The sequence below is a fragment of the Ailuropoda melanoleuca genome, chromosome 9 (assembly GCF_002007445.2).
Source record: "Ailuropoda melanoleuca isolate Jingjing chromosome 9, ASM200744v2, whole genome shotgun sequence".
NCBI classification, from domain to species: domain Eukaryota; kingdom Metazoa; phylum Chordata; class Mammalia; order Carnivora; family Ursidae; genus Ailuropoda; species Ailuropoda melanoleuca.
The window spans coordinates 68,708,399-68,780,487 of NC_048226.1; the positions used below are offsets into that span (position 1 = coordinate 68,708,399).

Here is a 72,089-nt window from a genome sequence, read left to right on the forward strand (position 1 = left end):
GAAGAAAATACAGGAATAAATCTGCATGACCTGGGGTTAAGCAAAGCCTTCTTCGATATGACACCAAAAGCATTCATGACAAAAGAAGTGACCCAAGGATGCCTGGATGGCTTAGTCAGTTGAGTGTCCAACTCTTGATTTTGGCTGAGGTTGTGATCTCAGGGCTGTGGGATTGAGCTCCACCTCAGGCTGGGGTCCATGCTGGGCATGGAGCCTGCACAGGATTCTCTCTCTCCCTCTGCCCCTCCCCCTATCTCTGAAGAGGGAAAAAAAAAAACCCATTTAAAAAATGGGCAACAGATCTGGTTAGATATTTCTTCAAAGAAGATATACAAATGGCCAATGCATATGAGGAAAGATGCTCACCACTATTAGCCTTCAGGGAAATGCAAATCAAAACACTGAGATTCACACCTACTAAGATGGCTATAATAAAAAAGACAGGTATTAAGTGTTGGAGTAGATGTGGAGCAAATGGAAGCCCCATACTTGCTGGTGACAATGTGAAATGGTGTAGCCTCTTTGGAAAACATTCTGGCAGTTCCTCAAAAGGTTAAATACAGAATTACCATATGACCCAGGAATTCCTATCCCAAGTCTATATCCAAGAGAAATGAAAACATACATCCACAAAAACTTGTACGTGAATGCTCAAAACAGCATTTTGGCTATTATGAAACAACCCAAATTTTCATCAACTGATGAGTTGATAAATAAAAGTGGTATATCCGTAAAATAGAACATTATTCAGACATAAAAAGGCATGAAGCACTGAGACATGCTACAACATGGACAAATCTTGAAAACATCATGCTAAGTGAAAGAAACTAGGCACAAAAGACCAGATATTGTATGATGATTTGATTTATATGAAATATCCAAAATTGGCAAGTCTATAAAGATGAAGTAGATGAGTGGTTGCCTAGGGCAGGGAGAATGGGAGGGAAATGGGAAATGCCTGGTAATGGGCATGGACTTTCTTTTGGGATAATGAATATGTTTTAAAATTGACTATGGTGATGATTGTACAACTCTGAATATACTGAAAACCACTGAATTATGCACTTTAAATGAGTGGTTTATATCATATGTGAATTATATCTCAATAAAGCTGTTATATCTTTAAAAAGTGATTTTTAAATATATAAGGAAATATATTGAATAATGAAAACTGGAATGTCCAATATTCTCTCAACTGCAATGCCCAAATCTCCTTCTCATCCACTTTGTCCCACCTCAGTAAAGGCACTGCCACCCACTGGGATAACCATTTCAAAACCTTGTTGTTAGCCCTGACACTTCTCAATCATTTATCCCCCACTTCCAATCTATTGCCAAATCATGTTGGCTCTATTCAGGAATATGTATTGACTCTGTCCACTTTTCACCACCTACACTGCCACTGTTCTAGTCCAAGTCACCATCTTTCACATGGTTTGTCTCGAGCAATTAACCTACCAGGAAGTGAGAACTTCTCCAGCTCCCCTTTAGTACAATTACTTCTAGGCAATCATAATGATCTTTCAAACATGCAGATCTGCTCAGGATACTTCCATGCTTAAAATTTTTCACTGGCCATTCATGGCACACAGAATAAGATCCAGTCTTATGACACACAAAGCCTTGTCTGGGCTCCTGCAATTCTCTTCTCTTGCTGTGCTCCAGCTCAGTGGTCTTTCAGTTCCTCAAGTTGACAAGCTCTTTCCTACCATGGGGCCTTGCCATATGCCCTTCTCTCTCTTGTACGCCCTGCCCTCCCTTCCAGTATGGCTACTTTCTATTCCCTCTCAAATTCCAGCTGAAACATCACATTCTTAGAGAAGCCTTCCTACCTTGAGCTCCCATCTAATGAGGATTCCTCTGGGGGTGCCTGGCTGGCTCAGTCAGTAGAGCATGTGACTCTTGATCTCGGGGTTGTAAGTCAAGCCCTACGTTGGGTGTAGAGATTACTTAAAAATAAAGAATCTTAAAAAAAAAAAAGAATAAATGAGGATTCCTCACTGTGGAGAAAAAGGAACGCTTGTACGTTGTTGGTGGGAATGTACAGCCACTGTGGAAAACAGTATGGAGGTTCCTCAAAAACTTAAAAATGGAACTACCATATGATCCAATATTGGGTATTGTATATACCCTCTATTGGGTATTTACCCAAAGAAAACAAAAACAGTAATTCAAAAAGATATATGCACCCCTAGGTTTATTACAGATAAGATATGGAAGCGACCTAAGTGTCCATTGATAGACAAATGGGTAAGGAAGATGTGGAACACACACACACACACACGAGTATTACACAGCCATGAAAACAGATGAGATCATGGCTTTTGAGACAAAATGGGCAGACCTAGAGGATATTATGCTAAGTGAAATATGTCAGGCTGAGAAAGACAAATACCACATGATTTCACTCATATGTGGAATCTGAAACAAAAGCAATTGAATAAATAAACAAAAAGCAAAATCAGACCTGAAAATACAAAATAAACTGATGGTTGCCAGAGAGGAGGGGGAATGGGGAGATTTGCAAAATGGCTGAAGGGGAGAGGGAGCTACAGGCTTCCAGGTACGGAATGAATAAATTATGGAAATAAAAGGCACACCATAGGGAATATAGTCAATAATATTGTAATAGCAAGATATGGTGACAGATGGTAGCTACACGTGTAGTGAACATAGCAAAATGTACAAACTTGAATGTAGCATAATGTATAAACTTGTGGAATCACTATGTTGTACATCTGAAATTGATGTAACATGTGTCAGCTATACTAAAAAAAATAAAAAAGAAACACAAATGCAAAAGGCAATTCTAAGAAGGGGGAAAATTTATACCATCTACTATGTTCATAAAAGTAAAAATATGTAATAGCAAAAAATACGAAAGCTATAATGGGGGTGGGGTGTAGAACAGTATTTAAAGGAGTAGCATCAAGATTATTGGTTCCTTTAAGGGTGGCTAATGAGTGCAGAAAAACCTTCAGGTACTTACTTTTGAAAAATAGCTTTATTGAGGTATAACTGACACACAATAAACTGAATATATTAAAGTGTTAATAAACAAATAAATAAGGATTCCCCTTGTTTAGTGCTCTTGTAGCACCCTGTACTTTTCATTCTCAGCACTTATCATGCTAGTTTATTGTAAATATAGAGATCATATTCACATATACATAAACACATGTATATACATATGCAATTATATGTAGATGTGTGTATATATATGTTTGTAGAATGTATATGTATATATGTACATTTCTCCTTTCCATTTGATTTTTTTAGAATTTTTATTTATTTATTTGACAGAGAAAGCGAGAGCGCACAAGTAGGCAGAGTGGCAGGTAGAGGGAGAGGGAGAAGCAGGCTCCCCACTGAGCAGAGAGCCAGGAACCAGGGATCATGACATGAACCAAAGGCAGATGCTTAACCAAGCCACCCAGGTGCCCCCCACTTTTTTTCTTTATTTCTTTTACTTATTTATTTGAGAGAGAGAGCATGTACTGAGCAGGGAGCCCGACTTGGGTCTCAATCCCAGGACCCTGGGATCATGACCTGAACCGAAGGCAGACACTTAACGACTGAGCCACCCAGGCACCCCACATTTTCATTCATTTAATCCTCTCAATGATTCTTAGGTAACTGAGTACAAAATGGTTAAGTAAGTTACCCATGATTACACGACTAGGAAATGGAAAAGATCTGACCCCTGGCAGTCTGGTTCCACAGACCGCGCTGTCCTACAACACAGTGATGGGTGTAGCCAGCACTGAGCATAGTGCTTGGCATGGTATGGGCATCCCATAAACACTTGTTGAATGACTATATGCCTGAATGATCTCTCCATACTAGGTTAGGAGTCCTCCTAATTATCACAGAGCATGCTGTAATAGCATTTACATAATGATAATAATGTAAATATGGATCTAACCACAATTATAACTACAAATATAACTTAATTGGGAGGATGGGGGAATGAGAAGTCTATGCATGATGGGGCCAAAAGGGGTGGGAAGAGCACTGAAAAAAGAGAGCTAAGTTCTCACTTGCGACAGTGGGAAATCCCTAGATAATGCCTAAAACTGGGAAAAACTTTCAGGAAATCATAGTATGTTACTTAGAGGTGTAGCGATAAATACCATAAGAACTGACTAAAGGAATCGTATATAGCTGTGGCTGAAAAGAGAGAATTTGGCAGGCAGGAAACTGCTGTTTTTCGAAAGTAGTCTTGTAGGACTAGTAGTATGTCTTAACTGTGTGCATGCATTACTCTGAGAAAACAAAAACTCAATGAACAAAATGGTTTGTATTTCTAATAATTTTTTTTAAAAGATTTTATTTATTTATTTGACAGAGATAGAGACAGCCAGCGAGAGAGGGAACACAAGCAGGGGGAGTGGGAGAGGAAGAAGCAGGCTCATAGCAGAGGAGCCTGATGTGGGGCTCGATCCCATAATGCCGGGATCACGCCCTGAGCCGAAGGCAGATGCTTAACCGCTGTGCCACCCAGGCGCCCCGTAATAATTTTCTAACCACGTTTGTTTCCAGGCAGTATGTATGTCTTCACCGTGCTCAGTGCTTCTGAAAGAGGGATGAACAATTCCAGGTATTATAATAAGGTATTATTGGCGCCCTTGCCATCTCCCTGCATTAGTCTCTACTTTTCATTCCAGGTAAGGATATGACTTGGGTTCCACCATTCCATTTTTCTAGTTCTCTGTGTACCATCCTTTATCTTTAGACCCTAAGGCAACTGAATGAGCTAGGGAGAAGAGTGTATCCAAATTTAACATGCCTATCCTTGTTGCCTTTACATTATTACTCTTAAGCAGGTTGAAACACCAAAACAAAACAAAAATCAAGAATGGAGTGTTTCATTCTTCCCCAGACAGGAATTCATACAGGTGTCTATTGGGTGACAGCCTTTGCCTCAATTTTAACCATAAAGCTCTCTTGGTCTAGTTGATGGTTTTGATTTTGTCAGAAGTCTGCTGACTGTATGGTGATGGCAGGCTGATCACATACAGAGAAATCTGTCCCGAAAATGACTGCTGTTGTTTTCCCTGACTTCTGCTGATCTGCAGAGACATTTTTCTAATGTCTCCTCTCCACTTTGAACCATTACTTTGGAGGAGAGAAGACAAGAAAAACGCACTGAGTTGCACTCTGAAATTTAACCACTTTTTGGCCAAGTTTGGTTATTAATGCTTTCAATTACATGTTTAATTATATTCTGTGTTTGATTTTAATAGTAGTTAAGCCATTAAGGCTCAGAAGAATGTTTCATGACTGATTTCCTAGATATAAAATGAAAGAGTTAGTCTGAGTGACTTTCCAGATCCCTTTTAGTCCTTGAACTTCTATGACTTGATGACAACATGAATTTCATGGTCTTTTAAAAGAACTCTATTTATGAAAGGCAGAATAAAAATCACCCCAAACTCCATCCAGGTGCAAATTTGAAACCAAGGATACTTACTATTTACATAGAAAATGAAATGTAATTTCTGCATATAGGAAAGCACTAAGTGTTTGAGGGATGAGTGGAAAATTGCATGAAAGAAAAAATACTGGTTTGAAACATCTGTCACTGGGTTCATCATGGTTTTTATTTCCCATATCTTAGGATGTTTTAATATTTGGGGGGCCTTCCAGCCACAAGGACAGACTTTACCTCCCAGGGCTAGCTAATTCCTGCAGATAATAAGAATTTGCCTGGAACTCCAACACAGTCTCACGTTTGTCCCTCTGTCCCCACAGCACTCTCCTTATCGGACTCTCAGACAGCACACCAATATCTCCCGGGACCTAAGTCATCTCAGGCCAGGTACCAGGCAATCAGAGATCACCCCTGTAGCCCCAAACCTGCCCGAATTACTCAAACAGGCTAATCCTAAAACGTCTGCCCTGCCCAGCCTTCCCTTTCCCACACAAACCCCAATAAGACACTGGCCTAGACTTTCCCCTTGCTTCTGCTTTTGCCTCCTGACCACAACCTGGTGCCCCCCCGTGTGGTGTGGTGGCAATGTAAGTCATAAATTCTTTTTCCAATGGCATTGAGCTCTCCATATCATCATTCTGTTACTTCCATAAATTAAAATCCCCTGGGTCCAAATGACAGCAGTTTTTGTTGACTGTGGAAACTGAGAGAACTCCCTGTCCTTTATGTTCCTCCTAGCTGGGGTTGGTTCACTTGCTTAGGACACCTTACAAATGATAACCCAGACTTCTAACTCGGTCCCCATGTGGGCTACGTGGCTTTGCAGTATTTCATGATCACACACCCTAGACTGGGCCACATTCTCAAAATAAATGTTTTCTCTTGAAAGTATAAGGTGACAGGCATAGGGGACAGAGGTGGAGAGTGACAGATACTCACTGCGGCTTTACTTGTTATTTTGGAACATTAGTCATCGGACATGCCCAACTGAAGCCATGTCCCTAGTGTTGTCCTCCCATATCACATGGAGTTCATATTGCCTCAAGCCTCCTATCGATAACAATAGCTACAATTTGGGCATCTGCTCTGTGTCTCTAATCCTCACATCAGACCTCCACCATAACTCTGATTATCCCCAATTTTTTGATGAAGAAATTGACGCCAAGAGGTTAGTTTTCTCATTGCCACACAGCTAGAAGGCAGTGAGCTAGCAAGTAAAAGAGCCAGGATTGTGAATTTGAAATCTGATTCTAAACCCTGCTTTCTTTTCCCCACACCACACTGCCTCGGGAACAAATTCCAGCATGTGAACCGTGGATATAACCAGACTTTCAGTGGTTAACGTGGGCAGCAAGCTGCTTTCTGTTGTCATGACTATGCCCTGCTGCTCTTTGGGGATGCACAGGGATATCTCTTAGCATCTCTGGCTCTTGTTTCTTACTCTGAAAAACGAGGGTTTTGGAGTAGATGTCTTTTATGATAACAATTTGGATTTTTTTTAAAAGATTTTATTTATTTATTCGACAGAGATAGAGACAGCCAGAGAGAGAGGGAACACAAGCAGGGGGAGTGGGAGAGGAAGAAGCAGGCTCATAGCGGAAGAGCCTGATGTGGGGCTCGATCCCATAACACCGGGATCACGCCCTGAGCCGAAGGCAGACGCCCAACCGCTGTGCCACCCAGGCGCCCCAACAATTTGGATTCTTAAAGTAGGATTATAACTTTGCTACCTATGATAGATGAGAAATTTATGTTATATTCTTATTTCCTTTTTTTTAAAAAATATTTTATTTATTTATTTGGCAGAGAGAGAGAAAGCACAAGCAGGGGGAGTTGCAGGCAGAGGGAGAAGGAGCAGCAGTCTCCTCGTGAAGCAGGGAGCCCAATGCAGGGCTCAATCCCAGGACCCTGGGATCATGACCCAGCTGAAGGCAGACACTTCACTGAGCCACCCAGGCGCCCCATATCCTACTTATTTCCAAAGCAGATCTGAGGTACCCAAATACCCAAGTGTTAGTTTTATTTAGCTGACATTTTAACTTTTCTTCTTTCTTATAATTCCAGAAAGTCAACAAAGAACATGAATTGGTTAACCTTAAAGAGAGCTATCTTTAGTGGCCCGGAATTTGAAGTACAAATAAAAGGAGGATGTCTTTAATAAACAAATGATGTGTCATTTGGGATAAATGCGATATGCCGTGTGGGTTCACCCAACACAGTCATCAGGGTACTCAGCATACTTCGCATAGTTAACACGGCCAGCGTGCATGTGAACGTGTCAGCCTTAGTAATCTCACTCCTGACTGGTCTCAGCATGGCTTGGGTTTTCAGCTGTCTTTCTGTCAATGGGGATGGGTAGATACAGATCCTCCTTGGGCCTGATCTATATTCTGACCTACGGCTTACACAGGTCAGATGTTTAGCTTGCTCAGATCTGTGACCAGGATAGTGTATTATTATCTGGCCCACCAGGGGACTGACCTGAAGCCTTGTCCTGTTAGCCTTAAAGTCTTGTCAACTAGCCTTAAAGTCTGAGTTGCCACTCAGTTCAAGAAATGTGACTTTTTGGGGTGCCTGGGTGGCACAGCGGTTAGGCGTCTGCCTTCGGCTCAGGGTGTGATCCCGGTGTTATGGGATCGAGCCCCACATCAGGCTCCTCTGCTGTGAGCCTGCTTCTTCCTCTCCCACTCCCCCTGCTTGTGTTCCCTCTCTCTCTGGCTGTCTCTGTCTCTGTCAAATAAATAATAAATAAAATCTTTAAAAAAAAAAAAAGAAAGAAATGTGACTTTTTTACATGCTACCTGATTGTGTCTCAGTTTCTACATTTTTTTCCAGGGATAATATCTCTGTGACACTGAATGGAAGCCAATATTTTGCCTGAGAGTTTGTTGACTGCAAGTAGTTAACTAGCTTATAAAATAATCCAGTTAACTGGAAAGAAAAACAGTATACAATGTTAAAAACAGTTGTATTGATTAAAATCTAATTATAACTAACTTGAAAATTGGCTCTTTTGGGATGCCTGGGTGGCTCAGTCAGTTAAGCATCGGCCTTCAGCTCAGGTCATGATCTGAGGGTCCTGGGACCCAGTCCCATATGGGCTTCTTGCTCAGCGGGGAGCCTGCTTCTCCCTCGGCCTGCCACTCCCCCTGCTTGTGCTCTTTCTCTCTCTCTCTTTCTCTCTCACATACTGACAAATAAAATCTTTAAAAAAAAGAGAGAGAAAATGGACTTTTTTTTTTTTAAGAACTTTTTCAGTTTGGAGGAAATTCAATATGGGGAAAGAAAGAGAGAGAAATACGAAGAGAATTTTTCCCGTTTTTGAGTTTGAGTTTCCTCAAAAACTTTTGAGGAAATATTCTCTCTCCATATATTCTAATCCTTGTTTTTCTTACTACTCAATAAAAGGCACTTTTCCATACAATCTGCTATAACACAGTGATCCCGAGTTCTTTAATTGCCAGACAAACTCTCTTTTGCTGTTATTATTGTAGAGTGTATTTTTCGCTGGCACATTGTTGTTATTGTTGTTTTCCATAATATAAATGCTTAGCCTGAATTGTGATCAAAAAGTGGCAGAGTTAAAAATTCAGGTCGTAAATGCATATTGAAATGGGAATGAAAGTAGCAATTCGCACATATTGGAAAGGCGGCTGAGTAAGCATTGAAAGCAGGGTGTGATCCCTAAGTACTACCAATACATCTGGTTGGTGCCTCCTTAGGAAAGGGATGAGTCAACTCGCTAGACAAGTCCAACCGAGACTCAGCAGCAGCTCTGGAACTCTGTTCTAGTTCTCACCTTCTGTTCCCACAGGATGATGTTTGTCAGCTTAAAAAAAAAAAAATTGCCAAGCAATGTATTTTTCAACAAAACAAAATGAGCCAGAGGCTTGTCATGTTAAAGCAGGGCTTGGGTGTAATCAGTGCAGCTAGTCTGAGAGCAGTTGACTGATGTTCTGCATCTTCTCACTGAACACTTGCCATGCCACGTCCTGACTCCTTCCCACCAAAAATCTCTCGAGTGCTCTGGTAGCGAGACGCACCTGCAGAATTCCTAACGGACAGTCATCTTCCGTCATCTAAAAATATGATCTATTTGCTAAAAAGAATTCTGGCTCCACAGATCTGATTTTTTTAAATTTTCTTATTCATCTTCTTTCTCCTTCCAAACAAAAAATAAGCCAGACAACTGTTGAAAATTTCTTAAATCATTCCTGCTTCATTGCCATCCCAAAGTATGTGTCAGAGAAGGGAAATGTAGAAGGACTGTTTTAATTCAGTGTGAGGACTAATTAGGAATCCCTCTGGAAAATTACAGAAGACAAATCAAGGCCTGCTCAAATGAAATAATCATGAGGTTGATTGTATATATAAAACGTGTTGATTTCTATGAATAACTCAAAATGTCTAATCTACTGACTTATTAGCCTCTTCATAATTACATTGTAGGGAATATTTTTTCTTTTTCTCTTTACACTATTTACTTTGAATTTGTCATTATGGCAGGTAAAGCATTTCCTTAAAGTAAAAACAGTAGTATTTAAAGATCCGTTAACAGGGGCGCCTGGGTGGCACAGCGGTTAAGCGTCTGCTTTTGGCCCAGGGCGTGATCCCGGCGTTGTGGGATCGAGCCCCACATCAGGCTCCTCTGCTGTGAGCCTGCTTCTTCCTCTCCCTCTCCCCCTGCTTGTGCTCCCTCTCTCGCTGGCTGTCTCTATCTCTGTCAAATAAATAAATAAAATCTTAAAAAAAAATAAAATAAAATAAAGATCTGTTAACAGAGGCGTGGAATTTAGAAATAGAGCCATCCTAAAGTTTGTAGGGAAACATCAAAGACCCTTGAATAGCCAAAGCAATCTTGAGAAAGAAGAACAAAGTTGGAGGCATCACGCTCCCTGACTTCAAACTATATTACAAAGCTATAGTAATTAAAACAGTGTGGTATGGGCATCAAAACAGACACATAGATCAATGGAAGGGAGTAGAGAGCCTAGAAATAAATCCACGTATTTATAGTCAACTTTAATTTATAACAAAGGAGTCAAGAATGTACAGTGGGGGAAAGACAGTCTCTCCAATAAATGGTATTGTGAAAAGTGGATAGCCACGTGCAAAAGAATGAAAACTGACCACCATCTTATGTTGTGTACAAACATTAACTCAAAATGGATTAAGGATTTGAATGTAAGCTCTGAAACCATACACTATGGAAAGAAGTGTGGAGATTCCTCAAAAATTAAAAATAGAACTACCATATGATCCAGCAATTCCACTTCTGGGTATTTATCAGAAGAAAACAAAAACACTGATTTGAAAAGATATGTGCATCCCCATGTTCATTTTGCAGCATTATTTACAAAAGACAACATACGGAAACAACCTAAATGTCCATCAATGGATGGGTGAATGGATAACGATGTGGTAATAACACACAATGGGATATTACCCAGCTATAATAAAGAATAAGATCTTGCCATTTGTGACAACATGGATAAATCTTGAGGGTATTATGCTACGTGAAATAAGGTAGACAGAGAAAGACAAATACTATATGATCTTTCTTATAGGTGGCATCTGGGGGGAAAAAAAATCCAAGCTCACAGATACAGAGAACAGATTGGTGGTTGCCCAAGGTAAGGGTGGGAGAGAGCTGGGAAGTGGGAGAAATGGGTGAATTGTTTTGCAGGTTTGGTTTTGTTTTTTATCTTAAATAATTGAATTTTTAAAATCTGCTAACAGTGGTGACACATTAAGAAGCTCCATGGCTTCTGGGCTCTGGTGGGAGTGGGGGGGCTGGGACCGCTGTGAGCCCAATGGGAGTGATGGTGTACTTGGTACATCGTGTGAGCAGCAAGAAGGGATAACTACATAGTCACTCTCCTACAAGAAGGAAATTGTGCAGATAAGCACGATAAATCAGGATAAGCACCATTTTTTTAATAGTATAAGCAAATATCCTCCGGCAGATTGGCGTTCAGATTTAAATCACACATTTAGTTCTATGTCCTGCATAGTGAGCTTCATGTTAAAGGTGTGCAGATCTTTCCTTAAAACAGAAGTAATAAAATACTCATTTAAATTAGAAATTGGCACGTTTTCTGTGACTCCTTTCCTCTGCCACCTGGTGGATTTTTCTTAAAACTGCAGTAGTAATGTCCTGAGTTGAACAGGTCCGCTGATGTTGATGTTTTATGACTGACCTTATTTGAGTTTTTCCAAACCATTGACAGACACCGTTCATAAACATTTTAAAAACACATCATAGGTTAGTAATAGAAATTTTAGGGATATCTAGATCTCTTTTAGGACACTTTAAAAATGGTTATTGTTAAACTATTTTTTCCTTAGGTCCATTTCTCTGCATAGATGGAATGGTCATAACTTTAGGCAAGTGTCTGGGTTAAGTTCTCCAATTTCTTTTGGAGTTTTTAAATAACAAAAGCTTTCCAGCATACAGGAAAGTTGAAAGAATTTTACAGTACATAACTGTATATCCCCACAGAGATTTACCATTAACATTTTTTACTTGCTTTGTGTTGTATCATATATACCTATCCCTCTGTTAACACTTACTTTCAATGAATTTTAAATTATGTTGTGGACATCAGCACACTTCCCTGGAAATGCGCTCATTAATAAGAGTTCAATATTTGTTTATACTTAGTTTTCTTAAAGCACTATTTTACCGTGAAATTGGAAATGTTCGGAACAGAGGTGGAACACAAGAATAGGTTAAATACCATTGTTTCACAATTGGGATAATTAGAGTTGTTAGTCATTTAATAATACCAGCATTAGTCACAATAGCCAACCGGTGGAGACAACCTAAATGTCCATCAACAGATGACTGGATAAACAAACTGTGGTACACACATGACAGAATACAGTTCAGCCACAACCAAGGAATTAAATTCTGATACATGGATGAGCCTTGAAAACATCAGGGCTAAGTGAAATAAGCCAGACACAAAAAGATACACGCTGTCTGATTCCGCTTATACGAGGTATTAAGAACAGACCAATTCATAGAGACAGAAAGTAGAATAGAAGCTGCCAAGGCTGGGAGAGAGGGGAATGCAAAGTTATTGCTTAATGGTTATAGAGTTTCTGTTTGGGGTGACGCAAGAGTTTTGGAAATAGATGGTGGTGATGGTTACATAACATTATGAAAGTGCTCACAGGCTGCTGAATCGCACACTGAAAAATGGTGACAATGGTAAAGTCATGTTATGTGTTACCATAATAAAAATTGTTTTAAACAGGTTAAATATCATTCTTTTATGATGAGGATAATTAGGATCACTAGTCTTTTAATGGGTTGTTAGTCACTGTCATGCAGTTTTTCCACAAGGCGTCCTAGAACCCATGCCACAGAGTTGATCATCATAAAGAAGATCACGTTTTATTAAAGGAACAAAGTTATAATCGGGAGTTACATTTAAGAGTCCACGACCAAGGAAGCACTAATACATACATTGTAGAGATGACCAGAAATGCGCCATAAGAGCCAAGGCACTGTTGTAGCAGTTGTCGCAACAGGGACTGTTGCCTGTGTTGACACACAAGAGAGAAGGCAGAAGGGGAAGGCAGCACCTGACTAGGGCAGGGATCCCATGCAAGGGGTCTGGCAGTGTCTATATGGTTCAGAGAAATGGCGTCTCCCGGCAGACAGAGCAGTGGCGCAAAGAATCCGGAAGGGGAGCCATGACAGAGAGTCAGGTAGACTGGTATACCTGTGATGTACAGTGGACGGCTGGGAGGCCTGTATATGAGGGACAAGTTCCCAGCCACTGGCAGGGTCATAGGGCAGGACTCAAGTCCCAGGGTGGAGTTAAGGATCTACTCAGTTTCACAGATCAAGAACTTGGACATAAGGAAAGCTAACAAAAGCTTTGATGATATTTATATCCTTCAATTTAACAAATTGTTTATGAGGAATTTCTTCCACAGAAGTAGTTATTTAGCACAAAGATGTAACTATTCATACAAACACTGTAATAGCAACAGCGCTTAAAATAACGAAAAATTTGATTAACTTAAATGCCCAGTAATAAGGAAATCCATACAGCAAAACAACACGTAGTCAGTAAAAATGCTATCGTGGAAGAATTCCCAAAGGCTTGTAAAGATGGTTCCATTTCTGTAAATATAACAGACTGTTCCTTGGTTTGACAGTATTTATGCAAGTACTACACTGAAAAAATAAAAGGGGATTGCACTGCCAACATTTTATATCTGAAGTCATCTACGTTACCCAGAGCTTCTTTGGGTTGTAGAAGGAGTTCATGGGATAAGAGAGGTCTTTCTTTGGCTCATTTCATTCATGTTGTTAAAATGTTTTATTACCTTTATATACTTTACTGAAAGAACACTTAATAGTCTTACATGAATGCAGAGACAAAAAACTGTATTAAAAACTTTGCTTCTGGGGCCACCTGGGTGGCTCAGTCCGTTAAGTGTCTGCTTTGGGCTCAGGTCATGATCCCAGGGTCCTGGGGATCGAGCCCCAGGGCCAGTGCCCTGCTCAGCAGGGAGCCTGCTTCTCCCTTTGCCCCTCTCCCCACTCATGTATGCACTGTCTCTCTCTCTCTCTCTCAAATAAACACATAAAATCTTAAAAAAAAAAAAAAGTCTGCTTCTGGGGCACCTGTATGGCTCAGTCAGTTGAGCGTCTGGCTCTTGATTTCGGCTCAGGTCATGGTCTCTCTCTTTCCCTCTCCCTCTCCCCCCCACCTCTCTCTCTCTCCCTCTTTAAAAAATTTTTTTTAAAAAGCCTGCTTCTGTTATTGCAGAGGAGCCCTGCTCAGTAATAAACACCAGTTTCATTCATTCAGTCTCTGAATACCTACCTTGTGCCCAGCACTGGTTAACATCAGACAGAGCCCTTGTTTATTGGCTGCTCAAACTCTAAGGCAGACCACCAGTAAGCACACCATGTGTGACTGTAGCTAGTGATTGATGCTATTTAAAAACCTGAACAGGAGACAGTAAGACTGGATGGGATGGCTGCTTCAGGTAGAGTGTTCAGGAAAGGCCTTGCTCTGAGAGCAAGGCTCTCATGCCAACCAGTAAAAGTGTCCTGCACTTGACACTTCTCTTAACTAGAAATCATGTCATCTCATACAATTTATACTTATCTGCTCTGCGTTCAAGTATGGCAGGATGCAGGTGGTGTATTATCGAGAAGAAACTTTCACTAAATGTCATTCCTGACTCGCTGTAATTTATTGAAAAGTCAGAAAAAATATTACCAGGTCATTAATCCAGACTTTACAAAATGAGCTTCAAAGTGTTGGATTCTGCCTCCAAGTTGCTAGCCCAGAGTATGAATGCCTGTCTGTGGTGCCTAGGCCCGGGCACTGCCAAGATAGCTCCTCCTCGTCCTCACCCACCCCCCGGCCAGACCCTGCAGTGAGGCCAGCTTTGCACCAGCTGCTCTGTGAGAGCCTACAGAGTTCATTTTACTCATTCATTCTGTGGATATTTACGGAGCATCTAGTGTGTGCTAGGCTCTGGGGATAAAAGAGGGAGATAGCCAAAAAAAAATGCCCTGTGCCCACAGAACTTGTAGCCTTGTAGAAAAGGCAGACAATTAAGCAAGCAATTACAACAAATTGTCAATTGTAGTAATGTTATGATAAGCTGCTTTGGGGATCCTGAGCATAGAGCACATGGAGAGTTGTGAGGAAAGGGAAGCCAAGGTACTTGCCAGATCTCTTTACCCATTATATTTTTTAATAATAATTTTTATTATATTATGTTAGTCACCATACAGTACATCCCTAGTTTTTGATGTAAAGTACATCCCTAGTTTTTGATGTAAAGTTCCATGATTCATTACTTGCGTATAACACCCAGTGCACCATGCAATACGTGCCCTCCTTAATACCCATCGTCAGCCTATCCCATTCCCCCACCCCCCTCCCCTCTGAAGCCCTCAGTTTTAATCCAGTCATCTGTTGAAGGGCATCTCAGCTCCTTCCACGATTTAGCTATAGTGGACAATGCTGCTATGAACATTGGGGTGCATATGGCCCTTCTCTTCACTACGTCTGTATCTTTGGGGTAAATACCCAGTAGTGCAATTGCTGGATCATAGGGTAGCTCAATTTTTAACTTTTTAAGGGACCTCTACACTGTTTCCCAGAGTGGCTGTACCAACTTGCATTCCCACCAACATTGTAAGAGGGATCCCCTTTCTCCACATCCTCTCCAACATTTGTTGTTTCCTGCCTTGTCAATTTTTGCCATTCTAACTGGCATAAGGTGGTATCTCAATGTGGTTTTGATTTGAATTTCCCTGATGGCTAACAATTTTGAACATTTTTCATGTGCCTGTTAGCCATTTGTATGTCTTCATTGGAAAAGTGTCTGTTCATATCTTCTGCTCATTTTTTGATTTGATTATTTGTTTCTCGTGTATTGAGTTTGAGAAGTTCTTTGTAGATCTTGGATACCAGTCTTTTATCTGTAGTGGCATTTGCAAATATCTTCTCCCATTCTGTGGACTGCCTCTTAGTTTTTTTGACTGTTTCCTTGGCTGTGCAGAAGCTTTTTATCTTGATGAGGTCCCACAAGTTCATTTTTTCTTTTGTTTTCTCTTGCCTTTGGAGACTGGATTAAGAAGATGTGGTCCGGGGTGCCTGTGTGGCTCAGTCGTTAAGCGTCTGCCTTCGGCTCAGGGCGTGATCCTGGCATTATGGGATCAAGCCCCGCATCAGGCTCCTCCACTGAGCCTGCTTCTTCCTCTCCCACTCTGCCTACTTGTGTTCCCTCTCTCTGTGGCTGTCTCTCTGTCAAATAAATAAATAAATAAAATCTTTTTTAAAAAAGGGGGGGGTGCCTGGGTGGCACAGAGGTTAAGCGTCTGCCTCCGGCTCAGGGCGTGATCCCGGTGTTATGGGATCGAGCCCCACGTCAGGCTCCTCCGCTGGGAGCCTGCTTCTTCCTCTCCCACTCCCCCTGCTTGTGTTCCCTCTCTTGCTGGCTGTCTCTATCTCTGTCGAATAANCTTGCTGGCTGTCTCTATCTCTGTCGAATAAATAAATAAAATCTTAAAATAAATAAAATCTTAAAATAAATAAATAAATAAATAAATAAGAAGAAGCTGTGGTCCATATATACAATGGAATATTACTCAGCCATCACAAAGAACAATTTCTCAACATTTGCTGCAACATGGATGGGACTGGAGGAGAAAATGCTAAGCGAAATAAGTCAAGCAGAGAAAGACAATTTACCCATTATATTTTTAACAGAAAATTTTCAAACCGACACCGAAGTAGAGAGAATAACATAATAAGCCCCATATCCATCACCCAGCTTCAATAAGTGTCAATTCATGGTCAGTTGTGTTTTCTCTGCACCTTTTCCCCCAACTCCTTGGATTATTTTGAAGCAAATCCCAGACACAGTTTCATTTTTCAATATTTTTTTTTAAAGATTTTTTTAATTTCTTTATTCGACAGAGATAGAGACAGCCAGAGAGAGAGGGAACACAAGCAGGGGTGGTGGGAGAGGAAGAAGCAGGCTCATAGCGGAAGAGCCTGATGTGGGGCTCGATCCCATAACGCCGGGATCACGCCCTGAGCCGAAGGCAGACGCTTAACCGCTGTGCCACCCAGGCGCCCCTCATTTGTCAATATTTTTGTGTTTATGTTGTATTTATTTTATCTTCAGCTCCTGGTAAAGTATCTGCTCATGGTAGGTGCTCAATAACTAAATTGATTTGTTTGCTAAACCAATAAACACTTGCGTGTTTCGGAGAAAGGCATGTGACAAAGGGCACTGTCTGCCATATTGGAATTTGGACTCAGTTCTGCGGGCACTGGGAAGGCGGTGCAGGGTCTTGAATCAGAGAGTGACAGAAAGCGGTCACTCTGTCTGAAGCGGAGAAAGAACTAGAGGTGGAGGCTTCGTCCACAGAGGGATTTTTAGGACGCTGTTGTACAAATCCAGGCAACCAGACTACAGTTATGTGCAGGAGAGGCTAAGAAATTGGAAGAAGTAAAGGGGGGAGGCAGAAAAAATCCCCAAAGTCCAGAGATAGAAAGAGGAAGGAAAATAGCCAGTAAGGCAGAAAAAAGAAAAGGTGTGAGCCAGAGAAAGAAGAGGGAAAGAGTAAAAATGAGAGGATTCTGAGAAGTACGGAGGGAGAGGGGCACATAGCACCAAGGGCCTGGCAGGTTCTTACATTGATCTCATTGAGCCATACTGGGCAAATGCCCACTGAGAGGGGGTTGCCCATTTCCTGACAGTTCTCTTTGCCTCTATGGGTTGGGTGCCAGCAACACTCAAGCCATTATTTGATCTAAGGAGGGGGGAGGAAGGGAGGGAGGGAACAAGGGAAGGGCAGCGACAATAGTTCTCAGGGTCTTGTGGGTATCCTAGAAGCATCCAGGCAATGTGGGGGAGGTGAAATCAAGGCAGGAAAAGAGCTGGCAGGAACCAGACTGAGGGGAAAGAGGCTCCAGCCAACTGGGAGAGGTTCAAGGCCAGGTCTTCTCTCAGAGGAAGCTGGAAGGGGAACAGAGCACAGGGGCTCTGGGCAGATGACCACTGTCCCTGGAACATCTGAGAAGTGTTTAATAGAATGTGGGCAGCTCAAGGCTCCCACAGACATTGGCAGCAGGGGAGGGGACAGCCTTAGCCCCAGTGCACACACTGAGCCCCAGGTGTGGGAGCCACCTGTTGTCCCTAGACACCACCCCGCCAGCCAGACTTTCAGGTTCAAGGCCTTGGCAAAGCAGATCTTACAAGTGAACGCCCTTTAGAACCCAAAGCTGGGCATGCAGGAGACCAATATTTGAGATATTCCTATTTTCTAAACTGGTAGGTTTAATAAGGTTTCCTAGCCACCACAAACATTCATTTGTTTAAGGGGTGCTGTGAAGGATTTCCCTCCATACAGCCATCCTCTTACCACACTGCTTCCTCTGTGGTCTCAGGTGGGTGAGGTCTTGAGTGGTGGTGGACAGTCATGGGTCCAGTTTATCCTCAGTAAGGATAAGTAGCATTTCTTCTTCTTCTTTTTATAAAAAAAAGATTTTATTTAAATTCAAGTTAGTTAACACGTATGTGTATTATTAATTTGAGGGGTAGAATTTAGTGATTCATCAGTCTTATATAACACAAGTGCTCATTCTATCAAGTGCCCTCCTTAATGCCCATCATCCAGTTACACCATTCCCCACACCTCTCCCCTCCAGCAACCCTCAATTTGTTCCCTAGAGTTAACAGTCTCTTACGGTTTGCCTCCCTCTCTTTTTTATCTTATTTTATTTTTCCTTCCCTTCCCCTATGTTCGTTCATCAGTTCTGTTTCTGAAATTCCACATATGAATGAAACCATATGGTATTTGTCTTTCTCTGAATGCCTTATTTCACTTAGCATAATACTCTCTGGTTCCATCCACGTCATTGCAAATGGCAAGATTTCATTCTTTTTGATCACTGAGGTGTATTCCATTGGAAGCATTTGTTCTTGTCATTCATTTTCCTTCTGGGCCAGCCAGAGGCTGCCACCTGCAAGTGTGTTTGCATTGCAGATTCCACCTTACCCTGGGTGGAGGCTGACCTTGGACTGGGGTTGGCAGACCCATTTGGGCAATGACCCTGAGCTATGCTCCCTAACCTAGCTTTCATTGGCAGCAAAAGTGGAGTTGTTAGTTCTCTGATGCCTCCTCTATCCAGAACTTTGTGACTTGCTCTTCTTGGGCCCCTGGGGGACCTGGAGAATGCTGTGGGCAGCCAGGCTTCTGCAGGCAAGGCTTGGCCTCCAGCAGAGGAGAAAGAGGTCCTGACCTGGTCTGTCAATCCCCCAGGGCTCCTAGTGAGACCCCCAACTGTCTTTTTGGCTTCTTTGTGATATACATGGACAAGTTGCTCCCAAACTCTTGATGGAGATATTTGTATCAAAAGGGAAACTAACAGGAACAGTAAACAAAAGGGACCCCAAGCAAGGGATTGGTGGATGTTATTCAAATTCCCTGGGTCCAAAACCACACATATTTTATGGAAAAAGGAAGAGCCACCCTTAGTTTCTCTTGCTCAGGAACGTTGGTTGCAATCTACTGTGCACTTTGTTCCTGTGAGAAGGACAGCCTGTGACATGCAGGTCCTCAGCTGGGAAGGTCAGGCCCCATTTGATGGTTTTCCTACTTCTCTCCCTGTCCTTCCAGATGCTGCAGGATCAGATCACACATGAACCTCTGCCCTCAAGTCTGAGTATCTGAACGTCTGGACTTAAAGCTGGTGCTCCTCATGGTACAATACAGTCATAGCTCATCATGCACTGCAGGGAGCGGTTCTGGATAATGACATTTTCTCTGAAATATGACCTCCGAATTCCTGAAATTCGTACTTTGTAGCCATTTTAAAAAGAAATCTTTCAATAATATGTACTCATTGCTCTGCCTTGGTTAACAGAGTGGGCTAGAGCAGAACTTAAACTTGTGTTAATTTAGAATCGCCATTGGACACTCCTAATATCACATTCTGTCCACGGGACAAACATAGCCTGCCATTTCCCTGAATTCCATCAGATTACCTTCTAGCCAGCCATCTGTGTCCCCGCTTCTATTTTACTAGTCCAAGTTTAATAGTCAAGTTTAATAGTTTTACTTTTGCACCACTCCCCTTGGGTAGGCTCTCTAAAACCACAGATATTCATAGAATGAGAATTTTTAGAGCTAGAAGGAAATTGGAACTTCCAATTTGTCACCCAGGGCAGGATGGCAGGTTGCTAAGGAAACCTGAGAATCCAGTGTTTGTACCACTAAGTCAAGATCTCTCTTTCTGTGTGTCTGAAGGAATCAATGATCAAGACTTTGCCTCCGTTGCCATTGTTGAGGTCAGAGTCTTTTAAACTAATTTACAGTTTAATTTCATGGTCACTGTTAATCTGGAACCAAGGAGAACACTACTGCACCCAGATTCAGTCCCACCTACAGCAAGTGTCATAGGGTTTAGAACTCCCTAAGATCCCACTTACAGTTCATGTGCCTCTTGAGTCAGTGTGGGATGCAGCTACAGGTAACCTGGGCAGTTAGGTGGTGTACGAAACTGTCCAAGATAAGGCTCAGGGAATCGTGATGAGAAGAGAGGAATGTCCAGATTCACTCCTGTTCCAAAGTGAGAACTGGCAGATTTGGTGACTGGTTTCTGGGTGAAGTAGGGGGGCAGTCTCAGAGAAGCCAGCTCTCTAACTTGGGTGTGACACCAACCAAGATTTAGAGCACAAAGATAGGAGCTATTTTAAAAGTGTAGCTAGCAGGTTTCTCTTTGTACATATATTTGAGGGGATGTGGAGGGGAAATACAGTTGTCCCTGGCCTAACAAACACTCAGGTTACAACTATTCTGAAAGATGCTTATGGAATTGCTCTGACTAGGAAGATCCTAGGTAAAAAGAGACAGGACATGTTGGTTCTATCGGACCAGGTTCTTCCACTAACCAGCTATGTTCCCCAAAGCCTGTCATAACTTTCCTGAAATTTCTGGAACATTTTTTAAAGTCTCTTAAATGAGAATATTTTCAAGGTCTGTTTTCACTGTGACTTCCAAAGCCAGGTGTACTTTGATTGGCTCTCTCTCTTTTTCTAGGGTGGTATACCCGCTTGTTTTTCTTTTTCTTTCTTTTTTTTTTTTTTTTAACATTTTATTCATTTATTTGAGAGAGAGAGAGAACGAACAGTGGGGAGGGGCAGAGGGAGAGAGAAAGAGAAGCAGACTCCCTGCTGAACAGGAAGCTCGATCCCTGGACTCGATCCCTGGACCGGGAGATCATGACCTAAGCCCAAGGCAGATGCTGAACCGACTGAGCCACCCAGGCGCCCTACTTGTTTGTTTTTCAATCAGTGAGCTTGTGTATTATAGAAGCTTTGTCTCTGTCAGGGTACTGCCTGCCTCGTATGCTTTGAAGCTAGTGGATTAAGTGATGGTTACCCTCTGCAAGATTTGCAGGACTTAGACTTCCAGCACTGTGTTAATTCATTTGCTGTACCCTCTCTGGGATTTATTTGCTATCGTACAACCTTAGGAAGGTTCTGGTTTTGTTTTTGCTTTCTTTAAGTTGTGGTAAAAAACCACATCACTTAAATTCACCATTGTAACCATTTTTTAAAAAGTGTACAATTTAGTAGCTTTTAGTCCATTCACAATGTGGTGCAACCATCACCACGATCAAGTTCCAGAAGATTTTCACGATCCCACAAGGAAAACCTGTACTCGTTAAGCAGTAAACCCTTCCTCAACCCCTGGCAACCACTAATCTGCTTTCTGGCTCTTTGGATTTGCCTCTTCTGAATTTTCATGTAAATGGAGTCATAAGATATTTGTCCTTCTGTGTTTGGCTTTTTTCACTTAGCAAAATGTTTTCAAGGTTTGTCTATGTCATGGCATGTGTCAGCGCTTCCTTCCTTTGTATGGCTGAATAATATGCCACCGTATGCACATACCACATTTGTTTAGCCAAGCATCTGTTGATGGACCTTTGAGCTGTTTCCAACTTTTAGCTATAGTGAATAGTGCTGTTATGAATGTCTGTGTGTAAGTTTTTGCTTGAACACCTGTTTTCAATTCTTTTGGGTATATACTTAGGAGAGGAATTTCTGGGTCATATGGTAATTCTATGTTTAACTTTTGGAGGAACTGCCAAACTGTTTTCCATAGCAGCTGAACCATTTTACATTCCCACCAGCAATTTGTGAGGGTTCCAGTTTCTCTGTATCCTAACACTTGTTATTTTTTTATTTCTTTATTATAGCCACCCTAGTGGGTGTGAAGTAATATCCCACTGTGGTTTGGGTTTGTATTTTCCCAATGACCAGTGATGTGATCGTCTTTCCATGTGCTTGTTGGCTATTTGTATATCTATTAAATCCTTTGCCCATTTGGATTGTTGTCTTTTTGTTGTTGAAGTGTAAGAATTCTTTATATATTCTGGATACTAGACCCTTATCTATGTATGATTTGCACATATTTCTCCCATTCTATGGATTGTCCTTTGATTTGCAAGTTTTAATTTTTGATGAAATTCAACCCATCTATTTTTTTCTTTTGTTGCTTGTGTTTTTGGTGTCATATCTAAGAAAACGTTGCCAAACCCAAGGTCATGAAAAGTTACCTTTTTGTTTCTTCTAAGAGTTTTACAGTTTCAGTTCTTACATGTAGGTCTTTGATCTATTTTGAGTTAATTTTTGTATATGGTCTGAGGTAGGGGTCCAACTTCATATTTTGCATGTATATATCCATTTACCCTGACAATACTTAGGAAGGTGGTTATAAATATTAGTTTAATTCCGCAGCAGCTAACCAAATTAAATGTGCTATGATTTCCGTATATTGTGCCCATGTGTCATGGGCACTGTTGATTGTCTACCAGTATCCATTATTCCTTCTTTCTTCCTAACAGAATCCTAGTTTTATTTAGGTACCTACATCTCTCCCACATGATTCACGGTAAAGCGATCCCAGTCTGAGCTCCAGATCTTGCTAAGCCTAAGCCTGCTGTTCTCACAGTGTCATCCCTAAGGTCCTGCCAGGAGTTTTATGGGATCAAAACTATCTCCACAATAATACTAAGGTATCATTTGCCCTTTACTTTGCAGCTGACATTTGCACCGATGATGCAAAAGCACTGGTGGGTAACACTGTCACTGGCACATATTGTACACACTGTAGTCATATCCTTGTATTCTTGCATTGCACCATGCACATGCAGGGAAAAAAAAACAACTAGCTTCACTTAATATCTTTGATGAAGTAAAACATTTTAATTCTATTAAATTTTGACCCTTAAATACACATCTTTTTGAGATCTGTATTCTTAAAAATGGCAAGTATTCATAAATCCCTTCTCTGCATATTAAAGTATGATGGTTGTCTTGAGGGAAAGTACATGTGTGATTGTTTGGGTTGTGAACTAATTTAGCTCCTTTTTTGCCTGAAAGAATGACTGACAAACTATGATGACTTAAACTTGAGTATTTGGTAGACATTATCTCAAACTTGGACAAAGTGAGCCACTTCAGAGAAAACAATGGACAGTACCTGTTACCAGTGATAAAGGTCAAGCTTTTGAGCAATATTAGAATTTTGGAAAATTTGTGTTTGTCACTGTGAGCTTGACATCTTCCCAATATTTACTGATAACTTCCCAATATTAAAGACTTTTCTGATAAGATCAGTAATGATGTTAATTAGATTCTTTTGATATCATATAATGAAATGTGTCAATATTTGGAAGATCTGCATAACTCAGTTAACTAATATTTTCCAAATGACCAGTGCTTGACTTTACAAAATTATGCATGGGTTAAAGATCCATTCAAGGTGCAAGATAAACCAATGGATGTAACAGGATATAAAAAGTTCACTGATATGGTTTCAGATCCACATTATAACTAACTTTCAGGAAATTAATCTTGAGTTTGAGTGTACTATCAAGAATATCTACAATTATCTGATAAAGCTATTAAAATGCTTCCTTCTTTTCTAACTACATATCTGTATAAGACTAATTTTTCCATATACCTTAAACAAAACAACATTGACTATTTCTCAGTTTTAATTTTTACTGCAACCAATACTGATAGATATAACCCACATAAACAGCGTCCTGAGACCAACAGTTTTGAGAACTGCCAGTCTAAGCTATAATGGTATCATGGAGTTAGTAATTTTATTGTTACTAGAATTTGCCCTAGCTCTGTGTATCTTGTTTTAAGTGATGCTAACTTTCTCCTCTGTTTAAGCCAGAGTAATTAAAGGTTTACTATTGTCTACAAACTAAGCATTCGAATGGTACACCATGGTACAAATTTCAAACCAATGGACTATTTTTCTCTGATGAAGTGTATCCAATGCTAAAATATCTTCAGTGGTTTTTGTTTCCTATATTATTTAAGCATTTTCATCACGTCTTTCTGTATTATGGATAGCATAATCATTTAAATACAAGTAATTTGATTCTTATTGTTTACCATTCACAAGATACAGTGAGCTTAATACTAAACTTACTTCCTTTTGGCTAGCCCCGGCCTCTTTTTTTTTTAGCTTCTCCAAGATGTCATGCCTAACGTTGCTATTCTATCTGCAGTCTCGAATTCTTCCAATTTCTGAGCCTGTCCTGAGTAAGGCAATAAAGATCTCATGAGCCTTAGCTTAGGACTCACTGGGGTCTAGAAAGATGTTTGCTATTTACCTGGATTTGGTGCACACTGGAGGTTCTGGGCTACAAGGAGCTCCTACTCTTTCTTGCTGTCACATTCTCTGGCCTTGTCTCCTTGTTGGTTTCCCTTCCTAGTCTTTCAGTGTCCTGTGAATCCTATAGTGGACATCCAAGTTTTTTGCCTTCTCAGCATTGCTTCTCTGGAAACAACATTAATGGCATTCTGATTTTCCTTTGAGGAACCAAGTCTTCACTTAGTGCATGTGATTTTTCTAGGGACTGTTATTCAAGGTACTCTTTCCATCACCTGCCAAAGTGAAGGCAGGTGGCCCAAATTAAGGCAGTCAGGCTCTGTCTCCCCTTGGATATTGAATCTTGGTTGAAAAGAAGAAAGGATAAAAAACTGTTGAAGTTAGCACTGGGAAGAGATTTTCCGTTTCTCCTTGGTACCTGATTCCTCAGACTCTCCAGTCCTTGTCCTTTCTCAGGGCTGTATGTTCAAAGTCCCCACAGATTTGTGAGCCACCTGTATTCTTAATAGATTATTTTTTGCTAAAGGGAGCAGAGTCCAAATCTGTTGCTTTTGACCAAGAACTTGGACAGAGATGTGAAAAGCTTCTCTGAGCTGCTTCCTACCTGGTTGGGACTCTGGGGCTCTCCTTGCCTCATCAGGCTTCTTGTGGCTCTCACCCACAGATCAGAGACAAATGAATGACACTGAGGGACAGCAGTGGGATTAATTAACCTGACAACCAGCTACTTACTTGGTTGAACATTCACCATCCCGCATCTGATTCATCCATCAGATCACATCACTGTGGATATGGATTACTTGTCTGAGCCAAGTCTGCTCCCTCTGTGCCCAAGTAATATCTTAGATGCCTTCTGGAGGACTAAGCATTGCCTGGTCCTGATTCTTTTTCTCCTCATCAGTTCTGTGCTCATGAGCCCCAATATTCTTCAGACTCAAGATTTCAGTGAATTTACAGTAGAGATGTATTTTATATACATCTTTATCATACATCAGAAAGAACATGGAACCCAGCATAAGGACACCTGAATTCAAATCTAACGTTTACTATTTGCTGTGTGGCCTTGGGCAAATCATTTCATTTCTCTTAAGTCTCAATTTCCTCATTTGGGAAATAGGGGTTGTAATTATTCCTGCTTTACTTACCTTTCAGAGAGGCTGCAAGGATCAAATCTGATGATGGATGTGACAGCAGGTAATTCCACCAGACTGAGCTTCTAAAGGAGTAGGATCTTTTACCTGCATTCCAGGTACATGGCACAGCACCTGGTTCATAACAAATACAACATGTTGGTTGAATTAATCCACTTTGGGTGGGAGTCAGCTAGAACTGGGACTAAATTGGTGATGGGGAAAAAAAAGAGCAGATCTAGGAGCATGTGGCCTCACTACTCTGTTGTCTTGTTCTTTGGATCTTCTGTCAGGACCCTTTACACTAGACTGAGTTTTTGCAACACTGAAAACCTGGGTTTTCTTCCTCCCTAGGAGGAAGAAACTAGAACAGCCTGAAAGAACAACTGAGCAATTCATCAGGCTCTTGCGGCTTAGAAGGAGCTGGGCGCCCACTCTAAATGAGATTTCTATTGACACAAGGGCTCCAGTGGGGATGTTACAATGTTGTGGTCACAGGTTAGAGGCAATGTTCAAGGCTTATGTGAAGGCTTTTGCTAAGCCCAGCTGCCTCCAGTTTTGCATCAATTTGGACAAACTGCCAGCTCCTCTGCCACATTGTTTCCAGACCAGAAAGATTGCTGAGTATCCCTCACAAATGTTCCCAGAATGAAACAAGCCAGCATATAGAGGTACATGTGCCCTTGGAATGAAGCAAAGGCCAAGAGAATTTTTTTATTAACTAAAAACTTATTTATATTGAGGTCAAATTTATATTCAATAATACTCAGAGATCTTAAGGTTACAATTGGATGAATTCTTCCAAATATATATACCTAATAATGTACCATTTTACATTCCCACCAATAAGGCATGAATTGTTTCATATCCTCACTTATACTTGTCTTTCAGTTTAATCATATTACTGGGAATGATATGGTTGGTATCTCACAGGGTCAGTGGGACTTTAATGGAATTTTCTATGTTTGCTACCCCCACTTCTAGGCAGGCCAGATGAGAGCAACAGGAGGATCCTGGCGTCAGTCAGACTCCACACTTGCCTTCTCCCTGTCCTTCACCAACTTCTGCTGATATTTCCTTCATAAAATCAGACCTCTTTCCATTTTCAGAGTTATCACTGTATTTAATGCTCTGATAGTTTCTATTCTGGGGTTGAACCCTTGAACCAAGGTCAAACTCTAGCTCCTGTTCCAGAAGGGAGGGGGATCCTTGAGGGCAGATGGTATCAGGAAAGGTGTCTCCCTCTTACCTCTACCTCATCTCAGCCTTTTGGCCACCTTCAGGATTATAATTTCACTGGAGTGTGCAAGTCAGAGCAGAAACCATGGCCATTCTAGTACGTGGAACAGAAAGCTCTTTGGGTATTGAAGATGATTTCCAGCAATTATAGGACTTAATCCAGTGATCATCAGAGCTTCATCAAGAAAATACAGTCAAGGATGACTTCAAGGTTTTGAGTCTAAATTTGAGTCTAAAAGGCACCTCTCTGTTGATCCTTAGACTTTCATCTCCAAAAAAACCATTGGTTTATGGGAGCTCTCCAGGGTACTGGACTTTTGCCTGAAAACACCTCTGACACCAGACTAGCATTCTATGCCTGCATCTAAATAGTATCCCTGTGTGTTTTGAGCATTGTCCTCCTGCTAACAGCGTTTAATCCCAACTCAAGTTCTGCATGCCTATGACTATCTTTAAGACATCCCTCTACTTTTTCACCTCCTCAGCCACTATGTTAGGTCAAGCTATCATGGTCTTCCAACTTAGTGCTTCTCAAAGTTTAATGTGCAAATGAATCACTTGGGGATCTTGTTAGAACAGATTCTAATTCTAGATTTGGGGAGGGACCAACATTCTGCAATTCCAACAAGCTCATGTGTCAGTCTGATGCTGCTGGTCTATGGATCACACTGAGTAGCAAGGCACTAATTTTCCCACTACCACTTCTGTCCCTCAACACTAGAGTTACCATTTTGAAAACAAACCCTGTCAGAGAATTCTAGTTATGCTTAGAATTAAATCTAGTCTCCTTGTGGCTAGCAGACCCTTGCTGCATGGACTGGCATCTCTTTACCTTCCCTGCCACCTTAGGTACATCCTTCTCCTCATTCTCTGTACTTCAGTCTCCTGGAACTTTCATTACATTTACAGAGGATCACATTCTTCCCAACCCCAGGGCTTTGTACATGCCATTTTCCCTGCTTAGAACCCCTTATTTTTTGTGGGACTATCTCTTTCTATTATTTAGGGATCAGCTTAAATATTCCCCTCTTAGAAATACCCAGTTGGAAGGTAAGCTCCATGGTGATAGAAACATGTCCTTTTGTAGTCTCAGCACATAGTACACACTGTGTATGGTATATAAATACCACAACTTCTACCCAAACTGGTCCTGAGTAACATAGGTTTTGTTGTTTGTTTGTTTGTTTGCCAGTTTCAAATAGATAACTTGGTTTTCTGGCAGGTACTCCAATCACTGATTGCATCCCTGAACAACTGCCTATAGCTTTTTTTTTTTTTTAAGATGTATTTATTTATTTTACAGAGAGAAAGAAAGAGAACAAGTGAGGGGAGGGGCAGAGGGAGAGAATCTTCAAGCAGACTCCCCACTGAGCTGGAAGCCTGACTCAGGGCTCGATCTCATGACCCATGAGATCATGACCTGAGCCGAAACCAAGAGTCGGACGCTTAGCCAGCTGGGCCACCCAGGCGCCCCAACAATTGCCTATAGCTTTCTAACTGCTTTATCCCTAGATTTCCCGCATGTTAACCCATTTTATTCTCCATCATCAGCTAATGAACCTGAAACACCCAAATGTGCCTATGACCTAATGCCCAGAACCTGTTAATATGGTACCTTACATGGCAAAAGTGGCACTGAGGATGTAAGTGAAGGATCTTGAGATGGGAAGACTTTCCTGAATTATCTAGGATCAGAGTCAAAGAAAGGTGATGACAAGAGCAGAGGTCAGAGAGAGAGATTTGAAGTTGCTATGTTGCTGGTTTTGAAGATGGAGGAAGGGGTCATGAGCCAATGCAAATGACCTTTAGAAGCTTGAAAAGGCAAGGACTTCTTATCTCCAAAACTGTAACATAATAAATTTGTGTTGTTTCAAGTCACTAAATTTGTGGCAACTTGTTACATCAGCAGTTGAAAACCAATACAGTTAGTAACATAGTACCCAAGTACCAGCCAAGGGTCATCCCTACAAGCAGGTCCTTCCAAAGAGCAGTGTCAGTCTACAACGTTAACCCTCTCCTGTACAAGCCTATAGCCAGCCAATCATCAAACATGTGAGAAGAATCAGCCAAGATCAGCAGGTCTGTCTACCCACACTACACCCAGCTGCAGAAGTATGAGTGAGTCCAGCCAAGACCAAAAGAAATTCCTAGGATATTACTATTATGGGCAATAACATTAGACATATTTTAAGCCACTGAATTTCATGATGGTTTGTTATACAGCAATAGCTAACTAATTCACATGGAATTCAAGGCCTTTGAATAGGAATTCATGAACCCAACCTGTATACCTCATCTTATATCTTGTTCAGCAACTATTTTATTTATACTGGTCTACGTCATGTCAACCAATCTTTGTTTTTTCCTATCACCATACTTTCCTCCATGTCATCCCCTTACTGAAATGCCTTTTTCATCCACATCTTTGCCTACTATTTCAGAATGTAATTGACAGGCATTTGGCATGTACTTTTGTAAGCATCTGACTTTTCAAGTCTAGTCAACTGATGCCATTTGGAATTTGGTTAGGATGATGTAGTATGTTACTAGTATTAAAAAGGCTTGTAAGTCATTGCCATCTGCAAGCTCTCAAAAGAACAAATACTTTCAAAAACATTTCCCCTTAGACGAGAAAGTAGAGTTGATGAGAGAGCTGCCAGTTATTTTTTCCTATTAGTGAGAAGGAGGTTTATTGATTCCTTGAGTGCTTATGGAGCTCTTATTTCTTCAGTCCCATAGCCAAACTGTCTTGTACTCTCATTGGCACTTTATTATTGTATTTATAAATGCTAAGAGCTCATCTGGCCCAAAGTTAGGCAGCTTGTTGTATTTCCTTGCCATCTAAGAGTTAAAGCTAGCTACAAAGTCTTAAAATCAGCCAGTGCTCTGAGGTAAGCGCTGCAAATCTTGTTGACAATCACAGAATAGCGAATCAGCAAATACTCTCATTGGATTGTAAAAAAGAAACACAACAACCAATATTTATGGACTACTTACTCTGTGCCAAGCTTTGGGCTCACTTATGGAGATACAGAGGTGAATAATACAGAAATAGTCCTTAAACTTATGGAATTTATAACATTATGTAAAAACAATAGTTAATGTCAGAAGCAAATAATATCCCTAGGTCAGCAATGAAATATAAAGGCACTTGAGGATGAAAAAAAAAAAATCTGACAATCATGATGTCATCTTAAGGATATCCTAATATCTTTTGCATGATATGACCCTATACATTTCTGGGTTTTGTGCCAATATTTCATAACAGTCCCGTACTCAATAATANGTGAAATATAAAGGCACTTGAGGATGAAAAAAAAAAAAAATCTGACAATCATGATGTCATCTTAAGGATATCCTAATATCTTTTGCATGATATGACCCTATACATTTCTGGGTTTTGTGCCAATATTTCATAACAGTCCCATACTCAATAATACATATTGAGTGCTGACTATATTCTAGGCATCTGTTTGACACTGAGGAAAACATGAAAAAGACAACATAGTCCAGCCCCCGTGAGTCATGCATTCCATCTAAACATTAATAGCAAGAACAAAATATCTGGGTCACAAAAGTGTGGTTCATATTACATTAACCTATATTCCACATTATTGCAATTTTTATATTTTGTTAAATCATCAAATACACTCCTAAAAATTTAGTTATTTTCTGGCCCTGTTCTTTGATAGAGAGAGATGTAGATTAAGTGGATGGTCAGAGTTCAATTACGAATAAACTGCAAGAATGAAAGAGCAGACCTTGGGACTTCCAGTGATGTTTTCAATGGACTACCCAAACATCTCACTCTTTGTATAATGAATGTTGTGAAAGGAGCACTGCACTTGAAATCAAGAGTCCTTGGTGCCCCCTTTGCCATGAAACACAGCTGTGTGGTTTTGGGCAAATGACTTTAGACCTTTTGTCTCCTGGAAAAACAGGAATTTCAGCTCTGCTCAGCTCAAAAGATCTGTAACTCTCTGATCTATTTTTCCCGTATACTTGTTATGGACATTCCTCTGTGACTTCTCAAAGTTTAAATTTGTTAGAGAGAACTGGCAACCTAGACAGAGAACTGTCAGTAAAGTCATGTGGTGCTACTATTCATTTCAGCAGCAAGAACATGGGCAGCCAATGCATTTGCTAATTAACCAGAGCCTCTTTGTTTTTAGGCAAACAGGATTTGGGGCACTAGCCCGGTAGGATCACTGACTGTGAAAGCCTGTTTTAGCCCCTGTTTCACAGAGAACACTGAGCTTCAATTTCAGGATGTCAGCCCTGGCGCTGGGACCAGGACAAAGAGGGAGGGGGTGCTAGGGCGTGTGTGTGGCCTTTGTAATTCTGCTCACCCACAGACCAAAGGACTGAAAATCGTGCATTAATTTGCCTTTTAAATTTTCTTCTGCTCCGGAGCATGAATGGTTTTTGCCTCAGCAGCCCGGGAACCCCTGGGGATACAGGCTTTGCAAGTCAGTCACCTTAAAAGCCACCAGGGGCCAGTTAGGGAGATTTCTTAGCTTGAAAATGTAAAGAGGAGTCAAGCAAAATGAAAAATATAAAAATGTATTAAAATCCCCCCAACAAATATGGATGCTTTAAGAATTTCCGGGTACTTTGTGGAGGGGAGCCCAGCCGATTGCTTCTTACTAGGGAATCTTGCAAGTGAAACCCTGACAGCACCCAATTGATGGCTCACTCCTTCAACCCTGGGTGAAGAATGATGACATGGGCAAATAAATATTAATGAAGCCATCTAGGGCATCAATATTTATAAAGAACTATTAATGTGTAAAAGGCAGAGGGCAGGGGGGATAGAGAGCACCTCTGCCTTTAGCTGCTGCCTGGCTGCAAAGGAATTCTTGCACCTCACCAAAACTACCTCCCCATCCCTACCAGGCCTCGTTATTTAGAGAGTCAACCTCTTGTTTTTATAAAAGGTACGTTTTGGTTATCATCGCTGAATATCTCTTCCTTCCATCTTCCTGGCCAACATCTAATCCAGCATGACCTGTCCCGTGCCCCTGTGGATTCCCGAGTGTTCTTGTATCTGTCACGGCTGCTCAGGAAATACAAGCACTTTTTAATATTCGCTTGACTGAGACACAATGTGAAGTTGAGTCTGTTCTGTGCAAAGAAGCCAGCGTCCTGGGATTGTTAGTAAGATTAAATGTTATAAGGGTTGTTAGTAGGATTAAATGAGCAAATGCACAGGAAGTTCTAGTGCAGACTCGGACGTATGGGAGGCATTGGTACACTCTACCAGCGAATTCGTCGGGCCCTGGCAGGAACCAGGTGGCACATTCAAACCAAATAATCCCAGGAGGGTTTAATAAAGGGTCTACAGGTATTTACAAAGGTATGAGCAGCATGTAAGGGTTAAAGACAAGGGATACTGCAGTACTGTGGGGATAGTGATAGTAAAAACCCTAAAGGGGTTAGGGCTAGGGGAGGGAGTGGTTCCCAGATCCCAGAAAGGGCTGTAGGGAACTGCCTCCCCCCCCCAACAGAGCTGAGGTCTTCTAGAAGGAATGCCGCCAGCCCACGTGATCTGAAGGGAGGGAGCACCACACCCTGGGGAACAGATGCTGCTCCTTGTCTTTCCTCCTTCCTCCCTCCCTCAATTCCTGCCAGTACCTCCTTTCAGCTGAACCCAGCTGGAAGGGAACCTGTTTTTACAGTTCACATGGGTCAGCCGTCTGCATGGGAAACGGGGATGTTCCCTGGAGGGTCACCTCAGTAAATAAATAAGAAACCACATTTTGTTAATACCTCCGTTATGTAAATAATGCTTCTAAACCAAATGAGAGTTTGAAAACAATTTGTTCTCTTCCAGTAGTGCTTTCTCTTTTATGTTATTTATTCAGCAAATACAGATAATAAAAAATTTACTCAGTGCTCTTCTGAATTCATCATAGTTCCTGGTTCAGTTGTACCCCATTGAATAAAAATTCTGTTTTGATACATCTCAAAGATCCAATCAAGTAATTCTGGGATATTCAAATTTGGAGTTTGTATTCACTTGTCAGGACAGCCACAACAAAGGAGCACAACTGAATGACTTAGAAATGTACTGTCTCATGCTTCCAGAGCTAGCCATCTGAGATCAACCTGTCTGCAGGGCCATGGTCCATCTGAAGGCAGTAGCGAAGATTCTGTACTAGATCTCCTTCCTAGTCTCTGGTAGTTCCTTGACCGGTGGTAGCATATTCCAATCTTCACATGGTGTTCTCCCCATGTGCATATCTGTGTCTGTGTCCAAATCTCTCCTTTCTAAAAGGACAACAATCATTGCATTAGGGCCCACCTGAATGACCTCACTTGAGCTTGGTTACCTCTGTCAAGACCCTATGTCCAAATAAGGTCAAATTCTGAGGTATTGGGGGTTAGAATCCCAACATATCCTTTTGTGGGGGCACAATTCAACTCCTAACAGAATTCTTTGGGCTAACGTTTCCTCTTCAGGGCAGACAATAAGAGCTGGCTGTGGGGTTATCTCTGTGCCCTGCTTCCACCGAGCTATGTAAGCATCTACCTGTGGGGAATGATAGGTTGTAGCTGGGGGTAGCTTCATGAAACAAGGGTCCCAGGGAGATGACTCCCTGATATTAAGAAACAAAGAATGAGAGCAAAATTAATATAATCAGCCAGTTTAAAGGGAATCCATGGTGGCATGTGAGAAAACGAAGCACTTGATGTTACAGGAAGCAGCAGGACACAGAGCCCCTTGGGGACTTGCAGAATGAAAGCCCCTTCTGGGCACTTGTGGAAGCAGCCTGTGCCAGAGCCCCTCCCCCCATCCTCCCACACTCCCCCCTGTAGAGTGCCCCCTCCAAAGCTTCTGGGAGTCCACAGCACATCTAGGCGAAGCCAGACCCTACTGGAAACAGTTTAGACCATCAAGTCCAGAACAACATGAACGTGGTTAGCCTGTTACTTCCTCACCAACCTCTTGCTCCTAAAATCCTTGGTCAGTGACAAAAAGCAACCTGTTTTTTTGGCCCCCTCCCAGGGCCCCTCTTCCTCCTGTTCCTCCCTCACCCCCAGTATCTGCTACCCTTTCTTGTATGCCTTCTCCCTTACATTAAGCACAAAAATGAATGTTAATATTTCCCAGGATTTTGTCCTTAGCCCGTCCACTTTTCTTCCTGTGCAGAGCCCACGGATCACCTTCTTCAGTGTCCTAGTTGCAACCACAGTCTATCTTCAATTTCTCTGTTCTCCATGTCTGCGTCAGACAGAGCCCTGCATTTGCTCTAGTAAACCACCTGCCACAGTGAATGTTTTCATCTCCTTCATGAAACCATGTCTTGTTTGTCATTGTATTTCCTGGTGCCTCAGAATGATTGACATGTGATTGTCACTCAATAAGTATTTGCTGAATTGTGCAGGACAAAACAACTCCAAAATATTTATCTTGACAGCCCTCCCGAGCTTTAGACGCCTCCTTACATCTGCCACCCATCATTCCGTAGGTGCCCGCATGTCCCAAACTGGACCACTCGCAGCTGCTTTGCTACCCCTGGATGGCCCAACTGGTCCCCTCGCTGCCTACACTGGAAGCCTGCGAAGCCATCCTTTACCGCACTCTCTGTTTTCAATCACGGGACCCTAAACATTTCTCAGGCATCCCCTCCTGCAGTCCGCCCTCCACCAGAATGCAGGCTCCAGGCACCTGCTCTGTTCACTTGCAGTATTCCAGTGCCTACAGTAAGGCCCGCCACATAATGGGTGCTCAAAAATATTTGTTCGGTGAATGAATCCTGCTAACACCCAAGTTCAGAGCGTGCACAATTTCAGTTATCTGTGCTGCTTCACAAACCTACCCAAAGCGTAGTGGCTTAAAACAACACTCAACTCTTATTCTGATGGGGGGTTCTTGGGGCTGGTTTGCCTGGGCTCATTTACACGGTGGCCATCGGGGATGGCTATCTGAGTGGGGTGCCTCCGTTCCCCACCTTGTCTCTCATCAGCCAGTAGGCTTGCCCGACTTCCATGCAGCATGGGGCTCTCAGAGATCCCAGGGAGAGAACCGGAAGCTGCATGGCCTCTTAAGTCCTAGGCTTGAAAGTCACATTAGGTCATGCCTGCTGCATCCTATGGATAAAACCCTGTCACAAAGCTAGTCCAGTTCAAGGGTGTGAAGGATAAAACCTCTTCACAGGAGGAATGGCAGTGTCACATGAACACAGGAAGACCTGGTTCACTGGAGGACGGCGGCACCATCCCTCTGTTTCCTGGAGCAGCCTCTGGCCGCCTGAGCTTATGCACGCTTCAAATCTGCTTTCCACATAGCTTCCAGAACCATCTTCCCAAAGCACAGATCTGACCCCGCTGTCATCTTCCTTCATTTTCTTCCAAAAGATAGAAGCTGCCCACAGATATCCTTTGAATAGCAAATGGTTAGCTGTAATTACAGCTCCATCTACCTTCCACTGACAGTATTCTGGTGCAGTGCAGACAGAAAGCTCAGGATGCGGCCCGCGGGGACACCACAGCACTTTGTGGGTGGCACAGAGATACCCCCACCGAGTGTGGCGACAACAGCCTGAAGTTGCTTTTACGACTTGGCCATCTCCCCATTCTGACTGTGAACTGAAGGCTTACAAAATGGGGAGTGGCAAAGGGGAAAGCTGCTTGGAAGGGAGGTTCCACACCAAGGGCAGGCCTTGGGAAAAGGCAGAAGCTGTGGGGAGAGGGGGTGGGGTAGGGGATGGAACTGGGACCCTCTCCCTCCTGCCTCAGGGCTCTGTCAGTAACTAAGACAGTCCATGAATCTGGAATGATGAAGAATGTACGCTTTCCTTATCTTTTTGTTCGTCGTTTCATTTCAATTTATGGATTGTCAGTGTTGAAAGAGACGCAGGCATCTTAAGTGCTTTTGCTAACAAGCTTCTGAGAGCCAAGCTGCGCTCATTAGCATCCTGGGGAAGTACTTCCCTAGCACCCACCAAATGCTCCTGTGCAGCAGTCCCCGGTTTTGCTCCCGCACAGGCTGTGTCCTCACAGCACCCGGCAGGAGGTGATGGAGAATCCTGAGATGGAAGGAGTGCAGGGATGGCCTCAGGTGCAGGAAACGCATCTCTGCAGATCGCGTTCGCCCAGTGCATGGTTCATGGTTCAGAGCTGTGGGATTAAGGCAGGGTGGCAGATGGCTCTTGTTTACAGGGAAAGGTTGTAGGAAAAAGTGGGCCGAAGGGGATTCAGCTCAAAATGCACCTCCTCTAACCTTTATTCATAGGCCCCAGCACCAGAGGAACACTTGGAGGTTCTCATTGTTCTGAACAAAATGACAGAGGGCAGGGTGCTAACAGTTTAAATGAAGAAGTAGATGGGGATCTAGGACAATGGGGAAGCCAGAAAAAGGATGTGCGCTGGGGCCAATCGGGATGGGGCACCCAGAGCCAGGTGTCCCATGTTTGAAGCCTGGGTGCTTCCCTCCCCTACCTGGCAAGGTGAGGGGAGCTAGAATGCCCATGTGATGGCCACCAAGACAGATAACCCTGGAGCTTCAGAAACCTGGGATCTTGGAAGATGAGGATGCTAGAAGACAACAGACATCCACCTTGGAAGTAATGGAACTGGAGGGGGGGCCCCAGATACATCTGCCAGCTAACTCTGCCTTTGCTCTGCTTGCAATTAGAACCTGAGATAGAACATTTGCAAGTGGGGATGATGGCTCCCACCCACGGAACAAAGTTTTCTAACGTAACCAAGGTCACTTGCTCTACCAGGTTGGGTACAATGACCTACCACCCCTAGAGTGGTCCCGAGGCCCAACACTGGAGGCCCCTCATGCCTCCATTAGCAGGAGGTCCACACCTTCCCTCATCAGGTCATTCTCCGTGGTATCTCAGAGCCCTGGGGGCTCCCTTAGTGCAAGAGATCAGTCCTATCTCTCCTACCTCATGGGAGAAACTGGAAGTCCAGTCATCCCATTAAAGAGACCTCTTCTCTGCTGTGGTTGCCACTGCATGGCATAACTAGAAGACCAGCATCCCTGCAATGTCTTGCTCACTTTAAGAAAAACCTCATATCTGCAGCCAACTTCAAGGTCCATATGGCAGTGATTTGGGGGCAGGACTCACTCTCCTCCATCTGCCCTAGAGCTGTAGCCCCTCCCTATGTGTTTCCATAGCAGACCTCTTACTTCTCATGTAATCTCTACACACAACTAGGGGCTCAAACTCATGACCCTGAGATCAAGAGTCACATGCTCTTCCGACTGAACCAGCCAGGGGCCCCTCCATAGCAGGCTTCTTAATCACACCTCTTTGACAGCCCCTTCCACATAGCCTCGCTATTCTTTCTCTAAATATCTCTTTCTCTGTCATTCAGGAGTCTTAGAACTTGTAAAGTGCCTGACATGTACTCTAAATATTTGTTGAATGAATGAATGAATGAAAGTTACTTTAGGAAATACATAAAATCCCAGCTTATATTTATACAGGTCTGCAAAGGAGTCTAGGGAGAATACAGAAAACAAAAGTAGGCTAAAATCTTCAAGTTACATAGGGGGCATCAAAAGATGGTATTTCATTCCCTTGCTTTGATCACTAGAAAAATATATATTCAAATATTTTTTAAAAGAGATGGCTTTTTCACTCCTCTGTAGTTATTCATTGAAGTGGCTACTATGATTTTACATGAGGAACCTGAGGCTCAGGTTGGTTGAGTGACTTGACCAAGGTCACACAGCTAATAAGCAGAGGAGGTAGGTCCTATACTGAGACTCTCTGCCTCCAAGTCTCTTTCCAGTAGGCCACACTGATTCCTTGGGACCCTTCACATAAAACCATTGATTGATTCATTTGCTAAGCTCCTAACTTGGATTAGGCACTGTTTGAGGAATTAGGGATAGAAGGATACAAAAAATCTATACTCTCGGGGCGCCTGGGTGGCACAGCGGTTAGGCGTCTGCCTTCGGCTCAGGGCGTGATCCCAGCATTGTGGGTTCGAGCGCCACATCAGGCTCCTCTGCTATGAGCCTGCTTCTTCCTCTCCCACTCCCCCTGCTTGTGTTCCCTCTCTCGCTGGCTGTCTCTATCTCTGTCAAATAAATAAATAAAATCTTTAAAAAAAAAATCTATACTCTGGTAGCACAGAGAGGAGTGATCCATCCTGCCTGGTGGGTCAGAGGTGGTTTACAGAGCAGTGGCATCTGACCTAGGCCTGCGTCTCCTGATTAAGCCAATAAATCCCCTTTTTGACCTAAGCTAGCTTGAGCAATGACAAATAACTTGCAACTAAAAGTTTCCTCAGACATGTTATATGGGTGTACCAGAATTTATTAGTCAATCTAATACTGTTGGACATCTAGGTTGTTTCTAAAATTTCACTATTATTACTAAGATTATGATGAGCCCTTTTTTAAAAAAAATTTATACTAAGTAATCTCTACACCCAACATGGGGCTCAAACCACAACCCAGAGATCAAGAGTCATATCCTCCACTGACTGAGCCAGCCAGGCGTCCCTAAGATGAACCTGTTTGCATATACATATTTGTGTACATGTCTCAAAGGGTCAGAGGATATACCTTTGATCCCTTTTACCATACTACCTTCCAGAAAGATTAATCAATTATTCTTCCACCATAATTGCAAAAGAATGCCAATTTTATCTCCAACAACCTACTTACTAATTGCAAGGTCCTGTATTAGGACTAGGATAATATGCATAAAAATACTTTATAAATAGTTATTAAATTTTTATTCATTATCAAAGAGCTTTTCTCTTAAGAAGGGGAACTGTCATGTTTTGAGTGTTTCCTATGTGCCAGGCACTGTACCAAGAACTTTACAGGCATCATGCTTTTTAAATTTCCTAACAACTCTTTAAGAGACTATTTTTTTTAATTGAAATGTAACTGACATACAAAATTCTGTTAGCTTCCTGTGTATAACACAGTGATTCAACTTTCGTAAACACTGCAAACTGATCACCACAATAAGTCTAGTTACCATCTGTCACCTTACAAAGTTAATACAATATTACTGACTGTATGCTGCAAGGGACTATGATTATCCCCATTTTATAGGGGAGAAAGCAGGCTCCTAGAATTGAAGCAATTTGTCCAAGGTCAAATGCAAAGCCAGCGTTGGAACCCAGGTCAGTCTGACTCCAGATTCTCATGCTTACCGTTGCTTATGTAAGTGGCATATGGAAGTATGAAATAGTGGGGGTGTGAGACACATACGTCGTTAACAATACTACCAGGCAAAGTTAGATAATAGGCAAGTTCAACAGATGGATATGTAAGGTAAATGTGTGCCTTTGCTAGGATGACTCAGCCCCAGCTCTCTGACAGCAGGTGAAGGTGAAGAAATAGGTGGCCTGTGAGATAATGCTCCCCCAAGATATTTCCCCCTCCTTTCTTTACCACCTCCAGGCGCACCCCAACTCCTTGTGAGCATCCCTCCCTCGCTGAAGACTGTGTTGCAGATGGCCCAGAACTTCTTTCCTCTCATCCTCATCAAAATTCCCTGGTTCATAAAAAAACTTAAAAGGTGTTGTTTCCTACTTTTTCTTAATAGTAGTTAATTATTACACAATTATTACCCCCCCAAAGACTAGTTTTTTTCCCCTATTTACTTCCCTTGTATTTTTATTCAAGTCAAAAAGCCTCGCTTAATTATAAAAGTAATTCATTTTTATGCTGCTAAAAAATGAAAATGTGAGTCAAATACACCAATTACATTTCTCTCCTTCTAGCACCTATCTGGAGACTTTGAAAACTGCTCGTAAGTCTTTGGAGACAACCAGCTAGCTTTCAGTCTCCTTCCAGACAGGTGCTCAGTTGCCCAAGTCCCAGCCTATGGCTATCAACATGGATCAGCCTTCTCAGGCTGAGGGCCTGAAGTCTTGGCCACACCTGCTACACTCCCATGCCATCCCTTTGGGACAAAGTGGGGTGAGCTGGCTGGCCACTGCCAAGGTGACATGCGACTTTGCAGCTTCCTGGTAAAGAGACACAGGGGCTCTGCCAGTTTACTACATTTATGGCCTTAGGTCAGCTTCTAAATCTCAGTTTCCGCATCTGCAAAATAGTGATAAATTACATTCTCAGGGCCTTTGTGGGGATTAAACCAGATACTGTATATTAAACTCTTCGCCCTGTACTTGGCACATGTAGTGTTCAAAACATAATCATATATGTGGCTTCACCCTGGGAACAAGAAGGAAAAGATGTCTTGTCTGATCCCTGTCTTGAACTCTCAAAAAGCTCTCTGCCTCTCCATTTCCTTGTCTCCGTATTCCTCTGACCTTTGGGGAGAAGACAGCAATAATGAACGAGTCCACGCTGCCTCTGCTAACACTCTCAATGCCATCATTACAGACTTAAGCACTACCGCACAGCTTGCATATTTTCAGCTATTACCTTTATTCCTGCTTATATCATCCATTTTCCCTTAGAGCAAATCCAGAGACCTATCTTAGTCCTCTTCTCACTTGGCTTCCTGCATGGTTACTGCATGAGGAACAGTTGGAATTGCGGGATTTAAGAAAAATAATGAAAAATAATGAAAAATAATGAAAATGATGGATTCAGAGCCATTTGCACATAAAAAACATCTGCTTTCATCAAAGCAGAAGGCGAAAGAACATTTCTAACCTGCTTCAAATGATTTGAAGTTACATTCTTACAACAGTAGTAGAGTTAATAGAAGATTGTGTGTAATTCATTGATCAGAGTCTATTTTAAACCAGACATTCTCAGAGCATGCTCTAAGGAATGCCTGCTCTGAAGAATGTTAGCAACACAACATTAAAGAAAATCCCTTGCTAGCCAAATATGAGAAAAGGTGGGCTAAGCAAAATTTAAACTGTAGGACTCTCAAAGCCTCAAAATGAAAGTGTACAGTGAATCTCTAAGAGGGGTTACAGTGTGCAATATTTTCCAAATTGGATTTCAAGCTCTGTTTGTGAGAAACATCTTATGGGACTTGTGTTCTTCTAAATCCACTTTGGAAAAGAGATACAAACCCAAGGCAGATGAAACCACATTTACTGATTGTTCTAAAAGCAGAAGTGAGGCTGAGAATGACACACTTGAAGACAGCCAGAGAATCTGTCCTTCTGTTGCCAGACAACAGGAATTTAAGAGGAAAGGGAGGGTAGTGGTGAGCCCCGGCCCAGCCAGTTAAATTGGGGCAGCAAATCTGGGGGACAAAGCAGCACCTATGTAAAGGGTTCTTTTGCCCAGGATGGTTGAAGGGGGAAATAAAACATGCCCTAAAGAGAGCATATGCTACATAAACATGGCATGGGAGAGGGGGGCAGAGGAGCATGGCATGGGATGTGCAGGGACAGGGGGGTACATTCCTCCCTTCAGCTTTTTGAAACTATGATAGAACTGTGCAAAGAAACTAAGTCAGTGCCGTAGATTGTTAAATAAAAGATCCAATTATGTATTTCTGCAACGGTATATAAAAATCACAAATTTTGGGGGCGCCTGGGTGGCACAGTTGGTTGAGCAGCCAAGTCTTGGTTTCAGCTAAGGTCATCAGCTCAGGGTCATGAGATCGAGCCCCATGTCGGGTTCCACGCTTAGCGCCAAGTCTGCTTGAGTTTCTCTCTCCCTCCCTCTCTGCCCCTCCCCCCGATGCATGCGTGCTTTCTAATACATCAATTTTTTTTTTTTAGATTTTATTTATTTATTTGACAGACAGAGAGACAGCCAGCGAGAGAGGGAACACAAGCAGGGTGAGTGGGAGAGGAAGAAGCAGGCTCATAGCGGAAGAGCCTGATGTGGGGCTCGATCCCACAACGCCGGGATCACCCTGAGCCGGAGGCAGAGGCTTAACGACCGTGCCACCCAGGCGCCCCCATCAATCTTTTTTTTTAAAAAATCACAAAATTTTTAACCACATGGAAAACAAAAAAGAAGAAAACTAGGAATGCTTCACTTATGTCTCATTTAGACTTATAACCACTACGCCCAACTAACTTCTACTCCTCTCCTGCCTCCTCTACGTATCAGTCATGCTACTCCTACTTGCAAGGCCTGTGTACTTAGCCACTGACTTTCCCACCACCTCTGCCTCATCCCCACCTGAGGCAGAATATAACCTTTGGTTTTGGGCTACATCACTTGCCCGTGCCACAAACAAATATGTTGACTCACCAGACTGAAGAGCTGAAGGGGAGTCTGGATTCAGGCACAACTGAGCAGCGTGAGAGGGCCTCACACAAGGTCATGAGGACTCAGGACTCTGCCACGTCTTTCGGCTCCACTCTTCTGTGTGTTGGCTTCATACTTGAGCTCCACAGCAGGGCAAGATGGCCACAGTAGCCCCCAAGTCCAGCAGGGAGAGTGGTCCCTTTTCCAGAAGTCCCTGCAATGGTCACCACTGAATAGCATTGGCTCTGATTGGGTCTAATCGCTGAGCCAATAGAAAATTCCTATCTGCTCCTTGACTGGCCTTGCCCTTCATCCAAAATTCTATGAATTTTTCACTTTGTGATTACTTCAGTGTCCCACTGTCTCTGTGTTTTGGTCAATTTCCCTATATTTTAAAAAAGTTCTAAATCATTATAACAAAATAATAAGTTATAAATGATACATGAATGGGGGTAGACACAGGTGGTTCGGGGTCATGAACGCCTGGCCCTGGAGGAACTGCCTGGATTGAGGGCACATGACAGCGATTCTCCACTACAATCCAGATGCCATTAGGGACCCTCTTCTCCCACCATGCCCTGAAGGAGAACAAGGGCTGTTGCCTTCCTACACTTAAAGAGGGTACTGCGCTCTGAAGATCAAATCTGATAGAAGCAGAATAAACACAAGGTCTTGGATCAAACTAGCGATGGGGTAGAAGCAGATTCTTTCTTCTTTTAGTAACTTTCTCTCCTTTTACCTGATCTTTAGAATATTCTAAAGCCTTCAGCTTTACTTTTCAACCATTCCCTGGTGGTTCATTATAGGATTAACCAGGCTAACATGCATAATTCACTAGTGTGAATTTTGTGGCTAGGATTTTGTTCTAGATTCCCTCATGTTTGGTTCTGTGCCAGCAATATAAGAGTGCAGGCACAGTACCAATAACCAGCAGTATCGGGATCCAGCCTTCATGTGGCTGGGGAGCTGCTGTCTCCCCCTACTCCACCCTTTTCAGCTCACCAGCATCTCTCTCCTTCACCCCACCTCTAGCCACCTCTCCCCAGACTACCCTGTCTGCCACGTACCCCTCTAGGAGTGTAAAATAGCGTCTCCCTTAGAGATTCCCCTGCTATCCGTGACGCAGGATATTACGCTATCCCTTCAGCCTTTTCAGTTAAGGCCTTAGGGAGGTGGGCAGCCCAAAACCCTCCCTACCCCTCCATCCCATTTCCGCCTGCTGGCAGCACAGCACATAGATAGACACACTAGGCTCCCCCACACCCACCTCTGTCCCGTTGCCTTAGCAACAAGACTGAGAAAGTTGGGTTTCTTGGTATCCAAGGTTACACTGTGCTCAGATCACTGTTACATGCTACATGTCCAAACCGGTCTGCAGTTGGTTCAATGAGAGGTTTTAATTGCATACAATTATATACAGGTGACACAGCGAATCTGGGTCTGATCACAAGATTTCCCTTTCATTTGTGTAACTAGAACTCAGGATTTTACGTAGGAACATTTGCAACCAGCAGAAAGAGCTGCTCTCTTTCTTCCCAGGAGTAAGAAAACTGGGTTCTTAAAGGCGGGGTGAGAGCTGGGGAGAGAGCTGATAGAAAGAGAGGATGAACATTATTAGTTACTTTTTACTCATGTGAATTTATGAAAGAAGAGGACCATGCATCTTGGCACTTTACAGTTCATAGCCCTGGGTGTTTTCTTTTGGGTGGTCCCACAGACCATCTCCCCCACACAGCCAAAGGTCAACCTTGCAGTCAAGGAACACATACAGCTCACCCCAGATATTTGGATCTGAGCAGACATAGCAGGCCCTCAAGTGCACAGTCCTTTGGTGCCTCAGCCCTGCTCTGTCTTCCCCACTCTCTCCTGCCATTGAGGAAGCCCCCGGGGGGACTGGCTCTGTGCTGGCTGTGGCCTCCCAGCCCAGCTCAGCTGCACAGGTATCTCAGCTGAGCTCCTGCACAGGGTCCTCAGGCCCGCAAGCCCAGGTTGCCTTGGCTCACAACAGACAGCCAAGTGGTTTCTAGCGTAGTTTCATCTCATACAATCCCGAAAAAAATCCAAGGAGGAGGAAGGTACAGTATCCCGTGTTGCAAGGGAGCAAACAGGGACTTTGAACAACCCACTTGGTAGCTTGGAGCCTTGGCTGGACCTGGCGCTCCATGTCCTGAGGCCTGGGGTCCTCCTCTCCCCATCTCTTAACCCCAAGACCTGGGAATGTGGTCCTGCGGGAAGCAAATTTACCATCCAGTTTTGAAGAGATTTTGCATACCCCTTTTACTTGGCATTCTTTCAGAGAAGTAGGAAGAAATTAAAACAATCCTATCAACTCTAGTATTATAGTTCTCAATAAAAAGTTCATGGTCATGGCGCCTGGCTGGTTTAGTCAGGAAAGCATGCGACTCTTGATCTCAGGGTTGTAAGTTCAAGCCCCACGTTGGAGGTAGAGATTAAAGAAATAAAATCTCAAAACAAAACAAAAGTTCATGGTCATAGTGACAATATTTTCCAAACTAAATACAGGATAGGGAGCCTGGGTGGCTTAGTCTGTTGAGCATCCAACCCTTGGTTTTGGCTCAGGTCATGATCTCGGGGTTGTGAGATCAAGCCCCACATTGGGCTCTGCCCTCAGCACAGAATCTGCTTGGTATTCTATCCCTCTTCCTCTTCCTTCTGAATCTCAAACCCTCCCCTGAAACCACGCTCTCCGCACACACGCGCACTCTCTCTCTCTCAAATAAATAAATAAATAAATAAATAAATAAATAAATCTTAAAAAAAAATTACAGGATATGTGGTCTCACCAATGGCTCTTGCTAACTTCTTTTTTTTTTTTTTTAAAGATTTTATTTATTTATTCGACAGAGATAGAGACAGCCAGCGAGAGTGGGAACACAAGCAGGGGGAGTGGGAGAGGAAGAAGCAGGCTCATAGCGGAAGAGCCTGATGTGGGGCTCGATCCCATAACGCCGGGATCACGCCCTGAGCCGAAGGCAGACGCCCAACCGCTGTGCCACCCAGGCGCCCCTCTTGCTAACTTCTGACCTTGGTTTTATGAAAAAGAAAGCTCATCAAATTTAAATCTCATTCAGCTATACATTTAACCCACTGCCAACAGTGGAAAAAATAAAACGACTTGGATCAGGATTATCCCAGAAAGTTGGGGACAGCTGTGGCTGCCTGATGATGCTATGAGGTATGGAGCCACACTTACTCATTGTTTTAAATTCACATTCTTTTTTCCTTTCAAGAAAATTAAAGTGATTTATAAACAATTTCTATTAATCTTTTTTGAGAACATTGAAAGGAAGTTTAACAGAAACTGATTACTTACCAGGCTTCTTCTAAAAAAAACCTGGCAGAATTAATATTTAAGAGGAACTATAGAATTCTGATCATTTACTACACCCTTTTAAAAAATTCAGATTAGGAAATTAATAAAGTCAACAGTTCAAATGTGAAAAAAAGTGGTCTTTGATTAATGTCATGATCCATTTTCCATTAAAGGCTTTTAAAGGAAATTTTATCACCGTTTTCAAGGTTTTTTTTTTTTTTCCTTTCAAGGAAGTTTCAGAAGGATTTAATAAACATGTAGGTCAGGCAAACGTCTAGAATTTCTAAGAATGAGATTATAAATTCTTTGCCAGCAGAACTCTCCTCTAACAAGAAAAGCTGGTAACAGCAATGTGCCAGGGACTCTATTTTATGACAAATAGAAATAGTGAAGTTTTAGTATTAATCTGAAAAAGCTGTGCTCCAAGAACATGGAAACACAGCAGCCAAATCATCTCTTATAGGTTTTAAAATTAATAAAAACTTAATTGCTGTATAATTTTATTACATTTTTATATCACTTGTAAAATTATAATTAGACAAATATGAAAACAGGCTTCTGTTATTTGAGTTCTTTCATTTTATGCTGCTCTCGGGACAATTTATTCTTAAATATAACACTAAGCACCTATAAGGCGCCTATTTTACAACATCAACAAAATTAAGCTCCCCGTGTGTCTTAATCGAGAGTATTTCACAAGAAAACATTCTTCAGATTTGTAAGTGTTTTATGGATTCAAAGGGAATGGAAATACGTAGAGTCATATGATAGCTTTTTCAACACAGGATTTGCAGTCTCTCTGCAGGTGATGATAAAAACAAAACAAAACAAAACAAAAACAAAAAGAAAACTCAGAACCATACATATGGAGACTAGAGTTCTATAGTACTTTGCACCTGAAATACATATTTGTTCTTGTTTCACCTTAAAGATTGTAAATTACCCCCCGCATCTAGGGTCACTTGTGGCTTCATGTGTGTCCAGAGGCTTAAGTTTCTTCCCACTTTGGAGACGCTCTGTGTGAAACTCATTGACATGAATATTCAGAAACTCACAAAGTGCATCTTCCCTGCAATCTCACTGGTATTAATGGTTTCTGACTTTGAGCAGGTGAGACACACAGTATCTTCTGGAATCCAGGTCTGAGGTAATTAAACCACTCACTGGAGAAACACACACTGGAGAGAGACCTGGTACAAAATGTATCCAGGTTGAATCAGATTCCCAAACAGCCACCAGATTTGCCCAGATTTGACTCTATGACACGCACAACCAAGAGCAGTTAGAATGGGTCAAAAACACAGCTTGCATTACAGAAGTGACCAGATTTGGGGCTCTGCACCAGACCCTTTCTTTTCCCTTTTTTTCTCCTCCGCACTTTATCTTTGACCAGGCTACACACCAGCACAATTGGACCTTTGTTCTGCTGCCTACCCACCAAAGTCAGTGGGGCTTCCTATTCTTGTGTTTTTCCTCCATCTGCACAAAACCAGCCCTCCTCCTACTGGCTAAATCAAGATTCACGCCGTGGGCAGCAGCTTTTGCTAATAGAACTTGAACTTGAGGGATGAAAGAGAAAACAGAACTGAGTTGCCTTTTGGGGGATTAATTGCACTTAATCCTGGATGGAATGAATGGCTTGAACGGCACTGCCCTCCTTCTCTTCCTGTCCCCACACTCCTGCTCCCAGCGCTGTGATGCTTGGTTCCTGACACACTGTCCCAATGCCAGTTTCTTCACAGAGACCTTGCACAGCGCATTTGTTCTCTCCAATCTGCACTTCTGAGTTCAGTCAGTTATTTGTTCATGAGTTTAACACATGTACTGATCGTTTACTAGGGGCCAGGTATTGTACTGAAGACGCAAACTTCCATTCATCCAACCAATCCATTATCAATATTTGTGGGCAACTAGTATGTGATCTAGGTGCCAGTTACAGAGCAGAGAACAAAGCTGCCTTCATGGGACTTATAGTTCAAAGAACAAATTATGTACATCAATTACATACTATGTTAGCTGAGTGCTTGAAGAAAAACAAGACTGGAAGAGACAAGGGGTGTGTTAGGAAGGCATCACAATTTAAAATGGGGTGATTAGGGAAGGGCTCACTGTAATGACGACATCAAATAAAGACCTGTGGGAGATAAGGGAGCATGCCACCTAGATGTCTGGGGTAGAGCCCTGTAGACAGAGGGATAGCTGTGCAAAGGCCCTGAGGCACGACAGTGTTTGAAAGGACTGGTGAGGAGTCAGTAATGTGGCTTGGATGTGCTCGTCAGGGGGAGAGTACTGGGAGATGAGATCAGGAAATAAGGGGTAGAGGCAGATGACACAGGCCTTACAGGAAGTGAGGAGGCCTTTCACTTCAACTCTGAGTGAAATGGGGAGCCATTTCAGGGTTTTAGGGCAGAAGAATGACATAATCTGATGCGGTAACCACCGACCGGGTGGGGGGTGGGGGACTTGGGAGGCGGAAGCAGGAAGATCCATTGAGGGCCCTGCAGTAGGAGTTAGAGGCTGGAGTTGGGGGGTGGGGGCAGGCAGGGGGTGGCCAGGAGGTGGGGAGCATGGCAAGTCTGAATGTGTTCTGAAGATGGAACTGACAGGCTTTGCTACGCATCGGATACGGGACATGGAAAAAAGCAAAGGCGGTATGACTAAGGGTTTAGGCCTGAAATCGGGGACAATCCGAAGGAGGCACAGTACTATCCTCCAAAAGCCCACAGTGTGACGAGGGCCCTCGCGCAAGGGGGTGCCCGCTGATGGGCTCGAGGGCTGCGGGAAGTCCTGCTGGGCAGCTGGAGGAGCCTCGGGGCTCTTGGAAGATGGCGGGAGCAGCGCTGGGGGGAGGGGGCGGTTGGGGGGAGGGGAGCCGGGCTTGGCCAGGCTGGCCAGGCGGGGAGAACATTCCAGAGTCAGAAGCCAAGAAGGGCCATGGGGCTCTCGGAATGGTGCCTGGGCGGGATAGGAGATGGCCACCAATGACCGTCCCTCCCGCCCCCTCCTCCCCGGACCGCTTACCATGACTGGAAAAGCTAACCAGCATTTTCTCCCTCTCCCTTGCCGCGGGGACGGACCACGTGACAGTTGTGGCCAATGACGCGCGCGCTCCGGTTGGCTGGGGGTTTGGCGCGGAGCGCTCTCCTCTCCTACGGCGGAAAGCTGTCCTGGCTGCTTCCGCCGCGCTTGCTGCCTCTCGGAAGACAGAAGTGGCAGATAGCAAGCCGCTGGCCCCTTTGAGGGGGTAAACCCGCATTCTCAGTGAGGAGGGTGGCGTGGGAAGGTGGAAAGTGGAGTCTTGATGAGGAGGAAGTGTTGCTTCCACTCTGATGGCCTGTTTCTAGACCTCGCCTGTGTGAAGGCATCAAATGCCTTTGTTTGCTGCGGCCTCTGTTGGTTGTTCTCTAAGTGCCCAGAGCGTTCCTAAGGAACGGTGCCAGAGCCTTGCACACCTTGAGAGTTGCTCTGACTTGCGGCTGGTGGGGAACCCGCCGAAGGGTTTATGGGGCAGTAACGTGATCTGATTTTAATTTTAGAAAAATCTCTCTGGGGGCGCCTGGGTGGCAGAGCGGTTAAGCGTCTGCCTTCGGCTCAGGGCGTGATCCTGGCGTTGTGGGATCGAGCCCCACATCAGGCTCCTCTGCTATGAGCCTGTTTCTTCCTCTCCCACTCCCCCTGCTTGTGTTCCCTCTCTCGCTGGCTGTCTCTATCTCTGTCGAATAAATAAATAAAATCTTTAAAAAAAAAAAAAGAAAAGAAAAGAAAAATCTCTCTGATTGGAGATTGGAGGCAGGCCGGAATGCAAGAGAAGAATGGCCAGAGCGGTGGAGGGCCATGAGTGCCAAAAGCTGGAAGACTCTTGCTTAACCTTGGGCACCTCTTCCATGACTTCCCTGAGTACCGTCTCTGCTTGTGGGAGAAGCAAGAGAAGAGGCAAGAAGAAATTCTAATCACTGCCCTTTCTTTCTAGAGAGGTTTCTATGCCACACAACAAATCACCACAAATGTAGCGGCTTACAACCACACCCATTTATTATGTCCAGGTCTCCGTGGGATCAGAAGCCCAGGCATACATGGGCTGTCTGCTCACCGCCTCACTAGGCTGAGGTCAAGACATCAGCTGCCCTGTGATCTCATCTGGAGCCCAGGGGCCTCATCCGAGTTCATTCAGGGAGTTGGCAGAATTTAGTTCTGGGAGTTGTAGGACTGAGGTTTCTGCTTTCTTGCCAGCTGTCAAGCAGGGGGGCTCTCAGCTCCTGGAGGCCTCCCCTGCATCTTTGTCATGTGCCCCCATGAGCAGTTCTCAACATGGCGATATGTTTCCCTCTTTGAGGCCAGGGGGACAAATCTTTCCTGCCAGTCCGGCTAAGATGGAATTGTATGTAACAAAAATGAATCACAGGCCTGACTGTCCCATCACATTCCCACATCCTGCTCATATAAGAGAAGGGGGCTAACGGCATGTATACTAAGGGGTGGGAATCTTGGGAGCCACGTGGAATTCTGACCACTCTATCCATTATCCTCCTTCCCTCTCCTTTCCTCCTGCTCTGTGCACTCCGGTGGGACCTAATCTCTATGTACTTCTACCTCTAGAAAAATGTAAGTCCTATTCTGTCATAGGAAGCTTCTTGTGAAAAGGGAATTTGAAGTGAGTCCAAGGAATTGCAATAGAACCGAACACCTCTCATTGGCTAATATGCAGTTCACCAGATTTGTTTACCAAACTATAATATTCATTGTATTCTAGGTATTGCTGTTAAATGTTTTATATACATGATGTTATTTAATTTCCTCAACATCTTTTTGAGGGGAGCATGGATGCCCCCGTTTTACAGAGGAGGAATTTCAGCTTCAACATGGACTCACTCAGGCTCATACAAGTAGCAAGCAGGGGAGGCCAGTCTTTTCAAAGGCCTGCTCTTCACTACTGTGCCAATATTACCTCTGGCTACCACCTCACCAGTGTGTGCGTGGTGGGATGGGGGTGAGAAACAACAGAGGCACGACTCAGGATGACATTTTTCCATTGCATTAAATAGAAAACCGCACCAGCATCCGAAGTTCTACACATCTGGTGCCTCAGATGGGTCCCTTTGGCTTCTCTCTTTGTGACTGATGGTGTCTGACATTTTCAAATCCTCCTTTAGGCCTCTTCATCAGAAACACAACTTTGAATAAAAGAAGAATTTTAAACCTCAAAAATGAGAAAGAAGATATTCCAGCCTGCTTCCTGCTCATGAAAGGATTTTGGCCTCTGCCAGTAACTATCAAGATGTTGAGACCTCTATAACTTCCTTTTTTTTTTTTAAAGATTTTATTTATTTATTTGACAGAGACAGCCAGGGGAACACAAGCAGGGGGAGTGGGAGAGTAAGAAGCAGGCTCCCAGGAGAGGAGCCTGATGTGGGGCTCAATCCCAGAACGCCAGGATCACGCCCTGAGCCGAAGGCAGACGCTTAACGACTGCGCCACCCAGGTGCCCCAAGAGACCTCTATAACTTCCTAATCAAGTATGAGGTAAGTGGAAGTGTCAAGTTTACTGCCTAGGAACTTTATGATTGTGTTTCACAGATTGAGTATCAGAAGTTAGGGGCGCCTGGGTGGCACAGCGGTTAAGCGTCTGCCTTCAGCTCAGGGCGTGATCCCAGCGTTATGGGATCGAGCCCCACATCAGGCTCCTCTGCTGTGAGCCTGCTTCTTCCTCTCCCACTCCCCCTGCTTGTGTTCCCTCTCTCGCTGGCTGTTTCTATCTCTGTCAAATAAATAAATAAAATCTTTAAAAAAAAAAAAAAAGGAAGTTAACCACTGGTTACTGCCAACTGGCTGAGATGGAATATTCCATGCAGCAGGGCAATGCATCTGTCTATATGGAAGCCAGAAACAGGGCATGGTGTGGAGACATGTTCAACTATAGGACCTAAATGCTAGTTTATAACTTAAGAGGAATTGCATTTGTCCTCCAGAACAACAGAATAGCTTTCAACCTTTTGAGTCAAACCCAAGAGACACGTAAGCGATGTCTCATATAGGTGCACAAAGGTGATTGCCTATTACTGCAGATCTCATTGAGGTTCTAAAAAGCCTAATGCATCCATTTGTGGGATAAACTGTGGAGTCAACTCATTGGAGTTGACGATACCTCCCTACCTCTACTCCTGGTACTGAGCCAGACTATCTAAGGAAAGGAGAGCCATCTTTTTAATCACCTTAAGGCAGGAGCCACTGTGGCATCTGTGGGAGGGCCTGGGGCACAGCATTAATATCTTTCAAACCTATACATGGGTACATGACCAGAGATGCTTCCAAACCCCAAGAAAGAATTAGGACTTGGCCATGCTCACCATGCCCTGCAAATGAAGTCTTATTCTGGGCTGTTCTATGATCAAACTGTCTTCCATGTAGACCTGTTGAACATGACCAATATCCCTTCCACTTCCTCCAGGACAATGAAAGTAGAATTTTGACTTCAGCTCTAACTTGCTATATAGCTTCTTCTCTTCTTCCCTGGACTTGTCACTCTTCAGTGCATTTCTAATGGGTAGGGTAGGGGAGACCCTTATACTGGGTTTTCCCTTAAATGTGAAGCAGCATGAATTTATGGGAGTAGGTGGCAGTGACTCATGTTTGCCCTTCACCAAACCAAGTATTTAACTGACTTCTTATTTAGTTATACAGTACGTTGGAAATCTTTGTTTACTATAGAATATTATGCTTTTGTTAATACATTGGATTAAATCTAATTTGATACTCTATGATAAATAGAAGAAACAAGTATTGATGAGGATGTGGAGAAAAAGGAACCCTCATGCACTGTTGGTGGGAATGCAAACTGCTACAGCCACTCTGGAAAACAGTATGGGGGTGCCTCAAAAAGTTAAAAATAGAACTACCCCAGGATCTAACAACCACACTACTGGGTATTTACCCCAAAAAAAACAAAAACACTAATTCAAAAGGTCATATGCACCCCTGTCTTTATAGCAGCATTATTTACAATAGCCAAATTATGGAAGCACTCCAAGTGTCCATCAACTGATGAATGGATAAAGATGTGGTGTATATATATATGCAATGGAAAATTATTCAGCCATTAAAAAAGAATGAAATCTTGCCATTTGTAAGGACATGGATGGAGCTAGAGAATATTACGATAAGGGAAATAAGTCATAGAAAGACAAATGCCATGTGATTTTACTCATAAATGGAACTTAAGAAGCAAACAAGCAAAGGGGAAAAAGAGAGAGAGAGAGACAAACCAAGAAATAGGCTCTTAATTATAGAGAACAAACTGATTGTTCCCAGAGGCAAGGTGGGTGGAGAGACGGGCGAGAAACACATGACGGGGATTAAAGAGTACATTTAGCATGGTGAGCACTGAGTAACGTATAGACTCAATGAAACACTATATTGTACACCTGAAACTAATATAAAACCATATGTTAACTATACTGGAATTAAAATAAAAAACTTAATTAAAAAAACAAAAATAAAAACACATCTTTAAAAAATCAGAAAGAAGAGACTGTGTGTGGGTTAAACCCAAGGCAGGGCTTCCAGCTTTTAGGACTTGCATAAATTTTGTCTAGAAGTCAATGGAGCATGAATAGAAATGCTGACCTACCCCAAGCAAAGCACACACCTTCCCTGGGCCAATTGCCCAGATCTTTGCATGGCCCAGTGATGCCTAGGCATTGCTTCTTCAGAATTTAGGTCTTGATTTGTTGCTGCCAGGATTCTGACCAAGGCTTACAAAGGAGGCAGGAAGCTATTAGCACAAAATGGTCCTATTGCTTTGTTTTAGAATCTTTGTCCACACGCGTGGGCTGAGAAAGCTCCACAGAAAGCCTGGGAGCACGTAAAGGAAGCAACTTAGCACAGTGGTAAAGACTGTGGACACTGGCCCAAGTCCTGTGTTCAAACACCTGCTTTGCCATTTGATAGTTGTTTGACTTAAGGAACTTGTTTTAAATGATGCAACTTGGTTTCATTCACTGTTACATGACTACAATTTAAATATAAGTGAATACCAATCTCTCTTTTTTATTGAAGTATAATTGACATAGAACATTATATTAGTTTCAGGTATACAAAGTAACGGCCTGATAATACGTACATGCAAAATGATCACCATAAAAAGTTTAGTTAACATCCATCACCTGACAAATTTTTTTTTTCTCGTGATGAGAACTTTAAAGTTCTACTTAGCAACTTTCAAATATGTAATACAGTATTGGTAACTATAGTCACCATGCTGTATATCACATCCCCATTTGGGGAGGGTTTTTTTTCCCCTCTCTGAGCCCCAGTTTCCTTATCTGTAAGCTGGACTCATGCATACCTACCTAGGTGAGAATTTAAACGTGATATTAAAGCACCTAGCCCATGGGAGAGCCGCTGCCCCCAGCAAGCATTTGCTAAGGGATGACTGTTGATATATTGCTTTCGCAGCTGGCGCTTACCTGCTCTGCACTGTCTGCCGAGTTCTAGCAGAGGTCCCTCCAAGTCCCAGTGGCAGCTTAGTCAAGTTGCAGGCAGGAAATGTCACATCTTTTAGGCTAAGCTCCTAACCAAGAACTGGGGTGCCAGAGAAGACTTTAGCATGAGAGGATGTTCAGAGCTACGCTGATGGGTGCACAGGAGTTAGCAAAACAAGAGAGTGTGGGAAGGGGATCTCAGAAGAGGACGCGTGGAGGCCTGGTGGTGAGACACGGTACATTCCTAGTGCTCTGTAGTCTGTTACTCCAGAAACTTAAGTCCCTTACGTTTTTCTTGCCCTGGTGTCTAGAAGAATGTATAACACATATGAAGCGTCACCATCTATGTCACTTAGAGATTTGTTTTGAAAAGTTTGTGTACATGTATGTGGGGTTCTCACACACACACACACACACACACACACACACACACACACACACACAAAGCATTCTTCTAAAGTTCGATGATAATTCTAGTCTTAGGAATCAGACCTATTTCACAGACTGTGGCCCAGAGGAGGAAGCCGCTGCTTCTCTGATGCAGGCACCATGGGACCAGCACCACCCCTGCATATTTTAAAGTGGCAAACCTGTTAGCTCAAAACCTTGGCACCATGGTAAGCATTTCACCTGCGTGATGTCACATATGCTATTGTCTTTATCCATTTCCCCTTAACTCCGGCTGTGAGCCATTCCGGTTCCTGGAGACACAGAACATTTGAGGGACAGGCGGATTTTGTAGTAGCCCGCCCTGCCTAACTTGGAGACCGGGATTTCTGCTGGGTTGTTGCTCTTGTTGTTGTTTTGGAAGCCTGAATGGAGGCCCTTTGTACCCATGGCCTTGTGACCTGGAAGGGACAAAGACCAAAGGATCGTCCACCCTGGTGAAGGGGGACAGAGTGCTTTCAGCTTTGGGGCAGAGCAGCTAGTCCCTTCCGGCTCTTTGATTCCATCCCCATATCATATTCAGCCTTGTTTGCATCCCGTCTCTTTCAAACTGTGCCACAGAATGACACCATCAAAGTATCTTCCCTTAGATCTCCTGAAAAGGGAAGAAAGAAAAAGAAAGAAAGGGGAAGAAAAGAAAATGAAAGAAAGAAAGAAAGAAAGAAAGAAAGAAAGAAAGAAAGAAAGAAAGAAAGAAAGAAAAAGGAAGGAAGGAAGGAAGAGAAAGAAAAGAGGTACAAAGTCCTATGTCAACCAAATGAAAACCAGGGCAATGTCAGTGTTTTTGGGCCTCCAGATATTATAACTTATGGCAAATATAGCTGCAAAAGAAATCACACTCACTCCCACTCTGACGGCCTGGATCAGGCCAGACGGAGACCCCAGGTTCTCCTGCAGGGTCAGGACCATGGCTGGACAGCCCAACCTGCCGGCTCCTTTCTCCATGAACCATTCTGAAACCTGGGTTTCTCTGCATTTTTGTCCTCTTCTCTCTGGAATCTCCTGTTCACATACAGGGGTTACTAATGTAATAGAAAAGACCTGCTGTGTTAGAAATTTTGCAGAAATAGAATTTAGGCAGAAGCATGAAACCGGTGTGTTTATCTTTTCATGGGGATGGCAGCCCAGCTTCTGAGTTTCCAGGGGAGCTGGAAGAATTCAGTTCTGAGCACAACTGTCCAAATGCCCTGGAAGTGGGTCATCCCTGACCAGTGGACTGGAATGGACTGTCAGGCCTGGGTGAAACAGGAATGGTCTGGAGTTGGGGGCAGAGGACAACACCCCTGGCCCAGGAAACCATCAGACTCTGGGTGTGCTCCTCACCTCTGTCCCTGGAAAATCTTGCAAATGAATAAATGAACGGGGGCCTTGTTTTCTGTTCATTCCCCAATCTCTCCTCCCCTTAAGAGTTGTGTCAGGGGGGGACTAAGACCTCCCAAGAGCAAGGCCTAAAGCTAATTTGCGTTTTTGCCCCCTCCTTCCCTGCTCCCCATCTGGCCCTAATTCTAGTCTCAGTGGATACTCAGTAAATGCTTATATTGACTTAACCCATAGCACTGAAGAACTGGAGGGACGGATTTGGTCAGTGGTGTGAAGGAATAAAGTAAGCGGACAGCCCCCTCTGCAGAGATCTGTCTAAGCAGAGTTTCTGGGACAGAGGAGCTTTGAGTTATCATGTAAGTCTTAAGACCTCTGTCTATGGGGTTGGAGAAAATGACCCTCCACCCCTCTCCCAGACAACCCAGGGTAGCTCTCACTGACTCTATTAGGCAGAACATTTCTGTGTCTCGTGATGTGACCCACTGGCATATCGGCCCCACCTCCACTCCCCCACGCCTTCCATTGTTTTTAGGGCTAATTATCTTTTCCTCTGCTGTGTAGCATAAATCACAGGGAGGCGACTTAGCTGTTCACACTAGCATTTTATCAAAATCGTAGTCTCGTAGAGTGTAAGCACTGTCACGGATCTTAAAGATCATCTGGAACTGGGAATGATTCACAATCTTTTTTCCACCCAACACTCTAAGGGGATGAGCCCTTCTAAAGCCGTGGGCTAGGGGGGTGTCACATTTGTCATCACAGGGGGCGGGGGTGGTAACTGTCAGGATTGCTTTCTGTCATCTAGAAGGCAGAGCTCTGGGGAAAGGTGACACAGGACAGATACGTTTTGGTAAAGGTGATCGAGAACAGCCCAAACCACACAGCTAGAAGCAGTCCTCAACCCCCTTACGCCCCATGGCTCTGCTACCCCTTTGTCTACCCTGGAAATCACCAACCAAGTTAACACCTAATCATTTAGATGTGGGAAGCCAGGGAGACCCAAGGAAGTGAAACAACCAGAAGGACAGAGAAAAAGACAATGCTGTGTGTCAAGCTCGGGTCCCAGACTTCCGCTCTGAGTGTGGATGTTGCACAGTACACAGCTGCTTCAAAAGGACTATGCTTGCCGAAGGAGAGGAGTAACGGTATTGATCTGTTCAATCATTCCTTTAAAATGTGGGGTGAAGGAGGAGCCCAGGAATTTCTTGGAAGGACGCAGGAAAGGCAGGGGAACGCGGGCATCAGCAGCAGGGAAAGTAGAGGTGCATTGTGTGAGGGCAGAGGCTGCTCTCCAGGTCTGCAGGCTGGGAAGGAGAGGGCTGTGGGGGTACCGGAGCCCGGCACCTGCTCGTACACCTCTCTCCGGCTCCCTATTCAGTGACATGTCGGCTGCATACCAGCTCTGCCACTCACCAGCTAAGTGACTCTGGCAAGTTGCCTAATCTCTCTGTGCTTCAATCTCCTCTTTTATAAAAGTGAAGATAGTAATGAAAGTCCTTATCTGCCAGGTTACTGTGAGGATCAAGCAACTTAATAAGTGTAAAGTGTTTAGAATAGAGTGTCAAGTAGAAAGTGATCCACTGTATTAGCAACTATGAGTGCGAGCATCACCCTGGCTGGTGTAAGTGTGCCCAGAAAGCCAAACAAAGAATGTCAGAGTCGTTATAAAACGTGAGCAGTTACTATGGAGCAAATGCATCAAAGTAAATGGGGGGTTAATCAGAGCCACCAGAATCTATCTTAGGCAAATCAGCGAAGGGGCACTTGAGTGTTGAGGCCTGTGATGTGTCTGCCAAGCTTGGTGCCAAATACTTGTCATTCTTTTTCTCCAAGTCCTCCCTGCTTCTAGATCCTTCCTCCCACCTCCCAGGTGTCTGCTTGCATCCCACTCTCTGGCCGTGGGTACAACCCCTCCACTGCCTGGGGCCGGCTCCCCCACGTAGGAGACTTGTATTTGCAACTTGACTGAGAGTTGCCATCAAACCTTCCCTGTGCTCAGGTCCCTGTCCCCTACTAGATGACAAACTGCTGCACTGATGAGCAAATTCTAAACATTCATGGGATACTGCTTTCTGAGTGCCAGAGTTGCCTTCATAACCATTTCAGGCAATGGTCACAAATGTTTAAATCAGTGTTCTAGAGAAATACGTGGTTTTGATAAAAGGAGAGCAAATTGCTCACCAGGAAGGATTCCTGATCACAGGAGATCAAGCTACTTCTTTCCCAGGGTGACCTTTGCCACTCTCAGTGTCCTCTACCTATATGTCCAAAAGACGCCTCCAGTGCCATCTGTCCCAAACCGATGGTGTCAGCTTCTCTTGAAACCCAGCTTCTCTTATGTTCCTTCGTGCAGGCGTTGGCAGCCCCCACAGTGACCCAGGTCTGAAATGGGTCATTCATTCTTGATCCTTTCCTCTTCCTTAACCCCCCGCCACCATTCAATCAAGTCTGCTAAATCTGGGGTGACCAAGTACTAGGGTCTGAATGTTTGTGTTAACCCCAAATTCATATGCTGAAATCCCATTCTGCAGTGTGATGGTATTCGGAGGCGGGGCCTCTGGGGGTTGCGTAGGCCAGGAGAATAGAACCCCCATGAGTAGAAATAGTATTCTAATCAAAGAGACCCCACAAGAGCGCTCCCTAGCCCCTTGTGACACATGAGAAGAAAGCCACCTGGAAGAAAGCCCTCACCTGATCATGCCAGCACCCTCATCTTGGGTCTCAGCTTCCAAAACTGTGAGAAATTGCTGTTGTTTTTAAGCCATCCAGGCTGTGCCAGTTTGTTAGAACAGCCTCAATGGACTAAGACACCAACTGTCCCAGTTTTCCTGGGACTGAAGAATTTCCCAGGATGTGAAACTTGCAGTGCAAACATTAAGAAAGTGTCATGGACATAATGTTCTAGGCGAAGTTCTGGGAAGAATGTGACCCTTAAACATGTGAACCGCAGTCAGTGCTGTGCAGCACCCCTCTCTCTCAGAATGTGGGGGCTCTCGTCAACGTCTGCTGCCAGTCTCTGCCTCTGAACCCCTGGGCTTCTCCTCCACCGCCGCCCAACCTCTGAAATCCCTGTCCCCCTGCAGGTAGACCAGAAGTGCAGGAAAACTCAGAGCCTTAGAAGTAGTTCTCAGGAAGGGTGTACAAATACCCCAGCCCCCTCTCTTTGGAAGGGATAATTCAGAGATGTGTTATTTTACACCATCTCTCAGTTTCTCCACACTTAAGCAGGTGATTTGCTGTTTGCCCTTCTCTGGATCACCTCCCTGATGGTGCTCCCTGTACTTCTCAAATAAACTACTCACGGTTGCATTCTTGCACCCACTCCGCTCCTGGGAAAACCCCAGCTAAAACAGCCACCATAAGACGAGTCCTAGGCCTCAGATTGTAGCTTGTCAATTGGTGCTATTCAATGGAACTTCCTGCGATGATGGGAATGTTCTAGATACGTGCTGCCCATATCAAGAATCCATAGCCACGGGTGGCTATGAAGCATGTGAAATGTAGGCTGGTGTGACTGACAGACTGAATTTTAAATTTTATGCAATTTTAACTAATTTATACTTAAATAAACCACATGTGGTTTGTGACTATTGTATCAGGTAACATGTGTTAGGGGACAACATATATTTCTCTTCATAGGATTAAAAAGTGTTTTGATTTATTACAAAACAAAGGTTGAAGGTTGATATGGAGAAGGGGTGGGGAAGCAGTGGGGTGAAAACCCAGCTTCTGACAATTCCCTTTTGACTGGGTCTCTGGAAGAAAGTTGTGTCGCTGAAGGACCATGATGCACTGGTGCTGTCCATGAAAGAATCCCGCCAGCAGGACTCACAGAGCATAAACTTACCTGCGCTAATTTTAAGGCTGGCATCACTCAGGATGCTCTTAGGTCTTACAATTAGTTCAAATAAAATCACTCAAGTGCTCCCTTGGCGAAGATATTCCAGCTACATCCAAGATACTTTAGTCTGTCTTATTCTTTTAGCCGCATGCTCTTCGACACAATATTTCCCATAACCTTGAGTTTATCAGGTCGCCATGGGAGGTTGGGAGTAATCTCCTTCGCGGAAACATTAAACACATCTTCCTAGGAGAGAATGTTTGCTAATAACCATTTGTAGTGCCCAGAAAAAACCCCAAATCTCTTCTCAAAGTCAGACTGTTCACACAAACCAAAGGCCCTTGTAATTATGCAGAGTTTTGTATGATGACCAGTTGCATCTCTTGCTGCAAAGGATGCAGTAGGGGTGACAGGTAAGTGCTTGGGCTTTGGGTCCCCAAGACCTGGAGTGGACACCCAACTCCTCCTCTATGGGATTGTGAGACTTCGTTACTTAATCTTGCCCCCTCTGTAAAATGGGCATGATAATTGTACCTAGTACCTGCCGCATAGCAGAGGAGTAGATGAAGCGATGGAGGGAGAGGTCAGCACCTTGCCTGGCACTTAGAAGGCACTCGATAAGTATCATCGACTTCACCACTGCCATCAGACAGACCCAAGTTCCAACCCCAGATTGTGTGACCTCAGCCAACTTGCTTTACCTCTCTGTGTCTCAATTTCCTTGTTTTAAAGGAGGGATAATATCTAGCTTGAAGGATTGCATGGAATAAAGATAATTTGTAGGCAGTACTTGGTATGCAAAAGATACTAATTATGTAATCATTATTCTACCTTTTTCCCCCTGTAGTGATAAGCACATGGTGGGAATGTAGTGAATACTTTCTGACTTGATTTTTTCCCCCTCTGCAGAAAAATACCAGGCCTCTTTGAAATCACGTTAATGAACTCTGAAATTTGAGTAGTGTTCTATACTTTAAGATATGTCAAGGATATTTCCTTATTTGACTTTTTGCTTTTGCTGACTGTAAACAGGGATAAATTTTGTATTTCACATGGTAATTTGAGTCGTATTTTTGTGAGGAGGCTGGGCAAGGAATAAACCAACATTATCTGAGCACTTTGTGTCCAGCATTGGACATATATATATTTACCTATATAATCTCATTTTGTCTTCATAGCAATCCTCTGTTATTCCTCTAAGGGGCTAGTATCATACCCATTTCACAAATGTGGAAACTGAGGCAAAGGGTGGCTAAATGGGTACAAGATCACACAGGGCAAAGCCGAGTTTCAAAACCAAGCTCTCTCCCTCTAGAGCCCCAGCTCTTTGGCAGTCTGCTATCTCCGCACGACGTGGGCTTTTCCTCTTTCTCAAGGAGCCCGATTCTGGCAAAATCTTGTTGTGATGAGTGTGACCATGTCTGCCTCAGCTCTTCTCTGAGCGCCTCTGCTCTTTCCTGTCCTTGAACCGCTAGATCCCAGCAGCAGTTCAGGCCCTGGCGTCCCTCCCCTCAAGGTCCAGGTGGACAGCAGCTGTCCCCACGTGTCACTCCATGGGGGCAACTCCTAGGCTTGCTTCTCTGCAGAGAAAGGCTCAATGAAGCATATAATGTGATAATGGATTTCCAATTGCTTTAGCTAACATCTTCGTAAATTGGTTTCCTGCGCTCGTTCCTCTGCGGGCCTTTACCATTCTGGTGGAGACCAGGTCGCGCAGATTGCCAGGTCAGTGCGAATGCAGCGTGGGCTGGTGTGCGTGCTGCAGGGAGTCCAAAGCAAGTTGGCTGATTGGGTCTAACCTTTCTCTCTCTGTTTCTCTGTTTGTCTCTATCTCTCTGCCTCTCTCTCCAACAAACTTAATGGATATTATTTCACAAACACAAATGTGTTGCAGAACTCCCCCTTTTTTAAAAAGCAAGATGGCCTCTCATTTCCAGGCTTGCTTTGGTGGTGGAACGATGACCATATATGGGCCAGATCCGGGCCGCATGTCACATCATTCACATTCTTGTCTTCCTGAGTCACTGGAAGCTCATTATCTAACCTTTCCAGAGAGCCTGCAGTGTGTGGGCGTCGATGGACGGGAAATCAGATAAGCCCCATCTGTGTGCACATCTGCTTGGGGACCTCTTTACCTGTTTCTGGAGAAAGAGTTTCACGTTGACAGTAAAATGACTGCAAAATTCTTGCCTGAATTTCTAAATCCCTCACTGGAGTCAGTGGACATTTCTGGACCAGAAGACATACAGCTGCATGACAGGCTGAATCAGAAGGCAGAAAACATCTCTTTAAATCTAAGATCGCTTTAACTATGGAGGGAAACATCAGGGGTTCAAAACAGAGACAGATTGTCAAATTGTTCCACAGGGAAAATCATTCTCCAAATCCAGTCTTCATTCCAAACCTGTTCCTATTCCCTTTAATCTCACAACTGTTGAGACAGTCTACTTCTGCCCTAAGGCCAGCCTTCTTCAAATGGGAAGCACCTTTGGAAACTTTTTCTTGGAAAGTTATCCCTAAGTGCTGGATCATGCCCCCCAGTCTGTCCATGTGCCCACTCCCTCCATCTTTGCCCCCTGGTTTGCTTAGAAAGCCTTAATACCAAATGATCCTGTGGGAGTCTTCCAGGCGTCTGCAGTGAGATGAGGTCGGGAAGTTCATTCTACCCCAAAGGTAACTGTCTGAGGTCCAGGCTTATTATTGGGACACCCACGTTCTCCTGAGGAACTGGCCGGCTTCTGTCCTAGGGACCCTGTACACCAACTCTGGGGTCACGCACTTGAAGGCCCAGGTGGCGTGAGGAGCTTGGGCTGGACAGGCCACCTGTACATGAGCGCACGTGTGTGCTTCAGAGGGGACAGGCTCGTCGGCTCTAGCTGGTGCTGCCATCTGGGAAGGCAGGCCCAGTACTGCTATAGCTTCGGATTTCTTTTTAAAAGGGAAGCCAGAAATACTTTCAAACAATATGAAATGTCTCCATTTTTTAAGGTTGGCAACCAACCAACTGAAAAATAAACAGTACTGAAAAGGCCCAAACAGAACTTATTGATGGGCCACATTTGGCCCACGAGCCACCATTTGCCACTTCTGGCCTTGACTGTGAAACCCACATTCATGGCCTACACTTGGCAAGCCTTAAAGATGTCATGATATGCAGTGTTTTACTCTATAGTATTTCAGTCTTCATATATATCCTTGTTTTTGTTTTCTCCATCCTCATCAGTTGATAATACGGAACATATATTGTGAAATTGCATGTGCCACTGAAGAGAGCTTTTTGGAGTAAGAAAGGGAAGCTGCCCGTTACTTAACTGCAGCACACGTTTCTTCCCTGTTTTCCAAGCCTGCCCTTTTGGACCAGTCTAAGACAATCATGGTAATTCCACTTCTCTTGCCAATGATTGGGTTAGGCATGGTCATGTGACCTAGCTCTAACCAATGAGTTGTAAGATGAAATCAGGGGGAGGGGGATGCAGTCTGGAAAAGTTGTCCTCTGTGAAACATCTCCTGAGTCTCGATGTCATTGTCAGTCTCAGAGCCAACAACCCTGGGCCTCCCTACCTCTCTGCTTCTTTTTAGGGGAGAAAATCCATTTTTCTTCTTATCGAAGCTACTTTCAGTCAGGTGTTTGTTGTTTGCTACCAAAAGTGTCCAATCTGATACAAAAAGAAAATGTCTGGGTTACCAACCGTGCTCCACTGAGGAGATCAGATTACTTATCTGTCAGTGGGCCCAGGCTGACTGGCCCTTGAGGCCTCTTGCATCGAGAAGACCGAATTGCAGACTCTGTGCTCTCTCTCTCCTGCCCGGTGCTTGGGAACAGGCCTCAGGCACATTCGTTCAGTAACACTTTACCGAGTGCCTACCTGTGCAACCCTCACCTCCAACCACCGTGTGACTAGAAGCAGGAAGAACTAGATGTGTGTTTAGGGACTTCACAGACTTCTAGAAATGAAAGCTGCAGGGAGTGCTTGTTCAAAAGGGTCAGCTGAATATACTTTCTTCTCACAAACTGTCAGGATTGGGCCAGTTTGAGCTTCCATTCTTTCTTGTAGCGACATTTTAGCCTCTTACTCTACCACAAGCTAGAAAATGTGAGTAGCAATGCCTGACAGAGGCGTCAAGGGCTTAGCCGTCCTCAAAGGGTAGGCTACCGTGTAGGGGCGGTGGAGGGTGTTCATGACATTCCACAGTGGCCACTGTGCCCACATATGCCACCCTCTGGTCTAGGGTGGCATATGTGGTCCTTCTCCCTAATTCTAGGTTCCTCCCAACACCTTCCATTTCCTGAACCCGTTAAGGCTACAGCAAACATTATTAAGAATGATGATAATGGAAGCAGCAGTAGTAATGGCTAATCCTGGGTAAGACTGTGTGTGTCAGACACTGTTCTAAGTGCTTTATGTACATTAACTCATGTAACTCTCGCAACAACTCGCAGCTTAGGAGATCAGTTATCCCCATTGTACACATGGGGGAACTGGGGCCACAGTCACATAGCTCGTCCCCTAGCAAAGCTGGGATTCGAAGCGAGGGGGTATGTTCCAGGGTTTGTGTGACACCATCCTACCCAGTGTTAATTGTGCTCACTGCTGGCATAGGGAAAGGGGATTAGAAAATGTTTACTTCTCACTCCCTGCATGATTTGGATTTTTAAAAATCTTGAACATGCTCTAGTTTTTGCTGGGTTAAAAATATGAGGCATGACAGCCACCACACACTCTTGGGAGAATGTGTCTAAGACTGTCCACCTTAACCTCTGACGGGCTGACCCTCATACGAGCCTACATGTCTTAGTCCTACAAACCTTCCTTCTGCCCACTGATGAGACATGGGAAAAAGAGAGATAAAGGATAGATTCTATAGTGACTATATGGTCCCCAGATAACCTTGGCTAGAGCACGCTGACCTGGGGAGGGGGTAAAGTGGAGAACTGGCCAAGTCCAAGGAAGGTGAACTTGGGCAGGGCATTTGTCTTGGCTCTTCAGTTGCGGGGTTGATAGCATGTGAGTCAGGGGCTACTGATATGGTTCTACAAAGCGAACATCTCATTTTCTTGGATAGATGTCTTTCTTCATTTAGATGTCATTGGGTACATATGTTCTAGCACTATGGCTGTGTAACAATTACCCCCCTCGACTGGTGGTGTCAAACAGCCATATTCTGGGTTCTGTGGGTCAGGGCAGGATGGGGATGGCTTGCTTGTGTTCGCTGCACAGTGCCTGGGCCTCATCTGGAGACCTTGAAGGCTGAGAGCTGGAATCCTCTGAAGGCTCATTCACTCGCATGTCTGGTGGTGGATACGTGCTGTTAGCTGAGGGCCTCAGTTTCTCTCCTTGTGGTCTCTCTACTTGAGCCAGTTTAGGCTCCCTCATTGTGTGGTGGCCGGATTCTAAAAGTGAACATTGAGAAGATGGTGAGGAAGGGAACAAGAGAGAGAGATACAAGCACCGAGGGGAAGCTGTACCCTCCTTAGAATCTAGCCTCGTAAGTCATGTAGCATCATTCCTGCCGTTCTCCAGCGGTCAACACAGTCGCAGGCTCGTGTCGAGACTCAAGGAGAAGGAAAGCGGACCCTCTCTCCCTGTGGGTGGGTGTCAGTCACATTGTGAGAAGGACATGTGGGATGAGGTAGATATCTCCATCTTTGGAAAACACAATCTGCCCCTTCATTTGATGATGACAGCAGCAGCAGAAGGAGACTTGGCCATCCTTCCCACATCTACCAGAGAGACCGCCCACCCCAGTTATAGCTTTGAAAAGACTCCTAACACTAGTTTTAACAGTTACCCATCCTGTATCCCTTTCCTTCAGAGCCCTGTTCTGAGCCAGTTCATCTAAGAAACCATCTCCTTTAATGGGTACTGATGGGTTACTCATCTCGTGAGACCTAATTGCAACCAATAGGGACCTGCCTTTTGGAGACATGATTACTTAGCCTAAGAAGTGACTTAATAATGGCCCCAGAAGAAGGCAGTGGGCACACATGGCTCTCCTTTGGTACCACTCCACTCATAACTGTGTGGGCAGCCACCTGTCTCTCCAAATGCTAAGCAAGGATCTGTGTGACAGTTCAGTTAATGCAAGAGTGCTAAGAGCAGGTACCCACTACAGTATGAGCTTAAAGAAGTCCTTTATTTTCTGGATCAAAGATGTTAACAATAATTGTGTTTGAGTGGTAGAATTAAGGAGTGATTTGGATTCTATAATTTCCTCTATTTCCTAATTTTTATGAGTGTGTATTACTTTTATCATAAAACAGAAAAATACTTATTTTTAAAACTTTCATCAGTAAGAGAGAGGCCAACAGGAGACCTGGGCTCCAACCCTCCCCTGTCACTATCAGCTTGTGATAGTCATGTAGGGCTCTGAATGGGCAGCTCTGTGACTTTGTCTCCACAGGCGTCAGTGTTGGCCCCTGGTCCCTAACTCCTGCTCCGTCCCAAGCTTGTCATGATCATCTCGTGAGTGACAAGATGCAAAATGTTTGGAAAAGGCTTATCGCAAAGATGCTATTTATTATTATTTGCCTTTTTTTTTGCCCCTGACTAAGCTAGACTTCATAAAAACAGTAAAAGTGAAACCAAGTTGTTTACTTGTTTACCCTAACATCCAGGGCCACTGCAGTCAGGTGAACTGCATGCACACTCACGAACAGAATTTCCTTTAGCATTTCCTTCTTTGGCCTTCTTGACATCCATCTTACAACTATATACAGCACCTGTGAGCTAATAAATAATGTATTCAAAGAATTCTGCAAATCCAAAAAGGTCACCATTTGTACATCATCTGTCTATCAAGAGAAATTTTTGGCTCAAAGTAAAAAAGCGAGTTTATTTTGGTGTAACAGCTGCAAAAAAGAAATGGGAACTAAAGACCCTGCCACTTAATCCCTTCCTAAATATTCATTTAAAGCCCGACTTTCATAAAATTTGATGAGTCTTAATGGGTGAAATCTGGCCAGATGGGGACGTGAAGATTGGGAAAGTAGCATAACCTGGAAATCAGATTCGTTGGGTTGATACAAGCACCTGTTAAGAACAGAGGCTCTGCACAGCCTGGAGCAGACGTCCACTCAGTTGTGGTCTGAGTCCCAAGACCTGCCTGCCTTGTTGCACAACTGAAGGGCTGAGTGATGCTGCAGAGACTCGGGACCACTCTCACCACCCACTCCTTGGATCCCAGAGCAACCCTGATTGAGGCGCCAGGCCTTGCACAGAACCCCCTTCCTCGCCCCCGAGCTGGAAATGACTCCTGTTGACGACTTCAGCCTCACTGGTTTCTTAGGTTGCAGCAGCTCCCCACCCTCTCCCCTTTCTGTGCTGTGAACGTGACCTGCAACAGGCATTCTCTCCAGAATCCTCAAACAACCCCATGAAATAGACAATACCCCTATTTTCCCAATGAGGAAACTAATTTACAGAGATCAGAGGACTTGCCAAAGACACACACACATGGCAAAGCCAAGCGTGCCTATCCAAAATTCCTTCCTTTTGACCTCTGTGCTGTCCTGTGTCCCCTACTTTTGTTGTGATGAGTCTCCTCCCCACTGCCTCCTGCCCTCACCTCAGGGTTCAGTAAGATCTGTGTCTTCCTCTGGGGACACTTCCTGCGGGGCTGAGCTGCGGCCAGGTCAGGGGCGTAGTCATTGGGAAATTGTACCTTTTTGGGAGAAAGGAACACTTTCACCCCTTTCTCTCCTAAACACAGCTTCACCACCAGAGAATAGTGTTGGCAATTTCCCCTTCTCTCCAAGCCATGGGATGCCCTGGGGTCTCTGACTTCAATATCTGGCCTAGGAGGCAGCCAGTTTCTTTTAAATTAGCGGTCCTGGCTTTGGAAGATGGCGCCCTGACTTCGGAAGAGCCATGTTCCTGTATTTAGAGCTGTTCCCACAGTGAAAAGGTGAAGACCTCAAGTACAGAAAAGCTGCCCGGATCCTTCCCAGCCTCCTTCAGCGGGGTGGTCCTGCCAGGAAGCAGAGCAATGACAGTGGGATTTGCATTGTTTTCAAAGCCACACGCTTTGTTTGTTTTCCATCAGGGTAGGCTAGTCAACCGTGGGCAAAGCCTTTCTTATGACTAAGAACCTATGGAGAATTCTAAACCAGTTTTTAAAATTCAAAATGGACGTTCAGCCAGGAGTCTTACTCCACAAGAAAGAAATATGTGCATTTGAGTCTTCTGTCTCAGTTGCTTGAGAAGAGGCTCCCCTGTCTTATGACCAGAGGCCTCTGGTCCCAGAGGCTGCGCAGGTTGGTTCCTGACAGGCCTTGAATTCCAGCTTCTAACCTTTTGCAGACCTCAATCTGGACAGACTACACTTGAAAGGCAGCTCCACAGAGACAGCACGTTGCTTGTGCTGTGTTCTGGGCTCAAGTTCCTGCCTTGATTGCGTGAACTGCCTTCCCTAGAGAGGCAGACCGCCTCCACTCCAGCTTTTTAGTCACTCTTTGTATGAGGCTGGGTCAAACTTTCTGAAAGGCAATTGATTTTAAATAAACAGTCACAGGCTCTGTCTACAAAACACATTTTCACTCTATTGTAGTGGAAGGGGACACGTAAAATCGCATGTGGATCAGAGAAGTCAAGAGAGGGAAGGGTCAGCCCGGGACAGGAAGAGAAAGAATACATGTGTCCACAAATTACATAATCTACAATTACATAATGTGCTCGCAAGTAACACACTAGATCCCAAACACTCCGGGAGGAAAGAAAATCATTTGTTTTCCTTTTCCCTTGTTCTCTTCCTCTTCAGCAGTGAAAATGAGTTATGATGCAAAATCAAATTGCTCTAAGCCTGTTATCAACACCCACCCTTGGAGACAATATGAAGCAAGCAGAGAATGACTATTCCCCACTGAATTTCTCCTGTAACGCTGATACTGTCACTACCACTACTAACTAGACACCGGGATAGGCTTTCTCAGATTACAAAACTTTCTTTATTCCACTTGTTACCCCCAGACAATTCCGTGACTCCTCATTTCTATGATCCCCACTGCAGAGAAGAGTCAATCCATCAGTTTCTCACTGTGTAGACAAGGAAGGTCCAAATCAAGACTGTCTGATAATATATGGATTGGGATTTGTGGATGGATGGCCCCTACATTTCTATGCTTAGACCCTCTAGAGAGTGACCAGAACACTATGCATGTGGTGGTCACCGAGTTCTGTCAGGTTACCTAATTGTTGCACGACAGACTACCGCAAAACTGAGAGGTTTAACGCTACAACCACTTTCTTAGTTTTGGAGGGTCCAAGACTGCTCACACACTGGGTGCCCTGTAGGGACAGCTGGAAGGCTGTGCTCAGCTATGGCTTTCTTCTTCTCCCAGTACCCTCCAGACCTCTCTGTGTGGTCTCCCCAGCAAGGTAGTTGGACATTTTATGAGGAAGATTGGGCCCTTAGAACCAGTGTTCTGGGAGACAGGAAGTGAACATTGTCTGACTCCTAAGGCCTGGATGTAGTCAGAGCAGTCCCAGAGCCTGCCCAGATTCGAGAGGGATGACAAGCTTACCTCAAGTTTGTCAACCCCATATTAACAACACAAGTCCAAATTGATACTACTCGAGGATATCTGCATAGTTACGAACAGATGCACACAGTTCTGCGGAATTTTGATTTACAGGGGAGAAAATATATTGACTCTGTTTCAGGGCCCACAAATTTCTACCCTTCCACAAATGACCAGTTTTGGATTTCCCAGAGTACAGTGTATGTGACGATCTGCTGGCCACCCCCAGGAAGACTAAAAGAGCATACGGTTCTGGGATGGTTTGTGAGGCCTGGATTTCCAACAGCTCTTTCCTTCCTTAAAGGATGCCCAAATCCTAATCCCCTGAACCTGTAAATGTTACCATATATGACAAGAGGGACTTTCTAGATATGTTTAAATGAAAGGTTTTTGAGGTGAAGAGATTATCCTGATTATCTGGGGGTACCCAATATAATCACAAGGGGCCTTACAGCAGAGAGGCAGGAGATCAGAGTGGGTAGCAGGAGATGTGATGACAAGAAGCCAGTGGTCTGAATGACATAAGGAAGGGGCCATGAGCCGAGGAACATGGGCAGCCTCTGGAAGCTGGAAGAGGCAGGAGCAAATTTTCAGCGGGAGCTTCCAGAAAGAGCCAGCCCTGTTAACATCTTGATTCTAGTGCCGTAAGACTCATTGTAGATTTCTGGTCTCTAGAATTGTAAGATGATAAATTTGTGTTGGTTTAAGCCACCAGGTTTGCAGTAATTAGCTACAGCACCAGAGGGAGACTACTACCCTTCTCTAAAGCACTAAGGAATTGCAACAACATCTCATGGGGTTTACATCAGCAAAGGGGTCAAACTCACAAATAAGGAACTCTAGCAAAATCTCTTTCTGCCCAGAGAAAGGTACAATTTAGCATCCTGCCTTCAACTAAATCCCTGTTAACACACTCTTCGATTTTTGTTCTCCCTTCCTTTCTAAGGGAAAAGAATTAAAACTAACCAAGAGCTGGGGCGCCTGGGTGGCTCAGTTGTTAAGCGTCTGCCTTCGGCTCAGGGCGTGATTCTGGCATTATGGGATCGAGCCCCACATCAGGCTCCTCTGCTGTGAGCCTGCTTCTTCCTTTCCCACTCCCCCTGCTTGTGCTCCCTCTCTCGCTGGCTGTGTCTGTCTCTGTCAAATAAATAAATAAAATCTGTCAAATAAATAAATAAAATCTTTAAAAAAAAAGAAAAACTAACCAAGAGCTAAAGACTATCTTCTAATGAACGAGGGAGGGAAGAACAGTGAATTTTGTTTTTGTGAGAACTTCTAAACTCAAAAGAGTGGTTTCACTGGGTGGGAGAGTGTGTCTCTTTTAAGAACTAGGCCATTAAACATTGAATGCATTTCTTAAGGATTATCTGAGCAGTTCAATTGACTCTTCACACCAGAGAATATAGCTTAACTAATACCTTTTTTTTTTTTAAACAGGGAAATACAGTTGGGGATTTATGTGATAATGCTTATTCGCTTTTGACAAGTACTTAACAGACCACTCTCTGTGAATTTTCAGGCTCATAACAAGTAAGCTTGTCTTCACCTCAGACAGACAGGGAAGGCAAGTCTGCGCCAAGTCCCGTGTGCCTTCTGCTAAAGCGCCCAGGTCAATGTCAAAGGGGAATGTTCCTACCTAACTTCCTGCTCCTCACCCAACAAGAGGGGTTGGGGGTTGAAGTGGGTGAACTGAAAATGAATATGATACCAGCTTGTATCAAGTAACAACTTGATCTGTTTAAGAGAACTGACCTTCAAGACAACGGGGAGATGTGAATATGAACTACTGTGCTATTAGGTGATAAAAGCATGGTGGGGGTTTTTAAAATACTATCAGTTAAGGATGTGCCTCTGACGTATTTATGGGTCCAATGGCATGTCTGAAACCTGCTGTAACTTCTCTATCCCTGTCTTCTAGACTTCTGATGACAGATGACATAAGGGTGGCAACCTGCTGAAGCTGGATGGTGGGATCCATGGGGTTTCACCTTACTATTCTTTATACTTCTGTGTTGGTTTTCAGTTTATATGATTAAAAATAAAGAGAAAGAGAGAGAACTGTGGCCTCGGGTCCCAGGACAAATAACATGGAGATCTCATCACATAGGGTTCTCTTTTCTTAGTATGTCCGTTCTCAGCCTGGGTCACCCGGCTGGCCTCCTTGAGCCCTTCCGTGTCTGAGAGCAAAGATCTGCCCTGGAGCTTGAGTCTCAGGAAGGTGGATATGGCCAGCCGCTCCTGGCTAGCATATTTGGAGGAGGGAAAGACAATCTCCAGCTTGTCTGAAAGAGAAACAAAGAAACGCTCACCAGGGCAGCTCTGTTGGGCACCAGTGGAGATAGGACCCATGTGTCCCAAACAAGTCAGAATCAGGGTCAGCAGCTGAGGGCTGAAATCCATCAGGCCCCAAGAGCACCCGTGGGCCCACTCAACAGTTCCAGAATCTAGTTCTAAGAGGCCCTTTCCCTTGAAGATTCTCTTTTCTTCCCCATTTCTTTTTTGTTTACGTATAGTTGACACCCAATGTTACATTAGTTTCAGGTGTACAACACAGCGATTCAACAAAGTTTGTAAGTTACACTGTGCTCACCGGAGGTGTAGCTACAGTCTGTCACCATCAACGCTATTACGATATCATTGACTGTTGTTTCCTATGCTGTGCCTTCTATTCCTGTGACTTATTCATTCCATACCTGGAAGCCTGTGTCTCCCACAACCATTCGCCCATTTTGCCCATCCCCCACCCCCTTTCCCTCTGGCAACCACCAGTTTGTTCTCTGTATTTACATCAAGATTCTTGATGACTGGCAGAGCAGAGCGGGGAGAGGCAGGGAGTTCAGGTACAAGGTCAGAGAGGCGCAGGTGTGGGAGAAGCAGCTTGGAGTGTTCACCTGGAGAGCAGAAGGGTGCTCCCTACCCTAAGACTGAGAGATGGTGGGACAATCCTCTGCTCCCATACAGGGCACTCAGGTGAACTCACATGGGGGTAGGAGAGGGAAGTGACAAGGTTTCCCCTGCTTTTCTGAGA

At 43.8% G+C, this 72,089-nt stretch overlaps 1 long non-coding RNA gene across 1 annotated transcript; it reads right to left on the minus strand.

Moving 5' to 3' along the window:
- Nucleotides 1-4,451: 4,451 nt before the first annotated feature.
- Nucleotides 4,452-48,530, minus strand: LOC109491331. Its single transcript, XR_002144683.2, has 4 exons — nt 48,481-48,530; nt 25,781-25,900; nt 18,357-18,461; nt 4,452-4,575 (listed from the first exon to the last, which is right to left on the minus strand). It is a non-coding gene; the product is annotated as an uncharacterized LOC109491331 (long non-coding RNA).
- Between the last annotated feature and the right edge of the window lie 23,559 nt (nt 48,531-72,089).